General features: G+C 41.9%; 2 protein-coding genes across 4 annotated transcripts in view; both read left to right on the top strand.

Annotated features, from left to right (window-relative positions):
• The window catches only part of cux1b (cut-like homeobox 1b), a 63177-nt gene extending 35506 nt beyond the window's left edge, over positions 1–27671 (top strand). Inside the window, exons 9-23 of one of the 3 annotated variants that reach the window (XM_022215972.2) lie at positions 3757–3805; positions 5759–5863; positions 6377–6565; positions 6764–6822; positions 7130–7172; positions 7354–7450; positions 8800–9594; positions 10350–10433; positions 10949–11050; positions 11146–11699; positions 11820–11961; positions 12621–12908; positions 13065–13253; positions 14777–15041; positions 15408–21229. In XM_022215972.2, coding sequence (XP_022071664.2) covers positions 3757–3805; positions 5759–5863; positions 6377–6565; positions 6764–6822; positions 7130–7172; positions 7354–7450; positions 8800–9594; positions 10350–10433; positions 10949–11050; positions 11146–11699; positions 11820–11961; positions 12621–12908; positions 13065–13253; positions 14777–15041; positions 15408–15915 — 3469 coding nt within the window. In that variant the 3' untranslated portion in view covers positions 15916–21229. Of the gene's footprint in view, positions 1–3756; positions 3806–5758; positions 5864–6376; positions 6566–6763; positions 6823–7129; positions 7173–7353; positions 7451–8799; positions 9595–10349; positions 10434–10948; positions 11051–11145; positions 11700–11819; positions 11962–12620; positions 12909–13064; positions 13254–14776; positions 15042–15407; positions 21230–21493; positions 21698–23922; positions 24036–24133; positions 24251–24394; positions 24479–26272; positions 26330–26408; positions 26490–26591; positions 26657–26765 lie in introns of those variants that run through there. The other 2 variants (XM_022215974.2, XM_022215973.2) reach the window with 2 other exon arrangements.
• A 16192-nt stretch (positions 27672–43863) lies between these two features.
• LOC110966571 (SH2B adapter protein 2) lies at positions 43864–70653 on the top strand. The gene is given in 10 exon segments (XM_022215975.2): positions 43864–44089; positions 58390–59326; positions 65619–65720; positions 66180–66271; positions 66647–66747; positions 66843–67004; positions 67128–67330; positions 68339–68513; positions 70199–70393; positions 70396–70653. Coding segments are annotated over 9 exon segments (2073 nt in total). The 5' UTR covers positions 43864–44089; positions 58390–58420; the 3' UTR covers positions 70533–70653.
• The last annotated feature ends 1436 nt before the right edge of the window (positions 70654–72089 follow it).

The following is a 72089-nucleotide window of genomic DNA, read 5'->3' as shown; positions in this document are numbered from 1 at the left end:
ATGGACAAGGGCACAGAGCGCGTGCACACACAAAGTATGGCAGGATATCACGTTGGCTTTCAAGTTCCCCCCTGCCCCATTTACCGTGGCCCAAACTCGCTGTGTCTCTCCATTAACAGAGTTGTTAAATTGATTGGCTGTTAAAAACAGATCGATCCCCCTTCTGTCTTCCTCACGATATTTTTTTTCTTTCTCTTTTCTACCTCCCTCACTCTCACACTTTATCTTTTATCTCCTGCATTGTGTGTTCATGAGAGGGAAGGCCAGAGGAAGATATTGCATGCAGTGTAATGGCACTAATCAATAGGTTTCATAGTCTATCAGAGGGCCCTCCCTGTTTATTTCCCTCCCCTATGACCGTGTTGCACTGCTCCTCTACTTTTTTCTACATTTTTTTTGCACCTCCTTTTTCCGTCCTTGTCTCTTTCTTTTATGTCAGAAGAAAACACATTTTGAAAAGACACTTATAGTAGGCCCCATTTGCTAACAGAAGCTAATAAACACACGCCCGCCCACATCCACACATGCGCGCTCACACTCTCACACACACACACACACACACGTACAAATATACACATACACACACTCACTCGCTCACTCACTCGTGAGCCTGAGGCAGTCAGGGTCCTTGACTATGTGGCGTGCTGTGATCTGAAATTTTAATGCAACGCTTTAAAGCACACACAAACCCTCTCTAACCCTGCACCCTCCCAGTCCTTGGAGTCCTTCCCCCGTTTACTGCTTGGCTGAGCAAATCGCCAGTGTTTGGCTGAACACAACTTTTAACCCTTTAACTGCATATATTTTGGCACTGCAAAACACAAATGCCATACATATCATGTGCTTTCTCACGCAGACACACATACACACATATGCGCGCACACTTGCTCTAAACTTTCCACTAAGGAGGACATTGCGTGACAAATCCCCCATCCTCTTGCTGCATTTGGGTAATCTGCCTTTTAAAATGCGCACTCGCACACGCAGACACAAACACCCGCGGACGTACACACACTGCCTGAGAATTTGGTCGATGTTGCAGTGCCCAGAGTGTGTGAGCTTCAGCGGGAGGCGGGTCTGTAGATGTAGCGTAGCCCCTCTCTGTGTCGGCGCTGTGAGGGTCTGGCTGGCCACGTTTTACCCGTTTAGTCCCTGTTAAAGATTAATGATCTATTGATCTCCGGCCTCGCAGGATGCTCTGTGTGTTGGTGTGCGCACATGCAAACTCCTCCGTATGTTTGTGTACAGCTTTATCTGTGCATAAAGGGCTTGATACCATTTTGGTTCAAGCGGTTAATTGCTGATAATTAGGCAACAATCAATAGGCTTTTCTTCCCTGTGTCCATCTTAAGCGCACACAAACAGAAAATGGCGCACAACACACACATCACACACAGACACACTCTCGCAGCTAGCTTCTTTTTAAGCCTCCTCGAAATCCCCAAGGTAACACGCTGTGAAAACGCAATGTGGAGAAAGCCAAGGAAAGAAAAGGAATGGAGTGATGAAAGCTGGAGGGCAGAAAGCAAGCCAGGGGCTGGAGGCTTCAGCGAGGAAGAGGGGATAAGAGTGTGATAGAGGAGGGAAATGAAAATCTAAATCAGGGGAATATCCTGCTGGCACCGAGGACAGGGGCCGAGGAAGAGAGGGTGAAAGATGGGAGGAGGGGGTGGAAGGAGGAAAACAAAAAAGATGAAAGGAGGAAAAAGTGGAGGGCAATGGGAAAGGAACGGTTGAGGACAGAGGCAGACAGAGGGTGGAAAAGAAAAGAAACAGTTGAGTGAGGAGCAAGAGAGAGAGAGAAGATGATAAGAGATGAAAAGGCCTGTCTGAGATGGAGGAAGTACAGTAGGGGTTTAGAGGCTCTGGGCTTGTTTCAGAAGTCCTACAGTACTCACTGATGTCACTGGGTGCACCCATTGGCTTTCATGGTACAAAAGAGTGTGTGTGAGTGTGTGTCGTTTTGTGTGCATGTATGCAGTTTCTAGTGCAGCTGTGTATCTGCTCTATAGCTCCTCCCTGTGGCTGCTGTGTAGGCTTTGTGCACAAGTTTTGGTGGCATAAAATCAGGGTTTGTCATTACGAAGGACCCTCCCTTTGCTGTTCAGTGTTTGATGAATTAATTCCACTGGGTGCATTGGCGGGCCATGGACAGTTCCTGCCCTGCCCAGCGACTGACTGACTGTATCAGGATATGCAGAAAATCCCTTCCCTGTGATCTGCTTTGGCCCTCAGCCGCTAGCTTTGCCTTTATAATTCCCAAATACAGCCAAATCCAAAGGTTATTTAAGAAGACTTTGTGCATCTGTACTTTGATTAAATGATCACATTTGGAGCAGGAGCGGTGGTGTATTTGGGTTGCATTACTACCCATAAACGCTCTCCATTACAAGCTTTTCTAGCTTGTTGGCTCTCTGACCCTGCATTTGTGTGTGCGGGAGTGCGACTGAGTGCGCACGTGGGTCCCGCACACTATAGCTTAAGACAGGATAAAAGCTGTTGAGGTAGTGTACTATTATGTTGCTTAAATACATACTAGATCCTTTTAACTGTTCGGGAAAGAATAAAAGCGGAGAGTGAAAAGCTCTCCCACCCACATCTGATTCTTTTTGCTGCATTGCCTGTGGCACAATGTTGACCTAATATCAACTGTGTCTGTTTTGTTAAACACATTCAAATCAGTAGTACTCAAGCCTATGGGACATAACACTGTTTCTCATACTGTGACACACAAATACAAAAGCTGCGTGGGTTATTGGGTTCACTATCAAAAGATTGCAGCGAAATCAAAAGGTCTTAATGGACGCAGCAGTGCACATATGCGCTCACATCTTTGCACTCAGCGCCCCTCGTTTATTCTTATCAGTGAGTAATGTCTTAAATAAACACGCATGCGTCTTTGCACTGCATTGAACACCATCCATGAAGTCAGGATTTTCGTGCTTCTTCATATAGCGAAATGTATTCCTGATTGAACACATGCTGAGGACTAATTAACAGACGGTAATCATATATAGGCAATTAAACGGTTTGTGGGGCACAACCTGGAATTTAGTAAAAGTGACATGAAATTATTAGCATTCATTACATCTGTGTTTAATGTTGTTTTGCTTTTTGCCCGTTGGTTTTCCTCCATATCTCCCATTGTTTGCAGAAAAGCCATAGGTGTTCACATCACATCGTGAAAGAGTGCTGCTAAACTATTTTTCCATAGTCCAAAGAGAGGTGGTATTTATGGGGATGTATTCCTGCTGTCTGACCTCTAGCAAGTGAGAGGTGAACCATGGCCTCCATCCAGACCATTAGTCAGACACAATCACACAGCTTCATAGCAGATTAGTCTGCTGTATTAGGACTTAGAGCTCTATTAATGTAATCCCTCTGTTTTAGTGTGGCCCGGGTTTAGGGGCTTACATGTGCACACCCACACACATAGACACACACACACGTACACTTAAATACATGTATGCACGCACACATACAAGCTGTTTGGGTTATGCAGTTCACAATCAATGGATTAAGGTGAAATTTAGACAGTAGCTTAATGGACACGGCACCAGCATTCTCTAAATGTGTGCTCTCTGAACAATCGCACCCACGTGATGTGAGCAGAGTGTGCTTTTCTTCCTGTTAATCATGTATTCGTTTATCCATTCTTTGTTTTTATTTGTGAGCTTTGTTTCACTGTGCCGTTTTCCAGGGCTGTCACATCCCCTGTGTGCGTTTCTCTGAAGTAATAATAAATATCTCTTTTAGGGCCGATGAAATTGAGATGGTGATGACAGACCTGGAAAGAGCCAATCAGGTAACCCACTCGATATGATACTATCTTTCTCACCACAATCTACAGGTTCTGCTGTTAAAGTACAAAGAAAATAAATTAGTTTTCGTGTTAAAATCTTGAATGGAAAGAAATGTGTGCATACTGAAGTCAGTTTACTTAAAGCAATATAATCTTGTCCTATTTTATGTTTTTCTTCTTGTCAGCAAATGTCAAAACACAAAAACCAAAAATGAATTCAACTATTTACCAGTATTTTCTGTGTATACAAAGCCTGATGCCTCTTTCTCCTCCGTGCTGCTCTCTTTTTGTCCAAAAAAAAGGCATATAAATGAGCCACAGAGTCGCACTAGGTGACATATTTCTTCGTTATGTTGAACACGGCCTTGTGTAGTTTAGAGCTGAGCCCACATACTCTGTCCTGCTGCTGTAAATATTCCCTAGAACACCAAATGTTTATTAATCCGTAGCTGAAAATAGTCCCCAACAAATGTGCCATTTACTCTGGTTTGAGCAACATTACAGTGTCCAGCTGTTGAATTATGTAGCTTAGTATCTGAAATGGTACTATATGTTCTTGAGCCCTTTTTTTAGCGTTTAAAACCTCGTTATGAACAAACAAGCCTGTTGCTGACACAGGGCGGTTTGGCCTTTTTTATAGGAAATATTTACATAAAGAAAACTATAGAACAGCCTCATCCTTTCAATAAACAAATATTCTTTTTCTATTCAGAAAAAATGAAATGTGGCCTACTAATGACGTGCTTATCACTGTGAGGTTTGCTGTTTGTTTTACATGTTTATTACACACCTACTAAACCCAGCCAGTTGAAATAAGCCCCTAGGTGTGCCCTCTGCCCTTGTGTTGTAAATATTCCTGTGGTATCTGTTAATGTCATTGTTGTTAACTTTCATTATTAGCCCAAGAGTATGATTTGTGGTTAAAGGGGTAGCATAGGCATGTAATGTTAATATTAGCCTAAAGGTTAACGCTCCAACTATAATGCCACACACAAACACACACACACACTATTCACACTTCTGATTTGAGGTTTACAGAGGATGACAGCATGGCCTCCAGCTCAGTCACAGACTTTTTATATGCTTTTATAAGAAGAAAATGGAAAACAGGATTTTTCTTTTGCAACTAGCAGCCCGACTCCCACCCAGTCAATAACAGCTCTCAATATGGTTGCAATTAGGAACGCTGTGGAATCGGCTCCCTGTAACTCCTAATGATGGCAAGTTGGCCAGTGTTGCGGATGATTCCCAACTGGAGCATGGCGGTTTGGCTATAAATACGAGGCAGCGGGTATCATCTCAATTCTCAGGAATAATTTAAAGTTTTTAATTAAGGGAATATCCCGCCTTGGTGGTCATCCACCATGTTTGCTTTGCATTCTCTCAGCCCTCCTGTACTCTGTAGTATATATTTGTTTATGCTGAAGGGGGCTGACTTCCTTTCCATACAAACACACAGCTGGCTGGTAGAAGATGATTATGCATTGGAAAACTTATTCCTTCAATTTGCCTTTTGCCCAACGCTTATGCAGTGTGGTGAATTCAGCTGTATACTTTGCAAAAACTATTGAGCTGAAGAAAAATCACTGCTTCACAAACAACTTAGCTCTCCATGACTGCATCCTCCAACAGCCATTAAGTTACCAGATTTAACACTGACTAAACGGCATGATGGTTCTTTTTAGCAGAAGCTTTACTTTCTTGGTCTATCTGTTTTTTTGTTTGTCAGTCTTGTTCTTTATTCACATATTTTAAATAGGTTTTCCATTTTCCCCAGTTGCTAGTGGAAAATTGACACAGGTTGAGAGGAGAAAAGAAGGAAAAACTGTGTAGACCCAAATTAATGCTGAAGTAACTCTGTATCGAGCTGCATTAAACATTAGATTAACTGTGTTTGACAGTGTGAGAACCTCCAACGCAGGATTTTCTTTTCAATGCTTCTCCTTTTCCTTCCAGCGAGCAGAAACAGCTCAGAGAGAGGCGGAGTCGCTCAGAGAGCAGCTGTCCTTGAGTAACCAATCCCAGCAGATCAGCAGCCCAGCCAAGGCCGACGCCGACACGGTAACATGATGCAATTATTCACTGGATGGCTGACACTTAAGTATTGATAGGCTAAAGATCAGCTTGGCCTTTTTATGCTAGAGGCGATTGACTGATTAAAGCTTCAATTTATGGATCTCTGTAGTCATTGATATGAAAGGTCAGGTACTGGCATTACCAGTAGTGCTTTCCAAAATGGCAGCAGATGATTGGTGTATTGATTAAATGATTTATTGAACTTACAGAACAAATTGCAGACGTTAGAATTACGAACTGTTCTAGCAAAGTATCGAGTTCTTGGTGCTGGGTGATTGTGATCTGCTGATGAATTACCTCTGATTGTTGTTCTGAAGGAAAGGGCCTTTTGAAATGTTGATTAGCATTGATCAGCTTTTGTTTTACGTAGAACACTTATTGATGTATTGATTAATTGAATATATCTGAAAGCAGGACTTTGTATGGATGGATTACTAAGGACTTGAATAGGTTTTAGTTTGCTCATTAAACTAAACTGCCAACCTATTTGGCCTTCAGGAACAGGCGCCAGAGGCGGCATCCAACTCAAGTCTGGAGGCGGAGCTCAGGGCCAAAGAAAGGGAGACCGCCCAGCTGGTGGAGGATGTCCAGAGACTGCAGGCCAGCCTGACCAAACTCCGAGAGACCACCAGCTCCCAGATCACTCAGCTGGAGGAGCAGCTCAGCAGCAAGTCTGCAGTTCTAAAGGTACCAACAGAACACACAGGAATTTGAGTTATTTTCAACTATTTTATTCATCCATTTCTAATAGGACTGTTTCAGTGTTCTTGTGTTTTTCCTGCATCATGTCTTGTAATCACACCTGCAAGTCCGTTCACATATTTGCTTGCTGCTTTTTGTTTTTTAGTGTCATTTTAATATCTTTTGTCACTTTGTAATCTACAGGAACTGGAGGAGAAACTGCAGAAGCAAGCTGACTATGAGGAGGTGAAGAAGGAACTGAGGTGAGGAGTCATTTGCGTGTGTGTGTGTGTCCAGCACAGATCTATTTATTACATGTGTTTGATGTCTTTAACAATGTTAAACAAGCTGCGTGTCTTCATTTAAGATGTGTAACTCAATTGAGTGTCCTTACGAAGGTGAAGCTCGTATGTTTATAGCTGTATAATGTGTCTCTCTTGCTCCATTGCTCTATATCCTTGCTTTGTTCTTAAAGAGACAGAAGTAGAAAAGCAAGCTAGCGTGCTACATAGTAGATGTGTACTTTTGTATGGGGTTCATATGGAGTTTTTTCTCTCGCTTTTCCCTCAGTATCCTCAAGACTATGGAATTTGGAACATCTGACTCTGTACAGGTAAGAGACACACATAGCATAAGTGAGCACTGGACTGTAGGTATAATGTTTCATTAGTTAGATTATTGATAAGAAAGATTGTTCAGCTAGGTCAGTGCATATGGACAACTGAAGATGATACTAGGGGAAATTTGGGAAAAAGTCACATTTTCATCTCCGCTCCACCTTTCCTCCCCATTAGGACTCATCTAAACCCCTGGAGGTGCTGCTGCTGGAGAGGAACCGGAGTCTTCAATCGGAGAGCGCCGCTCTGCGCATCGCCAACACTGAGCTGAGTGGTAAGTCTGTCCAAATGTAAGGTTATTGTAAGGAAGGGTTCATCAATAGTGGACAGTCCATCTTCACAAAACTTCCACACAAACCAGCAAAAATGAAAGAAGGCCGGAGCTGAGTCCAATGTACGTGGGAGGCTTTATGAGGGTTTAGCTGCAGGCAAGGCTGAGCAGGAATGTAGAGATTGCATCAGGGAAGTGCAAACATGTATGAGTGCATATAGATTCTTTTTCTCTGAGAATACTTAACTGTTTGTGAATGTTTGTGGAATTGTTTGCCTCCATCTACTGATTTATTGGTTGCAAATGCAAAAGACATGCAAAACTTTATCATGGTACAGAGATGTTGTTTCTTTAGCTCCACGCTTCATGTAGGAGACCAAAAGGCATCTGTGGTGTCGTGAAAATACCCCAGCAGGAGGTCAACCTGAACGCTAACAAAACTGCATTACACAAAAATGAGGACACCATACTATGCCCCTTACATCAGAACTCTTGCCCTCTGCAACAGTGTTTATGGGTTTGAAATGTCATGGCTTTAGGCTTGAATAGTTGAATAGCTTTGAATTGATTAACATTCACAGTAAGGGGAGCTTACTGTCGTACTCAATCATGTTAAGTCTCAATGGTTATGCATTAGGATAATATTTCTTCCAGCGTGTATCTTCAAGATGGATTCTAGTAGTTAAAAGACTGAGAAAATATAGTTTTTGTCTATATTTGTTCTGGTAAATGTTCAAATTTAATTAGTTTAACTTTTTAGTAAGGAAGTAAAATAGGAGCTTTGTTCAGTCAGCAGAGCTGTACAGTCTCTTTTCTTTGGTGGCATGCATCTGTTTTCTGTTCAGCCATAAAAGTGTTTCTCAAAAGAGTTTCATTGCTTAATTTTTTTTTACGTGAATGTATTTTTAATGAACTAAAGACTATATTGCTTCTACAATGGAATAATTCAGTGTGGAAGAACACACTGCAGCACCATGAAGAGGACTCGCATGGTGCATTGGTTATCTAAGGACATCATTTTACTGTGTCCAGTTACTTCCACTTTGCCTGCAAGAAAGAGAGAGAGAGAGACTGAGCCCTGGGCCAAGCTAGTATGCCTAAGTGGCACAGTGTCAATTGTTTTGTTTGTCCTTTTTTTCTTCCAGGCTGTTGCTTACAAGAAAGGTTGAAATCACAAATGCATGGGCACTTTGTCTGGGGGGGTTGGCAAAAAAGGAAAACAAAGTTCACTTATTTGGAAAAGACTTGATTAAGATAACTTTCAACTTTTGTTATTTTTTTTCTCTCTCGTTTTGGAACCCCTTTTTTGTTGACTCCCCCATAATGCATGGTGTGTTTGACCTTTCTTGTAGGGTCAGCCGGGCGAAAAGGGACAGAAGAGTCCACAACGAAGGAGGAGACCATGCCCAGCGACCCCTCTTCCTCGCCCCCTCCTCCCCCTCCCTCTATTCCTTCCTCCTCTCAGCTCCCCTTGTCTCGCACTCACACGGACCCCCTCAACACTGCTACCACCACCAGCAGCAGCGAAACACACCCTTTCACTCCTACGGGCATTGGACAGGACTTCTACTCCCCTGTGTTCCCTCTGGTGGGTGGTAAGATGGCTTTGAACTCCCTGATTCAGCGGCAGCTGCTCCAGACCTTCTACTCGAAAGCCTTGCAGGAGTCGTCTGGAATCCCCAGTGGGGCTCTACTGTTCACCCCATTCACTCCAACCCTCAGCTCTATCCCTACCTCCACCCCTGGCTCAGGGTCTGCTGCCATCCCTCTGGCAGCCAGCAGCCCCCAGCCTCCTCCAGCCAGCCCAGACATGGCTCCTGTTAATGGGAGCAGCACAGCTGGCAGTGCCCCGTCACCCAGCCACTCTGACGCTACCACAGGAAGTGTTTTGGACGGGGAGGACATGGACACAGCAGAGATTGCTCGGCAGGTGAAAGAGCAGCTGATCAAGCACAACATTGGTCAGCGTGTGTTTGGCCACTATGTGCTGGGACTGTCGCAGGGTTCGGTCAGTGAGATTCTTGCCAGACCAAAGCCGTGGAACAAGCTAACCATCCGAGGGAAGGAGCCCTTCCATAAGATGAGGCAGTTCCTCGCCGATGAGCAGAACATCCTTGCACTGCGCAGCATCCAGGGAAGGCAGAGAGGTTAGTCTGGGCTTCTTTAATGTATCTGCACATGGGGAAGTGTGTGTCTTGCATGTGTGTGTGTGTGTGTGTGTGTGTGAATGTGTGTGCGTGTGTGTGTGTACAGCCCTGCATAGAGCCATTGATTAGCTTGTCAATATGGACTAGCTTTTTATTTTCCTTTCTCTTTCCAAACTCCCATTCTGTGCCACACCTGTGTGTTTTGAATGAGTTCCTAGTCACACACTGATCCCACGAGCTTCTCCTAGCTATTGTGGTCAATACAGAAACCTTTCACACATCAATAGTATTGATCGGTGGGAACTAGGAGGAAGGCAGGGGTACTGTTAACTACGGGTAGATTCGATTAGCCTGGGCCTGCTTTTCTTTACGCATCAGGACATTTCTGATCGACGGTGGTCTCAGTGGTACAAGAAACATAACAAAATTTACCAATGAGCCATAGACAGTCCATGTTAAAAATGAGACTGCAGTTAGTATGCCCCTGTTAGAAACCAACTGTTAAATAATGAACTCCTTACTAGTCTGTCTCTATAGGGTTTATAATTTCTGTTAGAAGCAGGAGTTTGATTTTTACCAGGGAGACAGATGGTTAAGATCAATGCATTTATGGTACTCTATAATGTGCATTGGATGGAACACACACTCCTTATATTTGCTCAGCATTGTAAGGCACCATATAGTCTAGCTGTAAAAAAGAAAAAAAAAAACACACAAGTGCTGTAACATAGTGTGTGGTATATTGTTTTTAACAGAGGGCTCAGGCCAGCCCCAGCTTAGCCGAGTGTTTCAGGATGTTCCGAAGCGGAGAACCCTCTCCGATACAGCTTCACACACAGGTCTGTCCCCTTCACACACAGAGATTCTAGCACGTTCTGTCTGTGTGGCATGTTTGTGTTGGGGTGAACTGTGTCTATGGTGTATGCGTGTGTGTGTGTGTGTGTGTGTGCGAGCGTGTGTTGCCGTTTATTAATTGTGGGCAGGCATACAGATATAGATGTGCCTTGAAGGTAACCGCACAGTTCCAGTGACTTGCGTCAAAGGAAAAGCCAGCATGTGTATTTAGGGATTTTATTGGTAGTTGTTATTCTGTGGGGAGCATTTACTGTATGAACCCTGTAGCACGTGTGCATGTGTGAGCTCCAAAGGGACCAGAGAAATTATGACAATCCCTCCAGTGTAGTTGCCTTGTAACTGGCTGGGAATGTTGTTCTTTGTGCTGTGCTATCATGTAATTATTCAGTGTCCTTATAGGCTCAATTTTTGTTCTCCTTATCTACTCTGTTGGTTATCCCTGCTTTTTGATCTGACAAGATTCTTCATCTCCTCCCATTCCCTCTTTCTCTCCTTCCAGGTAACATCACTGCTCGTGTCCGAACCCCAGAGGCAGGGTCAGATGAGGCCATCAAGTCCATCCTGGAACAGGCCAAAAGAGAGCTGCAGGTGCAGAAAGCTGGTAAGTTGTAGTTCCTCATCTGAAGTGTCATAGAAGATTTTACATCATGGCCTTGTCTGTCTCTCATGACCGGACTTCTTCTCCTCCCCCAACAGACCTGTCCCATGCTCAGCCGTCTTATGCAGGGCTAAAAGGAGGGGGCGGGTGCGGAATAGGAAGTGGAGGTGGCAGCGGATCAGACGAAGCCATCCGCTCCATCTTAGAGCAAGCTCGCAGAGAAATGGAGGCCCAGCAGGCTGCACTGGAGCCTATCCTCAAAGCTTCGTCTTCGTCTTCCTCCTCGGCTTCGCTATCTCAGAGGGACCTGCTCGGCTCATCTCTCACCGCCCCCCTCCCCCCTTACAACCCCCTGGCGCTCTCGCTGAAGAAGCCTCCCAGTTCCCTCTTGTCCTCGCCCTCATCCCCGTCTCCAGTCTTGGATTTCAGCACCAGTGTGAAGAGGGAGAGCCGGCCTTCCTCAGGGATTGACATGTCCGCTGATGGAGGTCTCAGGCTAGGTCGGAGCTCAGAGGGTTCGGGCCGCTCTGGAAGTGCCGGAGGGGTGGGTTACTGGAGGGAGCAGTGGTGGAGCAACATGCATACGGACTCCCGCAGAAACTTATCTTACCAGACAGGAGAGGAGAATCACAACCTGGAGGACTCTAAAGAGGTGAGGAGGGGAGCAAAAGCGGTGTTTATATACATTATCTGCCCTTTCCAGAGTTTCGTTGCTTTGGTTGTGCTTTATGGTGGTTGCACGTTTGAAACGTTCTCCTGGTGTGTGTTTCAGGGAATACTGAGTGACAGTCTGTCTCGACACAAACCGTGGAACAAGTTGAACCAGAGGAGCAGAGAGCCATACCTCCGCATGCAGCCGTGGCTCAACGGAGACCTGGGGCAAAACACACACATCCAGCAAGCTCAGAACCAAGGTAAACAAATCCCACGCCCATACACACACCAGCAAACACTGTATGGATTCACACAGCCATGCTCCTTGGGCTACAGCATTGCTCTGAAAGCCTGATTAGAGCTAGTGGCTAGTTGTTACTGTCAGTCTGTCACTCACCCCACCCACCCTCCTCCTCACTTCCCACCCACCCACCACCTCCCCCTCCCTTCTCCTCCCACCATCCCCCCATCCCCAGTGCTGTGGCAGTGTCAGCCAGCAAGCTGCTGGTTTGTCATGTCATAGACAAGTTAGTGTTGCAGCGCCAGATGGCAGCTCTGTGTGTGTGTGTGCGCTTGTGTGTGCGTGTGTCTCTTTTTCTCTCTGGGGGTGTAAACAGCAGCTAATGTACACTGACAGCTCCTCATGACTGCTCTCTTCCAGCCTGCTGAGCTGCACAGCAGTTCTACACAGACAGAGACAGGGAGATGAAGGAATAGGAGGAGGAAGCCAAAAAAGCTTCAAACTGAAAACTTAAGCACCTTTGCTGTTTGTCTAACAGGAGTTAAATTAGTTGATGTAGTATGACTGAAGTCCCTCCCAAACCCAGTAGGGAGAGGAGATGAAACTGTGTTTTCTTACACAGTAACATGTCACCTAACCCGTATGATCTTTCTCGCCCTGTCTGTTCTGCTCAAGCAGAGGGTACTCCCAAGACATCAGCAAGTTGCAGCCCCGCTCCAGAGTCCCCGCTCAGTTCAACCGAGGAGTCTGTAAATGGTCTTGCTGGGGATCCACTTGCTTCTCAGTCCTCCAGTCTCAAACCTCTGTCTGAGGATCCCTCAGGTGGGGAGTCTCAGCCCGGCACACCGCTGCCTCTACCAGGTCACTCGGGTCTCAGCATCCAGGAGATGGTTGCAATGTCTCCTGAGCTTGATACTTACGCCATCACCAAGAAGGTTAAGGAGGTGCTAACTGATAATAACCTTGGTAAGAAATTCAGAGACAGTGTTACATATGCTCTCTTTGTCTGTGTGGTTTAGTGAGTCTTTCCTTTCTCCTTTCCTGCCTATTGATGAATTATTCAACCATACAGTCAGGTCTCTGAAATGAGCATTCTCTCCCTTCTTTCTCTTGCCTAACCAGGCCAGCGTTTGTTTGGGGAGACTATTCTGGGTCTGACTCAGGGTTCTGTCTCAGACCTGCTGGCCAGGCCCAAACCCTGGCACAAGCTGAGCCTGAAGGGTAGGGAGCCCTTTGTCCGCATGCAACTCTGGCTCCAGGACCCACACAGTGTGGAGAAACTCATGGACATGAAACGCCTGGAGAAGAAAGGTGTGTAACAATAGCTCAAAATAAGTGTGCACTCCATACAGCGCAGCACGTCATCAGAAATAGTAAACAAGAGGCTCACAGAAAAGCCCTTCACGTTGTCTGCTTAAGCATGCATTTATTTTATAAATACACTCACAAAAACAACACAAGCAGCAGCCTTTGAATTACACATGCACATCTGCACACACAATATCCTTTGTGCAGGACAGCAGAGCATGTTGTGCAGATCACAGTCATCTTGGTGTGATGTCAGTACCAATCAGGACTGCAGACATCACATACTGTATTCGATGTGACAGCTAGGGACTGCCGGGGGCCTGCTTACTCACAGTCATCAGCACTCCTCTTCATCATCGTCATCATCATCATAATCATCAGTGTCTATAAGCTCATATTTTAATCATTTGTTCGACCTATAGCCCACTTTATCACTCCATCATTCTGTGTTCTCCTCTGTTTGCAAGATTTGTTTAAGAATCAGCGAAGCCAAAAGGCCTCACCCGCCTAGCTGCCTCAGAGTGACCCCTAACTGCCCACTTGAAGCTCTCTCGCTCTCTCTGGAGACTGGATACGCACATTTGAACCTGCCAGTGGGCACAACCATCCAGGATCAGTTTACCCTCCTGATATGGCAAACTGCGCACAAGGGCAAAAAACAAAACTGACCTTACGCCTGTGTGTTCAGGGTGTTGGACCGGTGGGGTTACACTGCATTCAACTTCATTTTAGATTATTGACCAAAAGTAATGCATCCAGATAGCAATGGGCAACAGCCCTGGCTACCAGCGCAGCCCAGAGGAAAGACATGGACCTAGTGTGGAGTAACCATATTTGACCTCTCACCCATGTGGTACAAGCCTGCGAGGCAGCACACAACTTTCAGAGTGGTCTAACCTTGCTCTGAGGGGTTTTTCCCTACAACACTAATATATCTAGCAGCGTGTATTGGGGTTGGGAAAATGTCAACCTCATGCAAAGCTGCCATGAGCTGTTCATTTTCAGCTGCTGGTGCCCGGAGTGAATGGTGCTGCTTGTTTGCTGTAAAATGGAAGAGATGCTTTCATTGTTTGAGTTGGTGAGAAAGACGAGAGCACCACCTAGTGACTGATGAAGAGGACGACAGCGTTAGTGATCAGAGCACGTTATCACTGATAAACAGTACATCTTTAGCTACTTGTATAGCGAATTTTCTGGGACAAACTGATCCCTAAATCTGTGATTTCCTGTAAGAAATCTCTCTGTCATCCCAGAGGCTGCTGTATCACTTCAAAAATAGAACAATCTCACTGGCCTATCTTTCCCCATCTATCACAACTTTGAAATCCTACTCCTATAGAGCTGTTAAGTTATTAATACAAAGCTATTTATGTCTTTTTATTTTGTTGTATTTACATGTATCCTCGTATTGTGATTTGTAGAATTTCTACAGATACTTTATTATTGACATTTCCCACCATTGTTCATAATATCACATATTTTCTTGATTAATGACTTTTCCTTCTTGTGTTTGTGTTGCTGTCCAGCTTACATGAAGAGGCGGCTGAGCTCTTTGAGTGATGGCCATTCTGTAGACGGGGGCTTGATAGGGCCAGATTACGTGCAGGGCTCCCAGAGCCCGGGACAGCAGCATCTGAAGAAGCCCAGGGTGGTGTTGGGCCCTGAGGAGAAGGAGGCACTGAAAAGGGCTTATCAGCAGAAGCCCTATCCCTCCCCGAAAACCATTGAGGAGCTGGCCTCCCAGCTCAACCTAAAGACCAGTACTGTTATCAACTGGTTCCATAATTACAGGTCAGCATTTGGACAAAATTGTCTACTGAAATATTGAACTGTAGCTGTCTAGTACTTGTATGTCAAACTGTTCTCAAAGGTCTTTGGTATCATTTAAGTCAAATTAATTTAACATTTCAGTATGAAGTACAAATTTGTTGCCAGTTATTGTTAATCATACCAAATAACTTTGTAAGTTTGTCCATTAATTTATCTGTGCAAAACTGAATTATCTTGATGTTGCTGACTTATACTGAGTTTTTGTTTGAATATTTATGAATAGCCGCAAACACCGAGTTTTGTTCCTTTGAGATCTTTTGAGATTATGTTTCACAAACTGAATGTCATGATTTTGGTACCATGATTAAACTCATGTTTGTCTATCAGGTCACGCATCCGACGAGAGCTCTTCATAGAGGAGATCCAGGCAGCTGGAGGGGTAGGGCCTGGCAGTGAGGGGGGATCTCCTTCCCTCCGTGGGTCCAAATCAGGAGAGGGGGACAGCTGTGATGGGACAGAATCTGAGGGCACAGTGGAGACTCGCCAGGGACTGGGCATTGGCCTGGAGGATCACAGAGGAGCATGCAAAGACCACGACATGGAGGCCGAGTCTGAGGCAGGGGGCTCTAATAATTCCCCTGTCCAGTTAGACTGCACCACCTCAGGCTTAGTCGGGCCAGGCTCCAGCTGTGGACAGGGTGGACTGGGCCTCTTCAGCCTCACAGAGGCATCCTCCAGTAGCTCTGCCTCGAGTACTAACATCCCAGCCTCTGGCCCTGCCAGAAACCCCAGGGACAACAATCTGCGCAAGAAGAAAGCAGCCAATCTCAATAACATCATCCACAGGCTGGAGAAGGCTGCCAGCAAAGAGGATCCCTCAGAGTGGGAGTTCTAGCTCCCCCTGACCATCCTTCATCCCTCTCGTCTCATAACCTCACGACCTCTAACCTTGGACCCCTCCTGCTCTGTTCCAGTTGGAGAGTGGACACAGCCAAAGTCAAGCTCAGCAGCCATTTTTATTACATAGAAGCTTCCAAAAAGAGGAAAGCAACAAAGAGTGGTTGGCAAAACCCTTAAAAAGAAGATTTACTGAATACATAGAAGAACAAAATAAGAGAACTTAAGTGTCTCTCCTTTTTTTTAAACTGAGTTTTGTTTTTGTACTGAGAAAAGCACTTAGCCGTCCTGCTGGCCTCTGGCCCTGCTGTACCTCCCCCTATCACCAGCCACTGGTGCACCAGACTGGTTAGTCCTGAGCTGGGGTCTGACCCACAGCTGGGGTTGAAACCTGGACTCAGTAACACAGGCAAGGCCTGACACAGCAGCTGTCACAGTGATAGACACTGATAGATGATAGATAGAGACAGGAACTCTCTTACAAGAACTCTCACTTTCTTAAAGGAGATTTTTTCCGCTCTTCTTCTCACCTCCCAAGTGTCCACAAACCTCCCCTCACTCAGTGAGACGCCTCATTTTTCACACTGTAGAGTGACTGTTACAAACCCTTTGCCTTTTTCACTCACTGCGTGTGTGTGCGTGTTTGTATGTTAGGGGTTGTGTCAGTGTGCACGTGTGTGTGTGCGTGTGTTTGTATACACGCCCAAAAATGGTGTTTGTGTGTTCTCTTCTCAATGGCAGCATGTTTTCTTTTTTATCTCACTCCTACACTCTTAAGAGGGTAGTGGAAGGCCTGCCGGCTGAGCTGCCATGGTTACTGATGTAAGAAAGATGAACTTTGACCTGTTGTGTCCCATATCCTATCCTGCTGACAGCCATGTGATGGCCAGAAGGATCTGTAATTCCTCACAAATACACACACTCATCTGAAGAGGAAGGAAGGAAGGAACCCTCTTTTTGCCTCCTTAAACCCTTCTTTTAAGGATGAAGGATGATCTCTTTTTTTGATATATTGCAATTTGGTTGCCAATAAGAGATTGCACAGTCTAATGACTTTAAAGAGTACAAAATAGGGAATTTTAGGAAGCATTTTTGATTAGTACAAAATAAGAACAGAAAATAAGAGAATAACAAGTTACTTTTTAACAAAAAAGCAAATTAGAATGGAATAATGTTGCGTTGTTGAAATACAATGAATTCACGTAGTACTGTAGCTGTCTGACATGGTGATACTATACGTGTCTCTTGTTGTTTTAGGTTGTGCACGTCACGACTTTACCCAGCACTGGACCTGCTGGGTGCGTGTGTCTCTGCACCACCGACAAAATTTCTCTGTTCACAAACACACATCTTTTTATAGGCCAAATCAGGAAGAGTGTGTGTGTGGTTGTGTGTGTGTCTGTCTGTCTGTATGTGTCTCGTGTGCATTTGTACTTGCCTGCATGTAAGTCAGGGTCGAGGTCAATTCACTCAGAGTTAAATTTTAACGAGTTGCTCGTCAATAATGAAAGTCTTGACTGAAAAGCAGTGGAATTTAGCAAGAGATTTGCAGCGTACAAAACTTGATTAATCTGTATTTTCTGCTGGTTGCCGACTGTCAAAGTGAATTCACCCCAACCCTGCTGTGAGTAGTTACCACTCTCCTCCAGTCTATCCTGTATCCAGGGATGTAAGTCTTTTGCATTGAATTCTACTGTATACACTACAAATTATAAGGCATATCACCTCCTCCCTGTCCCACACAAGCCCTCAGTGCCTGTCAGCCCACTGCCTCCCCTTTGTGTGTTTGTGTGTGTGAGGGTGAGTGTGAGTTTGCATGGATGCATGTACACGCATGCCTGTCAATACATGCGTGTGCACAAGTGTGCAAGATCGAGGAGTGTTTAGTGTTTCCAATGAGTGGGGTCATATTTCGTATCTACTTGCACACACTACTAGTGCACAACTGACACCCTTCTTTAAGCTGTTTGATGCGTTACCATTACATTAATCTTCTCACAAAGTAGTGTAATACTATGATTTACTGTAGCTTGGTTTTATTGCTATTTTGCATTTATAGTTTGGTTTTTATTCTGCTTATTTATAGGTGCTGTATTTTTCATTTAATGTCTTATCATTTGAGTTGTCTATTTTTTAAGGGATTATACTGTTCCTGAGGGCAAGTAACATTTTTATTAGACGTATAGACTGCCGGCAGTATTGGTTAATATTTACAAAGATGTACTAGTTCTCATTTGTTTGTATATTCATGAATCCTAAAGTTTAGTGTCATTTCAATAGCTTTGAAAAATGTGTTTGCTACAGTTCATGCTCCCGTAAGCAGAAAGCTCTTACCACAACTGTTATGCTCTTTAACTGCTAGCTAGAGAATCAAAGGACATATCAAGATCAGTGAATATATGATAGCATATCTCTTTTCCTGTTTTGTATTCTCCAATAATAATGTTTTTTTGTTTGTTTGGTTTTTTTTTTTTGCAATTTTATTTTGGGGCAAGCCCAACACTAACGCTCGGCAGGGCATGCAGCTTTCTTTAGATAGAGTTTGCCCACTCATTAATCACATTAACATAATTAACTGGTCCAAATTTATACACTTTGTCAAATAGGTCAAATGAAATTACCTAAACTTGAGAACACATGTTAACTTGAAAGAGGTCATATCTGCCAAATTGAGATTAGGGAAGTGTACCAGCTAGCAGGTGTGCTACGCCAGATTGAGCAGAGATAGCCAGCCTATGATTATGCAGAATTTATATTGCAGTTAGTAACGAAGCACTTATTAGGATCTTTGTAAGACGTAACCTAGGACAGGGTCTGTAAACACTACAACAGAGTACGATCCCGGGCTCCTGGGAAGTGTATGCCTTTTTTAAAAAAGTGGTTGTAAACCAAGCACAGACTCTTATCCGCATCCTAACACTAAAAATTCAAGCATAAGATAGCTGTACCCATGTTTTCTACACGACAAACTGTATTCCTGTCCAGCAAACCCTTATTTCAAACTACACATGGCTATGTGACAGAAAGAGCCGTTGTCCTGTACAGTTGTAGATATTACGCCTATTTTGGTTTCTATTCAGAATCTCCTCAGTCCACCCCGAAGCGTCCCCTTACCCCGAGTGTATATCCAGATATATTGGCAGCCTGTCTAAAGATACCGATCACGTCATTGCACTGCATTATGATGCATTAGCTGAAATTGGATTTTCTAATGTGTCTGATAAATGTAAAATTTCTCAAACATTGGCTCTTCCTGTGGACGACCAATGCGAGACATTTGTCTTCTGCAGCACAACGAAGGCGTGCTGCCTTCTGTCGGACTGCTTGGGCTGGACAACCACAGTATGTTTTATGGTGATGAATAGCTACTGTAAAGTATAAGCACTTAACCCATCATCCATTTTATAGCCAGATCCATCAGCTCACCGAAACCACGTGAGATCATCAGATTTGTGCCTTTAACTGCCAAGCAGGGCACCAAACTAGTGATGTCATTAGATGTAGACGATTTCACCTGATTTGTTCATGATATATCTCACACCCTGATCCAAATTCCTTTCTCATAGACTCCGTGTTGGTACTTAAAAGTTGACTTTTCTCAGCTCTCTGGAGAGGGTTGTATATAAATGCTGGAGTGCAGTGAAACGGTTACAGGAGAAAACAAGACTTGTGTGTTCTCACGACTGACCTGCAGTCACGTTTCAGTCCGAGTCTAATTTCAGACAGTTGTTTTCCCACAATGCATTTCTTACGTTGTACATAAAGTAACTAGCAGCGAAAGGCCAGAGCATTGAATGAAGGAGGAAGCATGCAGAAACAGCATACACTGTAATAACACTGAATTTATTCATGGGGCATTTTGTATTTTTCTGTTTGTGTCAGGTTTGCTGTGACATTAATAACGGCACTACAGGTATTGATAATGACGTGTGCCAATTCTAATGGTTATTTGGAAAAGAGACGTGTAAATACAGTCGATCAAGTAGCTATTGATTCACTATTGTCACAGTATGCTTTTGTTTGAAGGCAGGAGGAGAGAAGGGACGATTCAGGACTTTTCCATGATCCACAGATATTTTTCTACAAATTTAAATCAGATGATTCTATACACTGTTGAATAACATTGTAAAGGTGTAACAGATGCTGTATATCATATCATGTTTTCTGAAGTCGTAAAGCTTTACTGTATGATCTGTTGAAGTAGTGGTTATTCATTTAACATATGAGTTGTAATGGAAGCCCGAACAGCAGCACTGGTCACCATATTCAGGAAAAAAAAAAAGAAAAGAAAGAAAAACCTCAGATGTTTTTTGTAATACTTTTAAAATATATCTTATGAAGTGGGTTTTGTAAGGAAACACTTTCTGAATCAGTGGTGCTGTATGCATAGCACACTCAGTAATACATACACACGTAATACAGCACAATACACTCATCCTTTAAACTCCCCTCCCCTTACACTTTACTCGCGTGCTTTTTGGTTTTTCCTCTCACATTGGCTCGAGCTAATAAACCCATTTAACCATTTCCTCATTAGCTCTTCAGTTGTTTCATGCTTAACTGTACGATTTTAACACCCAGAGATCGACTCTGGAACAATAAACATTTCAAGACGTTAAAAAAAAAAAAAAAGAGGAAGCAAAAAGCCAAATAGTGAAATAGTTTATCCACCTCTGTTGGAAGGTTGCTGACAGTTTTCTGTATATTGCTACCTAGTGTCGTCGCTTCGGTTCACCCATAGCTTAAACCACAGTGTAGTCTGACAACCAAATGACCTGGGGAGATCTTCACCCCCCCTCCTCCCTTTTGGAAAGCTTTAAGATGCTTGTTGAGGCTTTAGCGAGTTCAGAGTGTTTTTAGATGATTTTTTCCAACCTGTCATCAACAATGTGGAAGTAATAACTCATAACTTCTCCCACTGCTTATTTTTGTGAGTGTGTGCGTGCGCGTATGTGTGTGTTGTAGTACAAAAGGCTGCATGACTGTAAAGGGATGGTTAGGATGTTTTTTGAAAGTTGTTTCCCTAGCACTTCTGTCACTCCTGAGATGCTTTTTTCTCCTTTTGGGGTCTCCCTCCCTTTCGTTTTTCCTCATGTATCATTGTTTCTTTATCTTTCTATTTACTAAACGTATCATGTTGTTTGTTCTCAGCACTGTAAAACAGTCCCTTCTACAACATTGAAAAGCAATATCACTGTATGAAACGTTCACAATGTATTTGTTATGATTGACATTTGATTCATCATCATTATTATTCACATGCACCCTAGGTGTGATAATTGAAGTAAATCTCTTTTATACAAATACTAAAAGTGTGCTGTGGTAGTTTTTTTTTTCTTGTTGAACTTGTGCTTTGGTGGTTGTGTAAAAAAAACAAAGTATTCTCAGAGAAAGAGATCAGTTTTAGAAACCAGGAAAAGGGGGAATCTTACTGTGTTTCAGAGATGTTTTGGACTGCTTCTGCCGTTTTTCAGCTGCTACAGGTAAGTTATCTTGGGAGCTACAGGAAAAAATCTGCAGACAAACGACCAACCTTAACAAAGGGATAATCCACCAACTGTCTTTCCTCTCCACAGGCCGTTACGCAGAGCTTCAGGTGGAGTTCTCTGCTGCGGTTCGTACCAGCGCTGAGCAGAAGGAGCTGATCCTGAAGCTGGAGCACGACCTGAGCACCATCCAGGCCATGTCCTCCCTGCCTCGCCCCGACGCTGACGGGTCTGAGGTGGGCGACATGGGCAACATACCAGAGCCAATCAAAGAGGCCACTGCAATGTTCTCTGGTATGTAGCAGGGGTTAAAATGTTGTCCTGCTATTAAATTAGAGCTTGACCATTTTTTTTGCGTAGCTGTTATTTGGCATTTTTCTAATAATGGGCCTAATTTGGGTCTGATGTCGGTGCTTCTCTCTGTAGTCGCTCTGTTCTCAATGTATTTCTAGCAGAGTTGCAACCAGAAAAACTGACTTTAGAAACACAAGCCGTCACCACAGATCAAGAAATTTGCTACTTTCATGGTGACTAAGGCTACGCTAATGGATAGCCGCTAAAATAGAAGAACACAGATTATACTGAAACAGTGTCTGGAAACAGTAACTACTAATGCTTTATGATTTGGGGGTTAGTGGACAACAAAAGTAAGAGAACAGATAGAGATGAACTAAACGGAGAATAACCGTAGACGAAACTGCTGGCGGAAAATTGATTAATCTCAAAAGAGGAGCGCATCTCCTGATAATCTGACATCATTCAGCTCTAGTAATCTTTTTAATAAAGAAACCTGGCTGTAAATAACAGGTTCTCTGCTGGGCATGATGTTAAAGTCTAACATTTAATGTTTATCAGCTCCAAATATCAGTTATCAGCCTTTCTTGATTACCAGTAATTGGAATCGGTATTGGCCCCAAAAAACATCGATAGACCCCCGTTTCAAATCCTGAGGTACACAACAAAAGCGATTGCTGTGTGGAAAAGGCTGAAACTTATGCTTCACTTCTCAATCAAATATTTTAAAAAGTAACTTTCTTTGGATTACTTGCCGACGAAGATAAAATTGTAACATTGATGATGTGCTCCTTCATTTAATCCTTAAATTTAATCATCAAAGGTCTGGCAAAAAGCTGCATGATTTTTATTTACCTTTTTTTTTTTTTTTTAAAGTTAAGCCACATGTGTATTTACCTTCAACAGCCAAAACAATGTCAGTTCTGCAGTGTTTTTTGATCAGCTCAGCCTCTGACTGACAAATTTAAGTTTTATTCCTTTATTTCCCTACAATCTCCCTCCTTTTCCTCTTGTCCTCTTACGATAATTAAGGAGACAAATAAAGCAGCACTCAATCTGAGTCTAATCATGTCCTTACATGGATTGTGTGCACAATCACGCCGCCTCTGAAATTTGCTTTGCGCTCCGTCTGAATACACGGTTCTCTTTTAATGGGACACTAATTGGACCAGTAATTTTCACATAGCAGTTACCAAATTATCACAAACACAGCAAAATAACGTGACGTTCTTTGTTTGATCAAGGGGCTTTCACAGCCACTTTACATGATGCATTTACGCTTTTTTTCTGACACATTAGACTTCAGTGTAGCTCTGCTTTCAGTTAAGATGCAGAAAAATAACCATCAGTCCCTTCTCTACTCTCTCAGTTTAGTTTACTCCTTAAAACATTACATTTGGGACTGAATAAGCAAAAATCTAAGCTTGAAAATGTTGTTAAAGCTGTTTTATCAGGAGTTCAGCAATCAAAAACTCAGCTAATTTTCTTCATCAGCTGACAACCTCAAGAATTTAATGACATATTGAGTTCAGCTTTAGCAGATTTTCTGTTAATGTACGGTATAAAGAATAATTTGATTCGGAAAATAAAATCTTTGAGGTGTCTGGCAGTGAATTTGTATTCATTTGCTGGTTACCAGTACCGTGGTGGATATTTCTTGTGGCTGCTCAGAGGCTTTAAATTCCTGTTCAACATGTCAAAACAGACAAAATATCAAGCAAGACAGACGATAAATGTCCTGAGAATTTGGGTGCTTTTTCCTTTCTTCATCCTAAGCTGCTGTTGTATCATTTCTCTTGAACTGAATTAATCGCCCAGCTTTGATGCTTGTGTGAAATTTCCACGCTGCAAAGCTTTTGTTCTAGTGGAGCTACAGACAAAAACAGCGACGATACTGAAGTCAGACTGAACAGCACGACTTCTCTGAGCGAAATTAAGTAAATGTGCTGAGAGGAGGCTCCACAGGGGGTTTGTCTGTTTGAATACTGCAAAGTAGCCTGATTAGAGAGATTCAAGTGTGTTTTTTTCCCTTCTATGTGCCAATCAAAACAGAGTCTAGCTTTGACGTGTTTACTGGAGTTAAGCTGGATATGTTGTCTTCAAATAAGAGATAATCATGCAAAATGCAGTCACAAAACAAACCTTACTCACCTGTGTGTGTGTGTGATACAACAGAGGAAGTAAATTCTGGCCTGTAAGAGTTGTTTTATTTGCGTAATCTCCAGGTTCAGGCCAGAGCCCCCATCCTGAGCTTCCTCAGGGCCAGATGGACTCCCTGCTCTCCATCATCTCCAGCCAAAGGGAGAGGTTCCGCTCCCGCAACCAGGAGCTGGAAGCTGTGAGTCACAATCCCTCTCAAACAAAGACGCATGTATTATTCCTGTCTCTTTTCCTGGGAAAACCGACTCCTGGTGTTGTTCCCTCTGACGCCTGCAGGAGAATCGCTCCATGCAGCAGACCATGCAGGCCCTGCAGAACGAACTGGACAGCCTGAGAGCCGACAACATCAAACTCTACGAGAAAATCAAGTTCCTGCAGAGCTACCCAGGCAGAGTACGGCTCTTGTCTCTAATGTCTTTTTTTTTGTTGTTGTTTGGAGAATGAAACCCAAACTTCTGTAATTTGGACGCTAACAAATACTTAAAGGAAAAGTCACAACTGTCCGTCTTACGTCTGTGTTGTTGTCTCTTTCTGCAGGCTGGAGGTAGTGATGATACAGTGATGCGTTACTCCTCTCAGTACGAGGAGAGACTGGATCCGTTTGCTTCCTTCAGCAAGAGGGTACAAGACACACGCCTTCACTTCACACATAAAGTCAAATGAAAATCTTCCTAAACGCTGTCACCTCAGACCTATTTTGTTGTTTCGTGGGAACACGACTGCAGAGTTCACCCTCTACTATAATGGATTTATTTCTGAGTGGTTGGTAAATGTTTCCAAATGGCTTTGGACAAACAGAAAACCAAACCAAGGGGGTCCAGCATATTGAGACCACAAGTCTGTATACCTCAGGGAAGAAAGTAAACAATCGGTGCATCGGTTTTCTGCCACAATAAAAGAGCAACAGAGAGTGAAAAGTTTCAAGATGTTAAACCTGGAACGTTTATCTTCCTTTCAGCTGAGTAAATACACAAACATGTATGTTCTACATACAATATTAGAAGTTTTACTGATGTATGCAGTCAAGCTTGAAATAATTCATACCCCTAACAAATTTTAACTTAGTTATTCTGAAATATAAATAAAAGCTGATAAAAATGATCTTTTTCCACAATGATGCCTCTTATACATCATCTTACTATCTTTTGGGAAACACCTGTCATTTCCAATCAATAAAAACTTGCTGGTTGAATAAAAAACTTTAAGTCAAAATTTGCTATAATTTCGGACTTGACTGTAAGCAATCACTTTAGATTTTAGATTTTTTTTTGAGAATATTTACTAGCATTTTCTTGCTAAAAGCATTTTCTTGCCAAATTTAGTTTAGGTTTTTTTGTGTGTGTCCTGTCCGGCAACAGAGCAGGCAGAATGAGGATCTGGCTGCTGCATTGTGCCATACAAGTTTGCTTTTCCAAGGGGAGTTCGTAAGTATAAGACTCCCCTTGATACTGTACAGTAATTTATTTAGATTGAATACTTGTTGATTAGTTAAATATACATAAATTTGCCGGACCTGACGGGAAAGGCAGGAAGAAAGAAACGAGAAAAGGAGACAAAAAACAACAACAAGAGGGGATAGTGAAGAGAAAAGGAAAAGTGCAAGAATACAATTATCTTTCAATTGAAACCGACACAACAGATAACAAGCTAGTACACCTTAACAAAGATACACCGGAACGCATCCTACGGGTTTTGTTACGAAACACAGCTAGTAATTATTCAAATCATCTATGTGAAACACACAAACTGAGGAAACATGTCTTTTGATATTTTGGCACCAGGACAAACTTAACACCTTTTTTTTTTTAAATAAAACTTTCAAGGGAATTTTTAAAGAATTATTGGAATTGTCTTCCTGAAGGTTTTGCAAATTTTCAGACATTTCGGTAATTTTTTGGCAGAATTTTTGGATTTTTTTCAGACAAGGAAACAATATTGTTTTGGTGTTTTCATGTCAAAGTATTAGATTAACACAACATTTGTAAGCAGAGAAACATAGTATAACTGGTCAGAAGTGGCACACATGTCTAGGGAGCCTTCTTGGTTTGATTTGTCATTTATCAATCAGTATTTTGCACTGATTGAGCGATCATTTGGAAACATCCATTGTAGAAGATAATAGGACTCGAGCTTTGACGCCAACAGTTGTCTCACTACAGTGCCACCACAATATGCTGTGATTAAAAGAGGCACTGGAAAAGCTCTCGTTTTACTCCCACTGTTGTCGTTGCTGTCACAAAAATTACATTTATTAGCTGTAAACAGCGAGTCCTGGCTCAGCTTGGTGGATCTGGGAAATGCTGGAACCGAAATAGAGCCGTGTGTGTTTTTTATGAGACACCAAAAACAGGCTCCATTTGTATTCGCCCCTGCTGCCAAGAGGTGTTGTCAAGGTTGTGTGTAATGTGTTTTCAGGAGCGTCAGCGTCGATACCTGAGCCTCAGCCCCTGGGATAAAGCAACTCTGAGCCTGGTAAGCCTCAAACTCGCACTCAAAAAACTGCTTCTAATGTGTTTTGTGCAGCTCTAATCCTGCGGTTTGTGTCTCTCAGGGACGTGTGATTCTCTCCAACAAGATGGCCAGGACCATTGCTTTCTTCTACACCCTGCTTCTGCATTGTCTGGTCTTCTTGGTAGGGCTGCTTTCAAGTACATCTTCTTACACATCATCTGATGTTTGGCTTTAGGCAAACAGGACTGTAACTGTGATTTTTTTTTTTTTCTTCTTCTCTCAGGTTCTGTACAAAACTGCTTGGAGCGAGAGTATCGGCAGAGACTGCTCAGCGTTCTGCGCTAAAAAGTGAGTGTGTGTCCTGCAGGCCAGTGAGAAGCTTAAACACGTCTAATGTCACATCTTGTCTACACTAAATATGACATTTTATCAATACGAGCACCTCTGTTTTCCTCAGGTACTCCGACCACCTCCACCGTTTCCATGAGAACGACCAAAACCTCTAAGCTGTCCGGCCTCAGAGCCAGCATGTTCCTGCTGGACGGGTGTCGGATCAGCATTCAGCAGCATGTTTTCCCTGCGTAGAAGTTCACCTGTTTATCCTCCGCTGTTGTTCTTGCAGTAGCTCCTGCCTCCACTAGGGGGCAGATTAAGGCTGTAAACTGTGACTTGAAGGGTTGATTGATTTCAAAACAGGTTTTCATTTCCAATAAATTTATCTTTATTAAGTTGCTATTATTAAATAAGTCTAGCAAACCTATAACTTCCTTCTTGTGCTTCTAGATTAAAATAATACTGAAAGGCAATCATTAATAATAATATATATGATACTTACTGTTTTAGTGCAGATTAAATGAAGTTAAAATTCAGTTTTCCTTACTGTACCAAAGGGACCACGGTACTCGGGTCTTGTTAGGATTTTTTGTTTCTGAGTTTACCTGGAATAGCAAATATAGATGGGGGAATTTAATCAATGATAACATAGATGTTTAAAAATAACGGTGGTGTGATTAACATTATACTTTATGTTAGGATTAGAGGGTGAACTATAAAGCACAGGCTTTTTTATTTTTAGGAAATAAATACACATTTGGGGAGGTGTTTTTCATTCCTTTTGAAATTTACCCTCCTTGATGTTGATTAAAAGAACTGATAGGTGATTGGTAAGTACGGTTTTTAATGATTGAAATCACCTCGTTACTGTGACCTGAGATTTGGGGACTGTTTGCTCTTTGATGAGGCAGCAGTGATGCACTAATAGTTTCTGAGGTTGTGATCCTGATATTCAACATTAATGTGCATGTTTACTTTTCCTTTTGCTGACTGTCCTTACAGATATATTCCAAATAAAGACTATGCAGTAGCTTTTCTTGTCATATTTGAATACATCTTCATTATCAAATGCGTAACAGTGAAGATATGTGTTGTACTTACAATAATCTTGTTTCTGGTCAGTGCAGCAAGGAGTTTAAGCAGTTTTATGTATTTTTTTCTTTTTCAGGATCATCAGATATGTAAGAAAATTCAAACCAGGGTGGGAAGCAACTGTCTGTAACCACTTCATTTGTCAGAGCAGACAGCTTTTGTTTCTTCATAGACCTTCTTGGCCTAATTTTTAAAAAATAATGAGAGAAGATGATAAACTGAGTGTACATTTCAGTGCTCCATTAATTCTTATCATTCTTAACTCAGACATGGTGGCAGTGGAGCGAGGAGGGGATTGATGATACTAGTTCTTGAACTGAATTGAATCTTTCTCTTTACACAGACAAAGCGTTTGACTTGGGTCTCATATCTGTCATTGCACTTGCTTAGAAGAAATATCAGTGTGTGGGTAAAGCTAAAATGAGTATTAAATGTCAGACTACACAAGAAGCATCCCATAGAGGTCCTGCATCTATAATTCTGCAGCTCCAGAGATGAACCAGTGAATGCATAGCAGAACAGGAATCAATCCACTGATTATTAACATCACACAAAGCATGCTTACATTTTGGTTACATCTCAAGTTGAGCCCTCAGGACACACTGAGATTTCCCAAGAGCTGAACCCCCATTAAAGTTCCTTCTGTCAGCTGATCCCGATGCTGACTGATCAGATAACATCCAGCACTGATCACGCTCAGAGTAGCACTGCCCTCCATCCTCTAATCAGTCACCACATCTGTACATGACCAAAAGATACCAATCTGGAGCACTGGAGGAACTGAAGCACAAAGCGGCCTCCACTGTTTTCTGACCCTAAACCATGAATGTAAATGGGCAGAGTGTGTTTTAACTGTCAGACATCCTGATGAAATACAGACTCGGTGATCACAGCTGAACCACAGAGAGCAGAAGAAACTGCCTCTCTAAGACAGGTAAGAAAAAAAAGAGATGCACCTTCTTTGCCTGTTACAAATACAAAAACATAAGGCATTTATACTTTAAACAGTCTGACTTGTTAATTCCAAACTTCTCAGAACTAGACAAGAATAAAAAGCAATAGATTCTGTTTGCAAAGGGACACAGCACCTAGAGGATGAGGGTCACAAGTTAAGCATCACTGAATATGACAATTATCTTGACATAAGCTATACAGCATGTATTAGCTGTTCTTTTATGCCATTTTCTTGTTCTTTTTAATCATTCATTTTCCTTTATTCCACTTCCATCCTCTATACACCGCTTTATCCTCACTAGGGTCATGGGGGGTGCTGGAGCCTATCCCAGCTGACTTGGGTGAAGGCAGGGGACACCCTGGACAGGTCACCAGTCTGTTGCAGGGCTACATATACAGACAAACAATCACAATCACATTCACACCTACGGGCAATTTGGAGTAACCAGTTAACCTCAGCATATTTTTGGACTGTGGGAGGAAGCCAGAGTACCCGGAGAAAACCCACACATGCACAGGGAGAACATGCAAACTCCATGCAGAAAGATCCCAGGCCCACCCCGGGATTTGAACCGGGGATCTTCTTAATGCAAGGCGAAATTGCTAACAACTACACCACTGTGCAGCCCCTTTATTCCACTTACTAAAATATATTTCTTTCTCTTTTTTCTTCTTCACCTCATGTTTCTTAATTACACCATCATTGATGCGTCGGCATTTTTGTTCATCTGATATTTAAGCCAATAGATCATATTGGATTGAATTGCACTGTGAGATACTTTAAATACATATAATCTGCAGATGTTTACAGTACTGTATACTGTACGAATTCAAATTCATCTGCACTATACAGCTTGTTTGATTGTACAGGGTGTCCCAAAAAATTTGACATCATTTCACAGGCCAATAATTTTGGCAATTCTTGTTAAAACAACCTCAAATTTTCACAGAATGTATAGAAACAGATCAAGATTTTATGATTAATGTTTTGTTCTTGTTCTGTTGTCAGGTTGAGCCTTGCTGTTCACTCCCAAAGAGAAGTCATTTTACATCTTGGAATATCCTGATGTTGATGTTGGTCTACCAAATCCTTTAGCCCTGCATAAGCAGCCTTTCTCTTTAAATTTCTGGTACCAATTCCAAATTTGTCTACCAGTTGGTGAAGTTTTTCCAAATTTTGCATTGAAGGCACACTGCACAGTCTTGGGTGACTGTGTGAGAGCAGATTCCAAGACGCAAAATGACTTCTCTTTAGTGAATGGCATGGATCAACCTGAAAACAGAACAAAAATCTTGATCTGCTTCTATACATTCTGTGAAAATTTGAGGTTATTTCAACAAGAATTGCCAAAATTATTGGCCTGCAAAATGATGTCAGTTTTTTGGGACACACTGTATATTTGACATGTGATGACAGTGATGGGAAAAAAAACTGTTCTTGTGTCTGGTAGTTTTGATCTATACTACTAATAGTGAAGTTACAGCAGGTTATGTCCAGGGTGTAAGGTGTTTTCTGTTTTACCCCTCTTAGAATTTGTGGTTGTGTACAAGGCATGGCTGTTGGGCAGCTCAGTGTCCAGTAATTCTGTCTGCAGGATGTGCAGAGATCAGACTGAGTGACTGCAGCTCTTGTGACACTTTAAACTTTGTGTGTGCTTAGTGATTGTGAATGTTCTTCCCCCACTATTGCATTGTGAAAGTCACTGCAATATAGCTCCATTGTTGTCCAGAAACACTTCTGAACATGTGCACTGTTTTGTTTGAGTCTCGAATACACCAAACTGCTGCTAGACATATGCACAACAGAGCATCAAATAAATAACAGCATGCAGCAGAAAATAGCTTCCAGTAAGTCCATGATTTGCTCCTGCTGTTTGAGTTTTGTTTGCCGAAAACTCCACTGTCCAAGTTTTTTAGGAAATTCTTTAAAATGAGCATATTCATAGTTTGTTTTCAGTAGGAAGAAATGGTTTTGGGGGAATCAAGTACTGAGTCACAGTTAATGTTAGTTTGACGTTGCCATTCTTGCACAATAACGGTTTTATATTACAGTAATGTTTGCTTTTACAGGAGCTGATGATGGGAAATAGTACAAATGTGGGCTGATAGTGAGCACCCTCGAGTCTATTTAGCAGCTGACCCAGGAGGAAGAAGAGGACGTGACCGACTGATGTCTGAGACACACAGAGGGAATGAATGTGCTGATCAGTGAGTCGAGCCTCAGCAGGCTGCCTGCATCTTAGTATGACTGAATTAGACTGCATTATTCATGACAGGCCTCCTCTTAAAGAGCACCACAGCGCTCACAGCCATTAAACACTAACGAGACTGGCAGACCACAGACATACACTTCCTCCTCCTCCACTTTTCACTGTATCTTAAGCCCCAGTTTGCTTATCAATCAGAGCAGACTCTCGGCTATCTCAGCACAATTACGACCTCATTCTGTCCTCCAAAGCGCCATTCACCTTTAACCCCACACACCTTTTTACTCATCCACATCACTCTTTCCTCTGTATCCTTAGTCTCAGCTCCTCCAGCCGCCCATCAGCTCCATAAATATTAACAAGCTCCATCTGTGGAATAACAAAGGTCTTAGGTAAGCCTAATGGCCTGATGTTATTTTTACCGCAGTGGACGGGTCATTTCACTTGGACTGATCCTTGATCCGAGAGCTTTCGTTAATGACAGCACAATTGATGGGTCAGCGTTCTATTTTTTTCTGCTGTGTCATGTTTATTTTGAGACTGTTCCAAGGAGCAAATGTTGTCCTGCGCTGAGAGAGGCTGTCCAAAGAAGCATAAAGAAGATTATTTCATCTTTTTTCATTTCCTTCCTGGGTTCAGCAGAGGGCAGTAAAGTTATGTTTTATTATGAATATGAATTATTTAGTGGACTCCTCTGACTGTCTGTCTCTGCTTGCAGCTTCCTTGTCAGATTTCCTCTTTTTCCTGTTCAGGAAAATGTGTTTCCTCGATCTCCTCCTGCGTTCTTTTAACATTCTTAATGGCACATTAATGTGGGCCTGGAGCAGATGTTTTCTTTATCGTCTAATCAATTTATAGTTTCATTTCTAAAATGTTTCCCAGAGACTTCCTAGAATGTTTTTGTCCAAGCAGGCAAGGACGTAGCTGCCATTGTGTTTCAGGACACAGAGGTCAATTTTTTGGGATTTCTTATAAATGACACAATTCTTTTTGGGGGGCCTCAGAGGAAGTGAGAGGACTGCTTGGTTTACTGTAATGGGTTTTCATTTTCTCTATCTGTGACTGAAGATACATTTTGGTATTTTCTAGCTGTTATATCTGACAGGGGGCTGAGGCCTAACTAGTCACTTCACAAGAGCCCACCAGCTGATATTGAATTTCTAGGGCTGTTATAGGTTTGTATGGGGGAAAAAAAAATGCAATATTGTACAACAGGTGAAGTGAATAACATCGATCATCTTGTTATAATGAGACTTTCTGCTGGGAAACCTTGAGTCCTGACATTCACTTGGATGTTTGACATGGACCACCCACCTAAACACTGCAGATCAAGCAAAAAAACCAAACCCCATTGCAGCAGCAGTTCTTGATTCCAGTTGTCACCCTCAGCAGGACAATGCACCGAGACACACCGCAAAAGCTTTTCAAGAGTGACCTGGGGAACACGACAGAGCAAAGATGTTCACGCGGGTTCCACACTCCCCAGATCCAGATCTTACTGAGCATCTGTGGGATGGTCCAGGACAAGTCTGGTCTAGGTAGGTCCCACCCTGCAACCCACAGAATTCATTGCCACCATCCCAGTGCCACAGGACATCCCCAGAGGTCCTGTGTCTATACCCCACTGGGTCACAGGAGTTTTAGCAGCATAAACGGGAACAACACAATATTAGACAGGTGGCAGGTGGTCATAATGTCGTGGCTGATCGGTGTAGATATATACGTGTTAGAGTAGTACTTCAAAGGGTAAATGATAAGGTAAATGCTTATTAGCTTTCTAGAAATGAAGACGCCACTCAAGTCCGCACTGTTTGCTCAGTTGTGGTCCTTATTCGGCTACATGTGCTGCACAGCGCTTTGAAAAGAGTCGAGTCAGTGCGCTCCCTCCTGGGCAAACTGTGATGGCACAGTCTCTAAATCACTTAAGGTTTTTATCGCAGGAGTTGCAGTTTGGGGCTGCACGGTGACATAGTGGTTAGCACTTTCACCTCGCAGCAAGAAGATCTCCGGTTCAAATCCCGGCCTGGAATCTTTCTGCATGGAGTTTGCATGTTCTCCCTGTGTATGCGTGGGTTTTCTCCGGGCACTCCGGCTTCCTCCCACAGTCCAAAAATATGCTGAGGTTAACTGATCACTCTAAATTGCCTTTAGGTGTGAATGTGAGTGTGATTGTTTGTCTGTATATGTAGCCCTGTGACAGACTGGTGACCTGTCCAGGGTGTCCCCTGCCTTCGCCCGAGTCAGCTGGGATAGGCTCCAGCACCCACCACGACCCTAGTGAGGATAAAGTGGTGTATAGAGAATGGATGGAGTTGCAGTTTGCATTCTGCATTTACTTTCTTTTTAAAAACAAAGCTGTGATGCTTGATGCTTTCAGTGGGGCTATGAGTGTTTTTTCCAAGCATGTGCTGTATAAACATCCATCGGCTACAACAGGAAAACCACTGACGGCTGAATTACATTTATCATCTTGTTATAATGCAGTGATTTGCTGGTAAACCTTGGTTCCTGGCATTCATGTGGATGTTACTTTGACATGTACCTAAAGAGTTTTGGAGGCCAAGCACAGCACATGGCAACAAAAACTGCTCAGAAACAGCAACAAAGAGCTCAAAGCTTCGATCCAGCCTTTAATCTCCCAAGATCCCAAACTGATAAAGCATCTGTGAGATTAACCAGATCACTCCAGTTCCGCCCCACAAATTACAGGACCCAAAGGACCTGCTGCCAGTACCAGATACCATCGGACACCCCCAGGGGTCCCATGTCGAGACCCTAACAGATCCAAGCTTGTTTTGCAGCTTCAGAAGAACCTACATGATAGTCGGCAGGTGGTCTCGATGTTGATTGAATCCCAAAATGTTCTCAGTAGCTGGTAGGTTGTTTAACAAATGGTATGTCGGGTAACACAACAGAAAAATACAAAACCTCCACAGCAAATTGTATTTTGCTCAGGTATCATCTAAAATAAATTACACCAGCATATAACTTTGCTTTGAATCATAGGAGGCGGTGGACTGTTGTGTTAACACTGTTTGAACTGCAGTTTACATGGAAATGTTATTTAGGTAGTTTGGTTCATGGCAAGTCAAAGAAAAATCTGAGCAAGTCTAATAATGGCGTTTTCTAAAAGCGGCTAACTAAGATGGAGGAACCTGAAGTCAGCTGATAATTAGTTTGAACAGCAGCTCCACACGTTGATTTATGGGCCAAACTGACACCACAAACACTTTCCAGTTTGGGGCCTAAATCCTCAGATATTGAGGAGTTTTCAGTGGAGCCTCCGGGGCTGCAGATCCGTCCTGGTGAGAGAGGAATTATGTAAACTCTCTGAATGAATCTTGCTTCATCTCGGCAGGTGAGATTTTTATTTTTTTCCTCCTCCCAGACGTCCCTCTCATTCAGAGGCATCGTCTTCATTCATTTCTCTGCGTCTGTGAAAATCCCATTCAGTGGTTTTCATTGAACTGACACAGCCATTCAGGATTTTTCTCCTTTGTGTTGCTCAGACCATAAACCGAGGGCTGTTGCATGTATACAAAGAGTGGGTGTGAGTGCGTGATGGAGGGAGGATTGTTTTGTTTCTACGTATGTTTGTGTATTGGTGATGTATTTTATTATCAGGAAAAACAGGAACATTTGAGCCCTTTGGAAATGTCTACATACCCTTCTCTCTCTTTCGTCCTTTCCTCTGCCTGCGTGAAGTTAGTTTACCACTCCTCTATACCACCTTCACCCCCCATCACCCTCCTTCCCTCGTGGGTGTTGCCATGGAAACAGGCCTCCTCTGTCAGTTGGCTCCATGCTGAATGCTCCCCAGCGCTCTGATTTGCTCTGACACCGTCTGGCTGAATCACTCGGGCCACGTGATCCCGGATCAGCCAGTCGGGACGCTGAACATGGAGCTGGTCTCTCTTGTGACCCCCCACCTCTGAAGTCTCCTCCCCTGCCTCCCTCTCACCTCATCTGGGGGAAGTGATGAGGAGTGACGGCTAGATTAGGCTCATGATTATTCACAGACAAAAGATGTGATTGTGTAGTCATTGCTGAGAAGAAGATGAAATAAAGCTACTTAGCATATTGAAATTATATAATTCATGGCCTCAGTTTTATACAGATTAACCCTGATGTTCTGTTTGGGCTCCTGGAGGCCCTGGACCCTCCTTATCAACCCCAAAAAAGACTTAACCTAATTTTATCAGCTCGATATATAATGACTTCCCTAATTTTTTGATAATTACTTAAAAATGACACAATTCTTCTTTTGGGGCCTCAGAGAAAGAGGAGACTACTTGGTTTATTACAATGGATTTTCATTTTCTCTGTATCGGTGACTGGAGAAACATTGTTTTAATTCTGTTATTGGCATTTTGTAGCAGTTTATTTCTAAGAGATCTGACAGGGAATTGTGTTCTAGTTACTAACTTTACCATGTAAAATTATTAGATCCCAACCTAAATTTAAAAGACAAATAACGATAGGTTAATTGTTTTTTAACTTTCGAGAAATGTATTTCACCAGCAGCTTACCATGAAGACACCGGTCTATTCTGCTCCTCTGCTCAGTGGTGATAATAACTCTGCTACATGTGCTGCACAGTGCTGAAAATTCCGTTATAAAAATCAAGTCAGCATGTCTCTTTTGGACAAACTGTGTGACACCATTTCTAAATTGCTTTAATCATGTTTTTCTGCATTATGTTTAATCTGGGGGAAAGAAGCTTCAGTATTGGTGCATACTGGACAACATCTGTACTGATACTGATATTTCTGTGACAGGAAACCAATACATTGACCAGGTTTTAAAAATCATATATATATGTTTTTTCAGTTTTTTTTAACATTTAAAATGAATCTCTTTAATTGTGCATGCTCCGTATGACTTTTAAAACATGAAAAATGTGCTTCGTTGTCATTTTTTCACCTTCAGAAAATGTGCAAGTTGAGTTTTTGCCAATGTCAAAGGTTACCACTCAGTATATATCTATTCACTGGGTTTAGAGTAAAGTAGAAAATGGGAAAATAGTTGATTTTGCAGTTATTATTAGAAACATTTCATACAAAAGAGAAACAGGTGTTGACAAAGCACGGATTTCTTCCTGTCTCAGGAGATACGTGTGAGTGTTTGAGCAGAATGTAGTTAAAGCATCAGGTTTTTCTCCAGAGAAATGATGAGCAATCTGTGATTATATGGATTGTTAATATTGATCGTGGAGCTGAGGCTGATTGGAAATTGAGGTGGGGCTGATTTTAACTACCTAACCTCTAACAATCAATCATATTCAATTAGATCATGCAGCTGTTTATTCAGTGAGAAACTAGTTCCGATAGCTGCAAAATGAATGTTGGAAAGTAAAAAGATTCAGATTTACCTCTGAAATGTAGAAGAGTGGAAATCACACATAATAGGAAGCAAGAAAAAACACCTGAAAATGTCTTTAGGCCCAGAGTAAACGTGTTTACTTTCCACCACTGTTGCTGATGCACCGTGGAGTTTATTGGCAGACTCTCCAGCACCTGTGACGAACTGACGTTGTCTCCTTCCTGTTGTTGTTTCCTCGTGTTGTTTACAGTGTCACCGATAGTGCGCTTTCCTGTGCTATCTTGGGCCGAGCTCCAGAGTGGTTAGGGTGACTTCATAGCACACCATCGTGCATCACCTCCTGCCAGCTCAGCGGGGGAGACGCAGACTCAGGTACAGGGTGACACAGAAAACAGCAACATGTCAGCAGCAGGTCATACGAGGATCAGAGCTGCTAGTATTTGAACGCCTGCAAGTGAAAGTTGGTGTGACTCAGACTGACGCTGTGTGATGAGATCCAGCTGGGCCCAACAGCAGTCTGCAGCCCAACAAACATACAGGACAGACACGACTTATGTTTGTTAAGCTGAGGTTGAATTATTTCCTTTAGTTTGTTCACTTCATTCATACTTTGATAGAATTTTTAAAGCTGGAAAACCAACCAGTCAAAGTGTGTAACTGTTCCAAACACTCGAAGGCCCCAAAAGATGTCAAGATTAGTAACGATTCAAAACAGGACTGTAGCTACAAACTCAGAAAGATTAGTATGTTAATGTTGATTTAGTATGAGAGACTTGAAAGATTAAAAAAGAGCAGAAACAAATATGATCAGAGAAACCTGATTGGCTAATGGGCATAATTGTGTCAACAATTTTAAGAATAAGTTGAAGACTGTTCTATTTTTTCTAAAGTTTTTAGTAAATTTGTCTGTACTTTTACTCTCTTAATTTGAATTAATATATATATATATATATATATATATATATATATATATATATATATATATATATATTTACTGTACACTTTATCTTTTACATGCTTTCATTTTTTCTCATTTGTTGTCTGTCTTTACCTGTTTTATTTACTTTGATCGATCAGTTTTGATTTAAATTTCCTCTTTTTCCTCTATTAATACTTATTTTGATTACATGGTTTAGTCTGTCTGTCTGTCTGTCTGTCTGTCTGTCTGTCTGTCTGTCTGTCTGTCTGTCTGTCTGTCTGTCTGTCTGTCTGTCTGTCTGTCTGTCTGTCTGTCTGTCTGTCTGTCTATCTATCTATCTATCTATCTATCTATCTATCTATCTATCTATCTATCTATCTATCTATCTATCTATCTATCTATCTATCTATCTATCTATCTATCTATCTATCTATCTATCTATCTATCTATCTATCTATCTATCTATCTATCTATCTATCTATCTATAGTAGTTTAACTTTATGGTGATGTAACAATAAAAACCTGTAACACTGAATGACAATAAATTTTCATTTTTTCTATTAGTTTTTCATAAATTTGGTATTGTATGCATTTTTTATTATGAAAAGACTGATAACAACTTTTTATATTTAAAAAATTAAACTGTTAAATTCTCATTGTTTTTTTATCTTTACTAAAAATGCTATTTTCTTATTTGATACATGTCTATTTGCAGGTCAACTGCAATCAGGAAATGAAAATAGTGCAATAATGTGTTGCTGAAAAATGTTATTTTGCTGATAGTCATGTGATAGCTTGCTTAGACAGACATTTGGTAATGGTCAATATTTATCTACAATGTAGAAAATAATTAGTTAAAAACCATTAAATGAGAAGGTGTGGTGTCCAAATTTTTGACTGGTATTGTTTATATATATATATATAAACAATTGTAGATAAATTGTAGATAAATTGTACAAGATACATTGTAGATAAATATTGACCATTACCAAATGTCTGTCTAAGCAAGCTATTACATGACTATCAGCAAAATAACACACACACACACACACACACACACACACACACACACACACACACACACACACACACACACACACACACACACACACATATATATATATAAACCTTTTTCTCACAAGCGCCGTCCTCTAAAACGTGCTATATACACAACAGTGACTTTACTTGACTTTCCAGCAACAAATATTAACAGCTGCTTCAAACAGGCTCCCTGGACTTGTGTCGAGTTAAGCTCGTTCTGCAATAATCCCACTGGTGCAGTGCCAAGTGGTAGTAACTGGAATTAGGCCATGTTTAGACTGACTCCATCCCTACATTTATAAAACACAGCCCCCTCATTCATTTCTATGTCCAATGCTGCAGTCTGTCAGTGCAGTGTGGACGCCAACAGACAGTGAATGCAGCATCATCCATCAGGAAGCTCCACCAGTACATGTAACACACAATACTGTGGATTACTTTGAAGTATTTCAGCAGTTTTACATACAAAGACAAAAATAACATTGTCAGAACTGTGATAGCTTGTATTTTGAGTGCTACAAACCATCCTGCAGGGTTTTCTCATCTGATAATCCTTTAAATGCATTAATTAAACTGGACTTTCTAGATCTGAATTTGTATTTTGTTGCCTCTCTGATGTCAAAAACATCATTCAGCTACCACTGTATCTTCATGTGTTATATTTAACAATGATATTTATCTAAATCTGCATTCAGCTCTATGAAATATAAAGGTTTAATGCTGGTAATGACTCTCCTCTAAGAACACGATCATCACTTTTGCATTATGGAAGCATATCCAGTTGATATATTTTTATTTTCTTCGCAGTTCGCAGTTTTGTTGTATTTTTCCTTGAGATTTATCTATTTTTATGTTTCTGTTCATTCTCTGGTGGGTAATTCAACATGTTTTCCACGGAGATTCGGCTTACAACATTAGTAATTCATACATGCACACAGCACATTCCCCCATCTCTACATATGCAGGCTGCAGCCACATCTGTCACACGCTGAAAACAACAGAGAGAAGTTTTCTTGTGCACCTCAGCGGTGTGTTTTCCTGGTCAGGAGACAGTGAGGGGCAGCTTTCTATTTTTTTTATATTTTTTTTATTAAAGCCTGCTGACACATTGATCCTCAAACAGCCCCATGAGGCCAATCTCCATCTCAACCACTTTAGATGCTTTCACAGGAAATCAACTCAAAAGCATCTCTCTCTTTTTTTCCTATTTGTCTTTCAGCTCCCTCCCACTCGTGTCTCACCCCTCTGAAGTCTAAATAGGGTATATGTTTGAACTGCTGATCAATGATGCCCACTGAGGAGGCCGTGTTGTGTGTGCAGAGTTATGTTATGGGTCCTCCGCCATTGAACTGCACTGTGCTGGAGCGCAAAGGCCAAAACGAAAAACAGTGACCTTTTGTGGTGAGATGGGAGGAATTAGGAAGGTGATGAGCTGGTAATTTGGTCAGAGGGATTGAGACGTGTGAGCAAAGGGACTAAAGAAGAGGTGATGTGGGAGAGACAGTGAGGGATCTGTGGACGAGCAGGAGGCTGAAGCCCCCACGAGGCCTCTGTCGATTCATCCTTCCGGCAGGAAGTGTTTGAGGATCAATAAGAAGCGAGGGTCTCTGGAGAGGGACAAAGAGAGAGCCCTTGCTCAGCCCAGGTCTCTTTTTGTTTCATTAAGCAGCTCCTCGCTCTGTTCTGGGTTTAAACTGAGAATAATGGGCTTAAAGGTTTCTGTCGTCACCAACATTACAACCATCACTGCTAATAAAAACAGAGGCTCTATCTCACATGATCACTGTCTCCAAATGGATTCTAATTTGTCATCTGTACTACCACCACTATCACTCTTCATTCACTCACTCATATATATATATATATATATATATATATATATATATATATATATATATATATATATTGGTCTGCAGGCTCTCTTTGTGTTCACTGAATTTCCTCTTCCTCTAAAATGTGTTTTTCTTCTTTAGTTTGACTCTAGAAGGATGTTTTGCATTCATCTGCTGAAAGAGAAAAGTCTCTCTATGATCACCTCATCTTAAATTCAAAGACATTTATTGAATGGACTTGCTCTTATATAGCGCTTTACTACTCATCAGAGTACTCAAAGCGCTTATACAACAATTGCTTCCATTCAACCATACACTCACACTCTGGGGTGGACGGAAGCGTGGCTGCCAATCCACACCTACGGCCCCTCAGACCACCACCAACATTCACACACCAGTGAAGAGCACTGGAGGCAAGGTGGGTTAAGTGTCTTGCCCAAGGACACAACAGCACATGACTAGGCGAGAATCAAACCACCGACCCTTCGATCATTGGACGACCCGCTCTACCACCTGAGCCACAGCCGCCCAATTGTTTATTGTATTTATGGAAACGAGTTACATCGTGTCTGGTCTGGTATGCAGAATGCACACAGTGTGATGTGGAAAATTGAAAATCCTGAATCCGTCTGTGTTCAGGTTGAGACTTATGTTGTATTTTTGATTAATTTTTACATTTTTTTTTACAATGCACATAAGATACATCCATCCATCCATTCTCTATACACCACTCTATCCTCACTAGGGTCACGGGGGTGCTGGAGCCCATCCCAGCTGACCCGGGTGAAGGCAGGGGACAGGTCGCCAGTCTGCTGCAGGGCTACACATACAGACGAACAACCACACCCACGGGCAATCCAGAGCATCCAATTAACCTCAGCATATTTTTGGACTGTGGGAGGAAGACGGAGTACCCGGAGAAAACCCACGTATGCACAGGGAGAACATGCAAACTCCATGCAGAAAGATCCCAGGCCCAGGCTGGGATTTGAACCAGGGATCTTCTTGCTGCAAGGCAAAAGTGCTAACCACTACGACACTGTGCAGCCCACATAAGATACACTCCAATTTAAAGTTGTTCATGTGATGGTGAAGGTGTAAACTCCCCTCATGCTGTATTCTGAAGAAACGCCAAATGAAAAACACATTTTCATAGTTTCATGTACATAGTTAACTGTTTAAGGGAAACTGGTGTTATGTCGGTCAAGTAAATGTAGAAGAAAGTGTCACTTTTTGGATGCTTGAGGTTCAAAAAGTTGCATTATTTTGTCGCCTGCTGGTAGGTGCACATCTTCATTAGTCAGTACAGCAGAGAGTCGCATCAGTTGTGGTTTTGCTCATTTGGTGCACGTGTGAAGCATCAGTATTACTCTGATCAGCATCAACTTTGACAGCACAAAGCAAGAAATCAAGTGTTTGAGAGACTCTCCTGGTCCAGTGAGGTGTTCCAGTGAGGACTGCTTCATTCATTCATTTATCAGTCAGTATTACGATTGTGTATGTGTTTGAAGCAGCTGCAGCCTCCTCTTCAGTGTATCTGGGTCTGTTGGTAGATCAGTGTTGTGTTTTTATGTGGACTATGTGGGTATTATCAAATGCACCGTGCGAAGTGTGTGTGTGCTGTGAATAAAGGCTTTAATTTGCTCTTTTGCACGCACGCACGCACACAGGACATCCACTATTGTGTCCGTGGCAAGTTATGGCAACAATAAAAGGGCGTGGCTCCTTTAAGGCCAGCGTTAAATAGATCAGTGAAACACACACCCCCCCAGTGAAGGAAGCTGCGGTCAATTCAGCCAAAGACTCACAATATGTCAGCATTGTCAGTGTGCCTTCAAAATAAAAACACTCATTTTAATTGAGTAAAAATGTTTTTAATAAAATGTCACCATTCTTGATTCTTGACTCAAACATGATACTTTGTGTGGTTGCTTGTTCTGCATGAATGGCGTTTTAGTAGGTAAGCTTTAAAATGACAGCTTTTAATCGAGGTGTTTTCGCTCGACCACAGTGCATTTTCATGTCACTAAATCCACGTCAATGTAAAGATTAAAGGCTTGTATTGAGTAAACAATAAATTCATAGGCTAATAAAGCTTTTTATAAAATGACAGAGTTTTAAAAGTCCAGCCTTGCTTATCGTGCTCCTTAAATTTTTTTATCCATACTGCAATTCAGGTTTTAAATTGAGTCTAATTTTGCTTTCAGTTGTTCTTAATTTAATTGAAATATTTGCTTTTAAATCTTAAATGCTGTAATTTTTTTCTAATTTTATTTTCTAATTAATATTTTTGGTTATTGTTTTCCAAGTTTCTTATTAATGTGCCCACATCTTTTGTTTTCTGACTTGGCTACCTTCAGTGCACTAAAAGTTTAAGTAAAACTGTACAATTTACATAATGTCACAAAGCTCCTGTCCCTTCAAGTTTACATCAGTAACACTCTACACATTCCAGTTGTACCATTGCACAGATGCATAGCAAACACCTTAAAACACTTGAGAAGTCAGTTGTGGTGATTTGATCAAAGACAACTTTGTTTGTTTTTACACGGAGAAATTAGCATCATGTTATCTCCATGTTAAATTAAAAGCTTTGCAAACGTACAGATAAATAGATAAAAGTCCTAAATTAACTTTAAAAACTTTGTCCAGATGTACTATTAATAAAACTATAAATGTTGAATAAGTAATGTATTAATAAAATATACAAAGCTGACTAAGCAAATTAAAAACCTCAGGTTGATTGGTTATTTGCAACCATTTCATGATGAACAGTTTCAGTTACTTCTTGGTGTGCTGTTTTTTTTCACTGTTCTTCTGCAGAGGTTTACACAAATGTAGTTTCACTATTATGGCTTAGCTCTGGATATCCATCATAAAACTGAAAGAAGTTTCCCAATAAGTTTTTAGGAACCGAAAGCACTTCTTAGGAAATGATGCAGTTTGATAATTCATATTCATATGGAAAATTGCATAATGTGAACATTGGCTCTTAGACACTCTTAAAGGGCAATGAATTTTGGAATATAGGGTCTTTAATAATTAAATTAAACTAGAAATTCAATAAATGTAACTAAAACCAGAATATAATATCTGGTTTCTCTGTGATTAGTAAAAAAAATGAAAATTTATTCCAGGAAATATCATGAAATTGCAAATAAAGTCATTAACAGTTGAAAACCGTAACAAGGAAATAAATTTAAACTGAAACCCTGTGGGCGTAGGTTTGTGTTTAACACTAGTTGGGTCCTCTTGATTTTATTATGAACAATGTGATAAATGTGGTGATAAAAGATGCACTTAAAGACGAAAAGCAGTGAACTAAGCTGCATTTAAGGTGACCTTTTATAGTCACCGGTTAAAAGCCCGTCAGCCACTCTACTCATCATTGTCCTTTACGACTAAACCTAATAACAATTTCACTGACTTAATTTTAAATTTTTTTGTTGTGCTTTTTTTTATTTAATCTGTTGTGTATTTTAATATTTTGCAAAACATCTTGTTGCTCTAGGTGAAAGGTTTGAAAGGTGCAATAGAAGTCAGTTTTATTATAATAATATTAATACTAATTATTGTTATTGGAGACTCTAAAAGTGTAGTATAGAATCTCCAGCGAAAAATGACAAATTAATCAATATTGTCTTAGTTTACAATGTCAAGATTTAATTAACTAAATTCACTTAACCTGAACTAAAACATATGAACTAAAAAAATGTTGAGTTTGCCTTTATAATAATAAAATTCTCTTTTGTCCTTAGGTCTTCATGAAGCTGCTCCAGAGACCAGAAACAACCCGTTTGCGCAGCAGCTCGGACCTTTATTCTGAAACTCCCTCACCGGAAGACGCGCTGCTTCTGATCGTGCGCTCTTGACGGTCTGAGGTGCGCAGAGCGTTCATCAGCAGCTCAGTGCAGTCGAGCAGAGATGGAGGGAGAGCTGACCGGCTGTGAGCTCGTGTAAAGCGGACAGAGGAAGCAGCAGACGCCGGGAGGAACCATGTTCTACCCGGAGAACGAGTGACCTTCCTCCCTGCAGCACCAGGACCGACTCGGAGGAACCATGGATCCAGTCCTGCATTGAGGTGAGCCGCCGCTGCCACTGACGCTACTGCGTTTTTATTTCTTATTAAGCGCGTCTGGAGCATCCTGACGCTTGTGATTAGACGTTTCGCAGAGGCTTTTGGTGCGCTCAGGAGGAAGGTATCGTGATTCTCGGAGGACAAACAGCACCAACAACAACGACGTTCATGATAATGAGGCGTCCAGGTGCTGAGGCGGACTGGAGGCTGCTGTGTTTTGGTGTTGAACCCCACATTCAGCCTCCTCCGCGCTGAAACCCAGCGTTCAAGGTTTTTTCTTTATGATGACGGTGGAGAACAAGTGCTTGGTTGTTTTTGTTTGTTTGTCTGTTTGTTTTGCCCACAGAGGGAGTGTGGATGAGGCGTGCTGGACCTGAGGAGGGGGTGTTGGGGGGTAATCGCGGTGTAAAGGGGGCTTTTCCGTTAATCCATTTAATAGACTTGAGGGAGCAAAGTGTGGTCAGTCTCAGGACGGAGGGAGGCTCAGTGGGCCTGATGTGATCTGATGTCAGGGGATGTGATGTGCAGGCCACGGTCAGACCCCCCCTCCTCATTCATCGACTGCTCTCCGGACCTGATCCTCCATTCAGCAGGAGGCTGCAGCCGATTCTCCATTCATGAACATCCACTGTGGGCTCCACACAGGCTCCCCGGCCTGCAGCAGGCCTGTTTTAGGCCTATTGACTTTCTCTCATGTGTCTTTTTATGGGCTACACGAGGCAGTCTGTTAATATGGAGCTTGATAGGTCAGATATTAAAAGTATACAAGCCTGTTCATATACAATGTAGGCATTTACAGCCATGAAATGTTCTGATTGCACTCCTGTGAAGCTCTCAGGCACTAAATGGTGACTTAGTCTTAGAAGACAGCACTATATTCTCCTTATTTTTCAAGTCAATTCTACAACATTGCATCGGTAATGTTGCTTCATTGTCGCATTTAAGCAGAATCCCACAAAAATTCAACAATTCCGCCACTAAAAGTTGAGCTTCTCAGACCTGAGGTGTTTGTGTGCCTAGTGAAGCTTCACTGGCAGAATAACACCCATGCAGTATAAGGCACCACCAGACATGAAAGTGTTTGCTCTATGCCTTCAAAACTGGAGTTACAAGATGCAGTATAAAACAATGCCTGTAATATTCTGATCACACTCCCAGGAAGCTCTCTGGCACTAAATTGTGATTTTACAGTGAGTTAATTAAGGAAAACGGCACAATAATCTCCTTATTCTTCACAGTAATTTTACGACATTGCATCAGTAATGTTGTTTTTCTGTTACATTTCAACAGAAACCCTCCAAAATTTAACAATTCCTCCACTAAAAGTTGAGCTTCTCAGACCTGACATGAGTTCTTGTGCCTAGTGAAGCTTCACCGGCAGAATAACACTCATGCAGTATAATGCAGGATTCCAGCTTGTTCATATAGTATGTCGGCATTTACATCCCTGTAATGTTCTGGTTGCACTCCTGTGTAGCTCTCAGGCGCTAAATGGTGACTTAATCTTAGAAAACAGCACAATATCCTCCTTGCTTTTCAAATTAATTCTATAACATTGCATGGATGTTGTCATACTTTGTCAGCAATCCTTTGGAAAACCAACCTGACGTGAGTTCTTGTGCCTAGTGAAGCTTCACCAGCACGTACAGGTTAGAGGACAGAATAACATCAATGCCGTATAATGCAACACCAGGCATAAAAAGTTTGCTATATGCCTTCAGAAATGTCTGACCTGACATGAGTTCTTGTGCCTAGACCAGCAGAATAACACTCATGCAGTATAATGCACCACCAGGCACAGAAAAAGTTTGGCTTTTTACGCCTCGACATCACTGAATGTTCTGTAAGCTTTATTTCTGCAGCATCATTCAAAACTGGAGTGACAAGACAAAACAATCCCATGAAGCTTTCTGGCACTAGATTGTGATTTTTAAAGTGACTTAATCAAACAAAACAGCACAATAATCTCCTTACTCTTCAGCTTAATTCGACAGTTTTGCATTAGAATGTTGTTTTGTTGTCATATTTAGGCAGAAAACCTGTCAAACCTAAACTGCAACAGTTCCTCCACTCATAATAAGTGTCTGAAATGAGCTTTTATGCCAAGTGATGCTTCACCAGCACATAGAGATTGGAGGACCAAATAATCAGGACACCCATGCAGTGTAATGTACCAGCAGGAACAACAAGTTTACCATACGACTCCACATCACTTAATGTTCAGACGATTATAATAATAAGCTTTATTTCTATAGAACTATCATAACTGGAGTCACAAGATGCAGTACAGAACATTAAAAAGCAACAATCGAACATTAAAGAAGGCAAAAAAGACACTAAAAAATAATAAAAAGAGTTAATATAACAGTAGAAAACCAAAACTTTATATGAATACCTTTCTGTACAGGTGTGTTTTTATGTAAAAGCTCCTTCAATTGAGGCTCTGAGCTGTTCTCACTGCAAGGAGGAGCTTGTTTCAGAGAGTTGGGGCTAAAACAGGAATAGCATGGTCGCCTTTTGTTGTGAATCTGGACTGTGGAACTCCTAACAGTAATTAACTCTCTGATCTGGTGCAGAATATTAGATTAAAAGTTTTTAGATGGGGCTTTAGTGTTTTTTTGGTGTTTTTTTTTTTTTTTAAATTTCCCCATGTTTTGATATTTTCGTGCAAAGTCAGGTAAGTTAGGACAGGCAATGTGGCTTATAGTCAAAATATTTTAGAAATCTACTTTAAATTTTAAAGGAAAGGAGACTGACTGTCGCACGCATTAGATAAAGTGAGGCCAATAATATTAACCTAAATTGGACTGTTTTTCTTACGTGAAAATGACATTTTTTAATACCACCAGGTGCTATTAATTCATAGGTTGGTGTGCTAGTGTCAGAGTTTAGGGTTTTTGTCACTTAAAAAATATTTGAAATGATGCAGTAGGTTAGTGTCAGCTGCAATAGTCCAGAATAAGTTCATATATTTAAACAAACACACACATCTGTCTGGGCACATCACACATACTGTCATGAAAAAATGATTAGACCACACTTGTTTTGCTGTTCATTTTGTTCATTTTAATGCCTTGTGCAACTAAAGGTACATTTGTTTGGACAAATGTAATGATAACAAAAAATAGCTCCTAAGAGTTTAGTTTAAGAGCTGATATCTAGACATTTTCCATGGTTTTCTTGATTATAACCAAAAATCACTGAAGTTCCTACATCAGTAGCTATGTCATTGTACTGCCAAAAACAGCTTTTAGGTATTCCATGTTTTCTTTTTTGTCTGTTTTAGTCACATGATACACACAGGAGTTAGTACTTGATCGCATGAGTATTGTTTTGAGGACAAGGGTGGTCTAATAATTTTTTTCTATGACTATACATGCACACACAATGAGAATGCAAAATGCATGTATGAACAATAACATGTTTCTTTTCTTATCTATCACACACATCTTGTTTTAAAACAGGATATTAACATTTAAATATCCTTTGTAGACAGTGTGGCACCAAGAAAAGAGGCAGTAAAAGAACAGTTAAAGCATGACAGCAAAGTTGGATGGAAGCATGAAGGTTGAGTCAGATGAAAGTAAAGGAGAAGCTGGAGACGGGACAGAAACCAAAACTTAAATGGAATATGTCACTGTCAGCATTAGAGAGGCAAGTGAAGGGCGAAATGAAATGACTGAACTGATAGATGGATTTAACCATTAAAAAACATGAAGTACAGTTATTCCTGATTGTTAGGTGTCCTTTTAAGCATCACTGACTCTCCTGTTTAACCAGAGTGGGGCTGTTGATGTGTTTTTAAATAATTTCACTTAACAACATATTATTTTGTATAGAAATATCACAGAGAAGTAAAACTTCATGGATCCCTCAGAATTTTAGGTAGTTTTCTTGGTAATTTGCCAAAAAATGTCCCAAGTTACCTGACTTCCCTGTAGTGAATTAAAGCCCCTCTCTGGTCATTGATTTACCCCAAAATAACTCGCCTCTCTGTGTGTGAACGTTATATATTTAGAGGGTTTTTCCATGAAAATAATCCCTCCGTGCCTTAAAATGGCTTAGATGTAACTTTACACTGTTGGTTTAGCGTGAAGATATATGAATCCCTGCTTCATTCTTCATGTGCTCCTCCCCACTCACTGCAGCTCAGGCACACCAGCTCACCTACAGCTCTCCTCAGACACTGTAAAACAACTCTACGCTGCTAAAGGGGAAGGCATAATGTGGGAGTAATTCAGCCATACGTGCTTAAATGAGGAACTGATTCTGATTCTTTACCAAGGTTAAAATCTAAATGTACTATTGGTGCTTATTCATTTACATCTTTCTAAATCTGAAGTCTTCAATATTGTAACAATTCATTTTATCATGACCTGTGCTAAAAGTTTTTTATGTCTATATTCATATCTTTCAGCAGCATTTAGCAGTCAACATTTATATTGGTTTTTCAGTACTTTGACTCATGCTATGCCACTGAAGCTGAATAAAAGCCTATCCTGCACCTTCTCAGAAAAATGTGCATAATAGGTGCTAAATTTCAAGTGCTGAGATAATTAGTTATCAATATAAAATTAGCTAACGATTATTTCCATTGTCGATTCATCTGTCGATTTATTTTTGTTATTAGCTGTTTAGTTAGAAAATGGCAAAAAAAAAAAAAACACTCAATGTGTCACAAAGTCTAACATGATGTCCTCAAATATCTTATTTTGGCCACTACCCCACAAATATTAAGTTTAGTGTCAAAGAGGAGGAAAGAAACTAGAAAATATTTACATTTAAGAACCTGAAATCAGAGAATTTTTCCTTTAAAAATTACGCAAAGCAATGAATCGGTAAATAAAATGCTTAATTTAATAGCTGATAACTAACTGTTGCAGCTCTTATTCACCATTTTGTTGTATATGATATTTTTTGAGGCAAGCATGTTAGCAGACGTAAAATACGTTGTTCTGAATTCGTACAGAAAGTGTTAATGGAAGTGACTGACCTATAGCTGGCCAACAAAAACACCACAAACGTATGCTGTGTCAAATAGAGCAAAAATTCATGCTGCTTTATGTTCCACTGAGCCGTGTGAGTATAAATCCCTGTCTGTACCATTGTCAGGCTGTTTTTCACATCAGCTTCACTCTGAGGCTCCAAATTAAAAGCCCATCTATTCCGGTAACTGACACGCTCGACGCTCGCACAGGTTGTTCAGTGTTTTCCTCCTGCGCTCGTCTCCGTGAGAGGCCCGTGGTCATCTGTGAAATTAGTTAGACCTGGTGGGTGAGAGACAGGAAATGGAAGTCAGTGGCGCAATGTGCATCTCCCACGCGCTCCGTCCTTTATCACCGGCTGCCATATGGATGCCTGAGCTCACTCAACATTTACATTGTCGCTGCTTGCCAGAGGAAGGGAGAGAAAAGGAGGGAGGAATAAAAAGAAAAGAGGGAGAGAAAGAGGGAGGACATCCTGCCTTTAGAGGACACGCTAATTGATGTGTTTAATATCTGTGTGATGAGGCCGAGCTTCCTACATCATTAGACGTGGCTGGTAAACCGGCTGCTCTGCTATATTTATGATTCGGTCCTCAGGAATTCTCCATCTTCTCATCATGTCTGGATTCTTATCACCGCTTGTGTCGGTCTGAATCCACAAACACACAGATAGCTTCATGCTGCTGGTTTATCAGCGTCTGGATCAGGACTGCACTGAAAAAAGACGATTGTTGCACCAACTTGAATGAATTGCTTCCATTGGTAACATGCAATTTAAGCAATAATAGTAGCTCCGCTTGCATTTAAATCATTTAATCGCTCTCACATGAACAATGTAATTTTAAGGGCAGCTTGCCAATTTATGTATTTGCTTTAGTTAGTATGTAAAGCATAATTTTGTCATTAGACTTTCTGTTGTTTCCTTTTCTTTACTCTGTAATCCTACTGGAAGAAAACAGCAGATGAGTGGCTGCAGAAAGTGCTTTAGAAACGTGGATTTAAACTTAATTTTCATTTGGCTGAAAGTAGAATACCGGTTTAAGAGGACAAAGTGTGATTTCAAGTTGCTGGAAAAGACACAACAGCACTTTCAACTACACCTCAAATGCACATTTTACAGTGTATGTAGCGTTCAGAATTATTTGGTCAGAAAATGCTGAAAAGTGTTAATTTGTGTTTTCAAAAGCCCTTTTTTTGTGAACTCAAAAATATTCAGTTTTCCCCAAGCAGACAAAGAGACCAGAAAGTAACAATTAAGAGGCTTGACTGAGAGAATTCACAGACAGATTAATCAATTAACAAAGTAGCTGGTGTTTAATTTAATGGTTATCAACTGAGCGATTAATCGACTAATGGTTGCAGCTCTGATTCAAAATGTTTTGCGGATGTAAAATACAACAGCCTAAATTCATACAGGAAATGTTAATGGAAGTGAGCAATGTTTAGCTGGCCACCAAGCTAAATTTTTATAGAAACATTGATTTAAACCTAATTTTCATGTTTTCACTGAAACTGGAATGCTGGTTTAAAGGGACAAAGTGTGATTTAAAGTCAACAGAAATCCACAAAAGCAGAAAGATGAATGACATTAATCCAAAACAGCACTTTTATCTACAGCTCAAATTTTTACAGTGTATGCAGCTTCCATAATGTCCGTCTGTGCATGATCACTCTCCTCCCCAGTTTGTCACTGATAGAAACTCTTCCAGGCGCACTAGACAGGAAGGAGGTTATCAGTGTTCAGGTTAAAGGTCACTGACCGGCTGCTCTGAGGTGAAGGTGGAGGTCCATCACTGTTGACCCCTATTTCTGCTCTTTCTCCTGCCACAACATCTGATCTTCCTCCCTCATCTTTATCTTCAGTCTCCCTATGCTGGGATTCTTATCTCATGTCTGCATCTCCTTCCACTTCCATCATCCTTTCTTTTAATCTAGCGTTAAAGCTGGTGTTTGCAGTAGTTCTGTCTTTCTTTCTTGTCATCTTCTCCTGGGTGTCTGCTGTGCTAATCTGTATTGTTTTGACTTTGTCAGTTTTTGTTCCCGCGACTTCCTTCTTGTGTCAAAGTCTGCCATTGTTTCTGTCCTCCTTCAGCACCAAAACAAAACGGATATCGTGTTCGTTCTGCTGTCTGGATCTCTGTTTGATATGCTTGGGCTGCAAAGGCAGATTTTGACATTAATATATTGCATTCATGTGTTAATGTACTAACTAATGATGATATTTAAATAAAAAAAATGGCAGTTGATACAAGGAAATAGGTTTAGGGGACAGTTTTATTAACTTAAAATATGTTTTTTTCCAACCTGACAGAGCTTCCTTATCTTCAGTCCATATCTAAGCGTTGCAATGTTTACATCTTGTATAAGAACACATGATTAACGGATCCACATAGCATTGAAGATGTGCACAGAACTGGACTGTGCTCAGTGTGCCGCTAGCTGTGTCCTGTGCTGTGGAGCAGGCTAATCTTAGAAAACATGCCTAGGCCCAAACTCCCCGGGGTGGGAGCACAACATCACCCATCATGGTCATCAGCCAATCAGCGAGGGTCCGCGGTGCTGCTGGCATGAAGCCGCATACAGGGCTCTGTTAGACTGTACGTACAGTGTTTGTCTCTGGAGGTCTCTTCAGCTTTAAAAACACAAATCCATCTGTTATATTCAGCTGTAGTATCATTTCCTCAGTAGCTCTATATTACTGCCCACATCACCGCAGTATTAATCAGACGTGTATTTCCTGGCTCTGCATGGTTCAGTCCTGCGAGGACTCGACGCGCTACACGAGGTGAACGGATCTTGCCCGATGTGTTTTGCAGGTTGCAGCCGATCGCTTCCCCCTGCATGGTAATGTCTCTTTCCTCTCCTCCCCGGTCAGTTTACTGTTACAGACACAACTCCCAACCATCTGACAGAGATATCTGCCCCGCTCCCCGGGGTAAAGAACCAGCAGCAGGAGGAGGGGGCACAGTGGTGGCAGATCTTTACAACAGATAGGGAAGAGATACAGGAAGGAAAAGGGATTCCTGAAGCCTCAAGGATGGAGGTGGACATTTTTAGATTCCCCACGACTCCCTTTAGTATATTTTTTTCTTTTCTTTTCTTTTTTTTTTAATTTTTGCTTCCGTCCAGTCGGAGCTGAAAAAAAATTCTGACGGGAGTTGTGGAGATGTGAGAATCTACATGGTGCCTCTGCTCCCTCTTGTCCTGCAGTTTGTCTCCCTTTCTTTATGCTCCGCTTGTCTCCTCCACCTCCACACACTCGCTGATTGTTTTAGCAGCTGGCCTGTGGAGCTAAAACATGCCCCCCTCCAGAGGTGGAAAATGTGCTCAGATCCTAGAATCCCAAAGTGAATGTACCAATACAAATATGTACAGACCATGAAGTTATCATTCAAAATCCCTTTTAAATCAAAATTACAAAATATTAAGAGAAAAATCTACTTTAAGTTACCATAATCCATACCAATGTATTAAATAAAAGTGATAAATAGGATTGTACAAAAAATGATGACAGCAGTAGTTCCTCTCAGCTTTACACTGTTTTACAAGAACTTTAACTAGAGCCCGATTGATGCTGGACTTTTAGGACTCACACTGATTATATGACATCAGAAATTCTGATATTGATGTATGCGTATCAATATATTTTATATTAAAAGGGGAAAAATGATAAGGTTGATGGTTTATTAACTTTCCAGCAGTGCATTTCACAAAGTAGTTAGCAACTTACTGTCAAGACAAACCTTGACTCTGCTCCGTGATGTGTACTCTGCTACATGCGCTGCAGACAGTCTTGTAAACAGTGGAGCGAAAGCCGCTCTGCTGGACAAACTGTCTTTATTTCTAAATTTTCCCAGACATCTTTTTTTTTTTATCAGCGTAATGCCATAAACATATCAGCCAACCAATAGATGGATTCTAAATGTGAACTCTTTCTTTTGGTTTTCTGGTCTGCAACATGGCTTTTTTTCTTTCCCAGAGCAGTTTATAACTGAGTCTGTCTTAAGCAAAAAACTCGGCGCCAAAACAGCAGACAGACAAACTCCAAACTCAAAGCCAGTGACATTAGTGAAGCATTGAGCAGCTTCAGATTCAGCTGTTTCCCCTGAGAGCTGCTGCAGACTTTGCGCTGTCGAGGATCCTCCCAGAAGGTCCCATAAAAAACGACCATACGCAGCTCTCAAACGGACATGTACATTTTCCAAACCGATCCGTTAGTCGCCCTTTAAAATGCAATTAATACGGCAAATTAATTGTATATCAGTTTGTAGGATATATCAAAGGTTGTATTTTAAAAAAGACAACTGGACAATGTTTTATTACAAGGGTTCACAGCATTGTTTTAATCTTTAGCATTGTGTCATATTTTAGAAGCTTTTTATGTCTTTCTCTTTAAGATCCTGAACTGTAAAGGAAATACAGATGTTGGACATATGTGATGGAGTAAACAGTCAAATATTTCTCTCCAGCATGTGTTCTGGAAGTACAAACGTAGCATAAAATTGCGAGGAAAAAAACTGTAGTAAAGCACGGCCTGCAAGTAAATGTACTCAATTATTGCCCCCTGTCTAGTCATCTACACCATCACAACCACCGCTCCTCTTTCCTCATCCATCTCTTGTATTTTTCTTATTTTTGCTTTCCCTGAATCTTTATATCACAGTGTACCTTTTCAGTATGTAGTCTGCTCCAGTTTGCTGAGCCTCAGAAAACCATAATGCTGTCCACTTCCTCCAGCGTCTCATGGCTTGAGTTTCATGCTGACTCGATGACTGAGTGTGTGTGTGTGTGTGTTTTTGTGTGTGTGTGGGGGGGGGGGCGTCGGCGTACAGTAAGTTCAGTATCCTTGAGAGAGGCACATCCTCATCTTTGCGGAAGGGCAGGAGTTTGAGAAATGCACCTCACTGTGTGTTGTTGTTTTTCTGCTGAATGAGTGGAAAGTTGGCTCAGTGCAGGTTTTTAAATAGCTGAATGGATATTGACTTCCCTGCCAGCAACAGCAGCAGTGTACGCACACACACACACTCACACTCTCACAAGGGGAACGAGATAATTATTACAACAACACTTGGTGATTAGTAGTTTAGCTTACAAATCTTGTGTGGCTTGAATGGATGGATGCTTAAATGAATGAAAGGATGGATTCATGAATGAACGGAGAGGGATTTTCCTTCCAAATATTCATCTACTGTGCCACTTGCACATTTTATTGGGGAATTAAACATTTACTTATCAGCAGTATAACAGCACAACGTGTTAAAAGTCTCTCTGTCGCTGGTATTTGCACTGTGTGATATTAAACCAATTAAAAATGTTTGAATGCACTTTTTAATACTTTATAATAAGCTATAATTTACATGTATATATATGTCAATATGAATTCTTAATTGATATAGTTGCTAGCAAATGAATTTAAGCCCAGTGCATCGACAACTCTCTGCAGACTGTAGGCAGACCGTGGAAGCCCAAGAACGCCCCAATAATTAGAATTTCACAAGCAGCCAAATTGTTAAAATTAACCTGTATTAAACCTCTGAGACCCAAAACCTTCCAGTGGGTTTGAAAGATAATTTATTTTTTATAATTTGCTAAAATTACACTATTTGTCACAGTAAGAAACTGTAAAAACAGAAAGATTTTAGCTTTTCAAAGGATTGCCTGTGACATGTACTGCTGGAAAACCTCTGAAATTTCAGCAACATTGCTTTATTCTGAATGTCATATTAAAATTTTGTCAAAAACAGGCAGTTTGCACTAACCAGATTCTGTAAAAAAAAAAAAAATCAGAAAATTCTGCACCCGTCGTCCCAACCCTGAAACTGTAAGTGACTCAACTGTGGCCGACAGTCGTGACAAAAATTTAACTACTCTTTGGCTGAACTGGGCTGAACTGCAAGCTGTGTTCATACAGAGAAGACAGAGTATGACAAGCAAAAAATGTAGTTAGTAAAATATCTATAGTACGTAGAGTCACCGTTGTTTTCCCAGAATTAGTAACGCATGTTGTACATGTTTATTCCAGTTTTTTTTTTAAAGTTTTTGTAAAATAAATTAAAGAAATTTACTTTTTTTTTTTTTAGAAATGTCATTCTGTGTCATATTGAAAATAAGACATTTTCAGTTCTCCATGCTTCTTACTATGGTCATGCTGTTTCCATAGGTGTGCCCATTTTTACGGGAATATAAGGTCCTGCACCAGAGTACAGCTGTGCTCTGGGTTCAGAGGGTTATTACTAAAAATTTAAATACAATTAAATTTATCACATGTGAATAATTTGACTTTCTGTCTGAATGCATGGGGCTGAATTCTAATCTCTGAAATTTGCAGTCAGCACTCTTTCTTTCTTTCTTTCTTTCTTTCTTAAGAACAACAACACAATCCTTCTCATTCATGTTTCGCTACTATTCAGGCAACAAACCCAAGTCTCAGAAATCAAATCAAAACGGCTTAATTTGATACCCTTGTACCACCCACAAGGAAAGAAGCACAATGAAGCTAAATGTCCACAGTGTCTGCACTTTAGATTCCTTGGGGACATCCACGCAGATAAGAAAAACATTTACTTTGCTGTTTTCCTTTTATTATTCTCTAATCCCACCTTTTCCTGTGCTTTCTAGTGTCACAGCATTCCTCTGAAATTTTGACACCAGGTCTCAGCATCCAAGAGTTTCTCCACACGCCGAGCTAAGAAGCCGTTCTTCAGAGATCTGGCATTCATTTATCATATCCTGTCTCTGATCTGGCACACAGTTTGTTTCAGATCTGCGTGAGAAGAAGACGACAGAAAGCAATTGGCTTGTAGTTGAACACGCGTGTCAGACTTCATTCCAGCGGAGAGTTTTTTTTTTCGCGCTAATCCGTTCTGAAAAGGCAACCCATGTCGATGCCTTTGAAAATGACAATAAAGCCGCTTGCAGGAGAAATTCCAGGAAACTCTGCAGAACAAATGTATGCTCGATTCGGTTTGAGAGTGCAATTTCAGCAAGCAAACATTTGAGCAAACTGCCAATAGAAGCCCAGCAGCTCTGAGAATACGCTTTTACAGCTCGGGGAGTGTCGCCCATCCCTATGCTGCCCAGCCTGCCCACTCAAACAAGATCTTCTTTTTATCTGCGTGATTTATGGCAATAATCAAACCAACATGTGTCTGATGGTTTGGCGCTGTTCACTGATGCTGTATTAGTCACTGATGTGCTGAGGAAGAGAGAGGTGAGGGGGGGTGAAAACTGTCATTGGATGTTGCTACTGACACAACGCTGGTATGACTGTGTGTTAGATCCCCACTGTGGCGCAGACTTTTATCAGTGATGTGATGTGGTTTGGCACTGCTGGGGCCAAGGGGGGAGGCAGGGCCGAGGACTGAATCATACGAACACACACATGCTGGAGAGCAGAGGAATGCAAGGATGAGAGCGACCGTTGTCTCCGGAAAACGGCAATGAGTGAATGACGCTCAGCTCGTGTTGCGTTCAAGTTGGTGTTAACCTGCTCTGACAGAACACACTTCCAGATAATTCCGATAATTTGAGTGCATGTCAGAAATGATCAGTTGGTGAGGCGCACATCTGACGGAAACTGGCTTTTTTGGATCGTTTCCTTTCGATCTGTTGTCGCATCAAATCTGCTCAGAAAATGACTTCCAACCTTCGTGACATGCCAATCCTGCTCATAATCTGGAGCTGTCACAGATTCTGGACTCGTCAAATGAAAATATATTCCCACCACAACATGGAAATAAGATGCTGCTTGTTGGAGCTGTAGCTGCCAAATGCACAACAGCAGGCAGACAGAAGTGAGCTGTATTGTCAAGCTGGTTCAGGTTTCAGAGGTCCAGGCAGGCAGAAAATTAGATGGGTTTAGAACAGTGCAAGGAAAGTAAATAATCCTCAAAAACGGAGTAAAGCACAAGGGACCTAGGTGGGGAATAACTGGGCAAATAAATACAGGCAAAGTGTAGGAACTGAAGTCAGCCAGGCAAATGCATTTTGGCCATAGATTGCCCCTTAATTATGCATCATTTTAAGCTTTAATATAATTTAAACCAGTGAGTTATATGGAATCTAACTCTCTGCACAGTTGTCACAAGCAGGTAAATTAGCAATAGAGACCAAAACTATTTTAGTACCAGGCTGTAAACATATTAATTTCCACTGTAAATTGGTAATTTTAACAAGGGGATTCATGTGAATTGGCTTGCTTTTGGAACCAGCTTCAAGTGGCCATTCAAGGAACTGTATTTTTTGCCACTTATGCATTTGCAACCTCAGAGGTTGCTGCTTGATCAACATATAAATAGACATTTTTTCCTCTTTTGTTCTAAAAAAAAATGTCCTAATGAAAATGTAAAAATACAGTTGAAGCACTATCAAGTGGATGCTAAACCGACAAGTAGTGATAAAATCCAACTCCAAAACCATGTTGACTTTTCAGAAACCTATTACCGGTTCTGGTAAGCAACCAACAAAAGCACAACGAGCCTCTTTTACTTGACGGAGTGCAAGATAAACTGAACATTTACATGTAAGCATGTAAAAAGTATTGTTAGCAAGGTTAGCACCAAAGCTATTTTTCCCACTGCACAAATTTGCCACGTGTAAACAGACACACTCTGATGCTATCAGGCAAAGATCTCACTTTTCACTGCTATGTTTGAGAGAAAAACCTTTCGCTTCTAAATAAACCATTAAAAACACCAGACCAAAACTGACAACAGGGCTGTTTTCTTTGACTTATCAAATGTTTTGGATTTATAGACGTAGTCTTCACAGGACAGAGACACTTCTGTTGGGAAATCTAAACAATTAATCAAAGGAATAAGATGTTAAACAGAACCAAAGGCAATGTTGAGACTTACTTTTTGATGCTGGATCACATTTTTTTTGAATGGAACTCATGATCTCACTCCTTTTAGGGTCCTGGCTGAGGTCCAGATTATTACTTTGATGTTAAGTTGCTCATTTTACACGATGGAATGTGATAAAGGTGCAGATTAAAGGAGATTTGAATGCGAATGGTTTAATAATTCTGGCATAAAAATGCAAGAAAAAGTAAAACTTTTGCAGCATTTTATTCATGTACCTGCTACAGAAAATCAGCAAACAAGGACCTCATTTCTCATATCATCAGGATATAAATAATATAATGACACACACAAGCTGGTTCACAGTCTGCTTCATTCACACATCTTTTATTCTTTGCACCATCACACAGGCAAGCTGTTCCACGACTGTTGTATGTGTGATCCAAAGCTAGGAGTTCCACAAATACATGCTGTTGTAGCTTCCACACTAACACTCTGCTCCTCTTCTCCTCCTCAGCCTCTCCTTGGTGGGTTGGCATGGCCCAGTGATGAACGGAGCGGTGGTGCCTGGTAGCCCGGAGCTCTCCTCCTCGTGCCCACTGCCTGACTGGCGAGAGTTCTGTGAGCTCCATGCTCGAGCCTCTGCTGCAGACTTTGCTGACAAGTTCCAGCGCTTTCTGTCAGAGAACCCGTGCTACGACTCGCCCGGTGCCGATGCCAGCTTCTCACAGCACTTTGCCCACCACTTCCTGGAGTGCTTCTCTGCAGCGTTGACCCAGGCCCGGGAGAACCAGGCGTCCTCTCCAGGGGAGGACGGCTCCAACGCGGCACCCAAGTACAGCATCGTTCCTTTCCTGGGAATCCAGGGTTGCCCACTGTCCTACGGACACGACCTCTACCAGAGACGCAAGGACGCCGGGGCTTCAAGTGAATCCCTGGACAGCATGGACAGCGGAGGGGGAGGGATAGATGGGCGAGGCAGCGGCAGCACGGCCTCCCGAGGCCCCCAGACGACTCACAAGGTGTCGGCTCTGGGACAGTCCCGCAGCTCCGAGGACGTGTCGGTCAGCCACCCGAAGGCTCGCTTCAAGAAGGGCTTCTCTCTGAGGAACATGAGCCTGTGTGTGGTGGACGGGGTGAAGGAGATGTGGCACAGGCGGGCCTCCCCCGAACCTGACGCTCCCTCTGGGGCCAGGAAGGCCAACGGGGGAGGAGGGGGGGAGGTTGCAGGGGGAGAGAAGTGGTCCCAAAAGCTCCGGCTTCCCAGAGGGTCCCAGGGCCACAAGGCCGAGCTGCTGGAGATCCAGAGGGAGGGAGCGCTGAGGTACATGGTGGCCGACGACACAAACTGTATGGGGGCCGCTCAGTGGCAGAAATGTCGTCTGCTGCTGAGGAAGACAAAGAAGGATGAAGGAGGGGAAAGGTTCCTGCTGGAATTCTATGTGCCACCCAAGGTAACACACAACATAGTGGGGAGTCGAGCAAAGCAGTAATCATGGACTGTGATGTAATGGATCAATCTGTCTGATGAATCAACTAATTGTTTTTTTCTACTGAAGTGATGACAAATTATTGAAAGTCCTCACATCTTCAAATTTTAAAAGCAACAAGCAGCTTTATGTTTAATTTTTAATTTGTGCTGCATTATTATAACTTCAGTATCTTTTTTAGTTGTACAGATTATTCAAATGAAACAATTTTGCTCCCCGGAAAAAGTATTCTTCACTTTTTCAGCTAAAAGTTCTTCTCATCTTGTCACAAAATTTTATTTAACCTTCTGAACCCCGAGCAGCTGCTGGGCATTTTTATCTTCTGTCACATTTTTACTACCTGTAGGGTCATTTTTCACTGCAATAAAGTCCTGCACATCTGTGGAAACGGCACAACCATGACTAGTAGGAGTAGAGAACTCGAAAATTATTTAGTGCAGTATAGCAAAATTGTGCCAGAAATCATAAAATAAAAGAAAAAAGTGATGTTGAATTTCTCTGTTTATTTTATCAAAAATCTGGAGTCAACATGTACAACATTTTTCCAAGGGCCCACAGGTGTTTGTTTCCATACTCTTCTCTGCTCAGTATAAACACAGGCTGCAGTTCAGCCAAAAAGTCCCTCAATGTTTGTCATGTGACTGTTGATCAGAGTCACTAATATGTTGAGGATTGTGCCAAGAAATGCAGATTTTGTGTTTTTACAGAATCCTACTTTTTGAATTAACCATGTAGAATAAAGTGTTTTTGATGAAATATCACGATTTTAAGCTTAGATTTGAATAATATTCCCAGTAGACCAGCATGTCACAGATGGGTAGCTCAAGAACCACCTGACAGTTGAAAAACAGACAGTTCTTCCTGTTTTTACCATCTCCTAGCTCTAAAAATAATGTTGTATGGAGATTTTTAAAGCTGCCTGCATGTTTTGGAGTCCAGGGCTTAATGTATTTCATGCTATTTAGATCTTTCCATCATCCTCACCAAACAAAAACAGATAACTAATTGTTCACATCTGTAATTTTATTCACAAAAAAAAAATCCGGAAATTCAGTGTTTCTTTCATACCACAGCCTTATTTTGGGTTTGAGGTCAGCGTCTTGTTTTGGACCACAATACATTCTTATCACAGCAGTGTTGGTGAATTTCTGAATCTCTAATCCTTGTTGGACAGTAGGCAAAAATCAACTTTAATCAGTAATGAAAACAATCAGTAGCTGCTGCTCTTTGTGAATCCCACGTTTAAATTCAGCCTGATAATGCAGCCCTCCTGACGCTCAGTCACACAGGTCAGACCACACACTCACGTGCACACATGCACCCTTCACTTTTGTCTGTATGGGATTTCCAGATCATTGCCCCTGACCTTAAGTAGGCCATGAGGCTGTGCAGCTGAGTGTGTGTAAATCTGCCACTGTCCTTTGATCACGGCTGGTGGGAATGTGGGGATAAAGCTGCGGAGTGGGGGAGGAGAGGGGTGAGGACAGGTGGGAGGCAGGCGTGGGAGGGAGAGACAGAGCTGGTGGAACAAACCGGAGAGAGAGGGGAAGCTGTTACATTGATTTCTTTAAGGCGACAGGATCACAAAGTTTCCCTTCCGTGTGCAAAAAATAAATATTGATTGCCTCCTCGTCGCTGGCAAACCGGCTTCGGTGACAAACTGAAAATAGGAACCAAAATAGTTTTGTGAGTCACTTGAGCCACAAGAGGAACATATAAAATAAACCTTAATCATCATGCTTCAGCAGTTTCATCTGTAATGTTCTATTAATGTCCACATGTGGGAAAATTATTACCAGCCGTGGACGAGGCTGAGATGAGGAGGGACTTCAGAGCAGCGGTTACAGCCTTGATGACACATTAATTAAACACACGCATCTCGGCAGGCCTGCGCTGCAGACACTCTCAGAGTTGTTTTATCTCTGCCATCCTATTCGTATCTTACAAATCATAACAGTGCAGAGTCAACAGTGTCGGAAAGATAAACTGACTCATAAAATTTCACTCCTACCGGCTCCTGGCTCCGTCCCTGTCAGGACCATCAGTCTGTGTGGCAGAGACTGCAGCACGATAATTGCCCGCATTATGACACAGCAGCAGCTTCCGAGAGTGACCCACTCTGTGGTTCACATCACCCAAAGTAGCAGCTAGAGTAGCAGTTGTAACACATCCGAGGCTGTTTGTCCTCATGTAGCATCAGCACTGAGGAAAAATCCCAATTTGATTGTACGAGGATTTTATTTTCAAATGTTGTCTGAGAATATGCTAAATTATTCTGTTCCGTGCCACTTTTGCAATTCATTCTGTCACAGCTTCTTTAAGCTCTTTTATGTCCCTCTAGTTTACTGTTGGGCTGCACAGTGGTGAGAGTGGTTAGCACTTTCGCCTTGCAGCAAGAAGATCCTTGGTTTGAGTCCCGGCCTGAGCCTGGGATCTTTCTGCATGGAGTTTGCATGTTCTCCCTGTGCATGCGTGGGTTTTCTCCGGGCACTCCGGCTTCCTCCCACAGTCCAAAAATATGCTGAGGTTAATTGATTACTCTAAATTGCCCGTAGGTGTGAATGTGAGTGTGATTGTTTGTCTGTATATGTAGCCCTGTGACAGACTGGTGACCTGTCCAGGGTGTCCCCTGCCTTCGCCTGAGTCAGCTGGGATAGGCTCCAGCACCCCCCGCGACCCTAGTGAGGATAAAGTGGTGTATAGAGAATGGATGGATAGTTTACTGTTGTCATTCAGCTTCATTGCTTCCATCAGCGTAATTTCCAGATGTAGCCAGCAAGAGAGCCAGATAATTTTCTCATGAGGAGGTGGAGACCAAAAATGGGGCAAAAACAAGCTATGAAGATGTGCAACAATGAGAGTAAAAGTTGTAACACATCAGATGCTTTAAGTGAAAATGTAATTGCAAGAGTGTTTTCCTTTTTTAAATATCTGAGTGAATGCTACCTTTTTCTGTTTCAGGACACTTTTGCCAGTCACAGTTCAGCTTGTTTCAGCTTGGAGAACTACATTCTCCTGCCATGAACTAGCGGAATAACATTTGCCACCAGATCCGGCTCTTTCCTTGACAAATACAGAAACACAGCTACACATACACAGTAACGACACAATGATGACTTCTCAAAGCAATTTGTCTTTTTAAAGTCCTGTCATTATAGTAGTTCAGAAGAAATTTCTCCATTCCTCCAGACGAATGGTCCCGTCACAATTTTACTCACTGTGTGTTACTTTTTACTGCAATACATTTTTTTTTCACCAAGACGTATAGAATCAAATGGTTTTGATGAAATATCATGATTTTGAAGTTAGATTTGGTTTCCAGATGGAATGGCATGTCACAGATGAGTACTTCAAGGACTGTTGGAAAGTTGAAAATCTGACAGTTCTTTCTGTTGTCAGACTTTAGGCAGACTTTATGGAACTTAAAGAGTAGATTCATCTAAATTGCAAAGTGTGTATGTTTTCACTTCCCTTTGTTGGTGTCTAACCATGCTGATCATTTCTGTTTTGCTTCTGAGGTTTTGAGATATGCACGGTGGAGATTTCCACCTCATGTTGAAGGAAATGGGAAATCACTACACTAATCAGCATTATTAGACTATTATCAGGATTAAACAACATGTGTAATGTGGAGAGAATTATCCCCTCCTAAATCTGCGGTCATCCTCTGCTCTTCGGAACATCACAGCTTCTTTTAAGTTCCTCCAATTCACTGTTGTTGAGCCGCTTTCATCGGCATCATTTCCAGATGCAGCCAGCAACTCTTATTTGACACAGTGGAGTGTTTAGCAGCTACAGAGCCAGACAATTTTATCAACTGATGGCGGAGACCAACAACAGAGCAAAAAGGAAAGTTAATATTGGACTTAGATTCATTAGGTGACCATAAACATTACTTCAAGTTAATGCTGCTTCTCAAAAGGCAACTATTAAGTAAGAAGTTCACTCTGCCAACACTCCAAAAAAAACATACACAAATAAAAACAAAATGATCTGCATGTTTAGATACTATTAGAGATGAAGACTTAACTGCCCAACAGACAGAAAAATGAATGTGTGAAGGTTCACGCCATCTGTACTTGATTTTTCTCAAGATTTCATGAGCTGTGCAGCAGAGAACACACTACTGGTTTCATCAGCTATGTCTCTGAACACACAATGTGCACACAGGCTAACCTCATGTTGTCCTGAGCAGAGAGGTACAGGAAATGGTCAAATGGTTAATACAGGAAGCGGTTTTTGACATCTGATCCAAAGAAAGGACTTGTGGGCGTGGACGGCACCCAGCTGCACAGACGGATCAAGATGAGAACAGTGTTACTCCAGACAGATGAACTGATAAGCTTCTGCCAGACTATCAGTCAGCCTCCTTCTCGCTCTGCCTCTCCTGACACGCACAGACGTGGATGCATACAAACACACAGCTCAGTGCCTCAAACACACTCGCTGGATCTGTTAAGATTATCGTCTGGATCCGAGTCTCTGCAGAGGGCACACTGAGGCCAGGCTGTTTTCTGTGTCCACCTTCTTGTAAACTCTTCCTGCTTCGTGTTTGTTGGTCAGTCAGCAGGAATAATCGCTGAGATGCAGCAAGAAATAAGAGACTGCGTAAAAACTGAGCTGTGGTGATATTTTTGCAGATCCTGCAGTCTTTTTTTGTAAACTCTTCTCTACTCTTTTTATGCTGGCCTCATTTTATTTCAATGAGTTATTTAATCTGGGGGCGTAGTGCGTCGCTGCTCAGGCTGCACCAATAATTTTGACTGCATGCGGCCCCTAAATTATTATGTTTGACGAGAACTTTTAGGGTTTGTGCGTTTCACACTAAAGATGGTTCTATTTAAACCTGTACCACTAATTTAAAGCTTTATGTAGGGTTGTTTTAGAAAATATATAGTTGCTCCTTTTAAAAGTGTTGCAGTTGCCTCCTACAGGATGTAACACAGGATGTAATTTAACCCTGGACCGTTCATAATTGTTTATTCTGGTTTTTGGTGATAGCACACTGGCAGAAAATCGCACTGCCACACAGGGAGTGATGCATTGTTTGTCTTCTGGAGCAGAATGATTATAAAAGATGTCGTTACAAAATTAAATGAAATCCACTCTGATCTCCAAGCTTAAGGGAACACAGTCATGTTTATTGTCTTAATACCAGAACAGGGATTTCCAACTTTTTTTGGCTGTAGTTCATGATTATCAAGTATACCGGAGGTTCTCTTTTTAGACTATTTAATACGTTTTTACGGGCCTTTTGATGATACTGTTTCCTTTCTTATTGCACAGTAAGATAAAGCACATATTACTGGTAAATAAAACATACTGTACTGCAGAAGAGCTATTAAATATGCTAAATTTGTGTAGTTTAATTTCCCAACTCTGGCAGCAGTCTTGTGACTCTTTCATCTGAGGACCTTGTGAGGCTCCTGACTGACATGTTTGTGTAGATTCTTAGTCATACTTCATGACTATAGTAGGAGTTTCACTAAAAATTCAACTGGACTTCTCTTTTTGATTATTAAAGACCTTTTACTTCTCATCCAAGAGGAGTATTCAGTTCTGAGCTCCCAGAAGAAATGTGAGACATCTTCAAAAAGAGCTGTTTACCTCCTGACTAACCTATTGAAAACAAAGTGCAACAATTTGCAGCTCTGAATCCTGACCTGCAGTACTTTAGCAGTTCTAGATCTATGTTTCAATCTTCATCTATGGTCATGACCTCTGGGTAGTGACTGAAAGGATGAGATTGTAGATACAAATGGGTTTCTTTCATTGAGCGGCTGGATTGGGCTTAGAGATGCGATGTGGAGCTTAGACATCTGGAGTTGGATATCTGGTGGTTTGGGCATTGGCTTAGGATGCCTCCTTTGTGCCTTTTAAAAATTTTCTGGGAACATCCAACTGAGAGGAGACCCTGGAGGACACCCAGAAAGGTTAAAGTGATGGACTGATAACCCATTGTTCTCTGCACGTAGGGTTTGAATCCCTACTTTATCAGTTTGGATAGTAGAGCTTTTTTAAATCCTAACTAGCTGGAGGTATTACATATCTCACTTAGGAACACCTTGTGATCCCCCAGGAGGAGCTGAAAAACAGCTTAACCTGCTAACACTGCAGCCTGAGTCCATATATGTGTGAAAAAAATGGATAGAATCCTGATTTTATGTCCAAAAAGCCTCTAATGTGTTATTAAATATATGTAGTAATGGTTAATTTGGGCATTTTAACATGAATGTTTGTTTGTGTTTGGTTGTAGTCCTCAAAGCCCAAAGTGAGCATCCCTCTGTCAGCCATCGTGGAGGTGAGGACCACCATGCCGTTAGAGATGCCTGACAAGGACAACACCTTTGTTCTCAAGGTAGGATCTGGGGTGGCTGTGGATCAGGTGGTAGAGCAGGTCGTCGAAGGGTCGGCGGTTCGATTCCCGCTCTCACTAGTCATGTGCTGCATGCCGAAGTTTCCTTGCGCAAGATTCTGAACCCCGAATTGCCTACCAGTGACTGTTCCACTGGTGTATAAATGTATACTGACTGATGTGTGTGTGTCTGGGTGAATGGGAACAATTGTTGTAAAGTGCTTTGAGTACTCTGATTAGTAGAAAAGCGCTATATAAGAGCAAGTCCAAGTCCATTACCTTTACATAACTACACCTGCATTAGTTGAAATGTCACAAAAAATCTACGTGGAAAACAGAGTTTGAAAACAGGTTGTAGGAAAATGAGGTAGTCCACGTGTTTGCTGAGTTAACATTGATTTTCCCTGATGTGACCCACTGAACAGAGCTCAGTGTGACTCGACTGTTTGGCTGCTTCCACAGGTGGAAAACGGGGGAGAATACATCCTGGAAACCATCGACTCCCTGCAGAAAAACTCGTGGGTTGCTGACATCCAGGACTGCATAGACCCTGGGTAAACCACCAGATAAATATTTGCTGTTGACTGAAGATGGAGAGAAGAGAGAGACCGAGGGATGGAGAGTAGATGGGAAGGGGAGGGAAGGAGGGGAAACACACACAGTCATTAATCATCCTATTAGTGGAGTTTTTGACAGGCTGCTTGAGCACAAACATGGGCGAGCTTTACACCGCCGACATTCCTCCTCAGTTTCCTGGAGTAGTGGACGATTCTCGGAGCAGCTCAGGACATAAACAGAGAGATTATTTGTGTTTGTAAGATGTGGCCGTGTGTAGAGTTGTGTGTTGGGGCTTGGGGATGTTTGTTTGCACATGTGTATGCATGTGTATACGTTCTTGCGGTTCTCCTGACCTGCCTGCTTGTGTACAGTGACAGCGGCGATGACATCGAGCTGGCGTCATGTCCTCATGGTCAGGCATCCAAAGACTGCTCCATGGTGGCCTCCTGCAGCTGTGAGCTGCTTTCTGAGGGTGAGCAAAGACTCGGCTCTACTCTTGTGCCACGTTGCATAATGTTTACATGTTTTGATCCTGATGAATGCGCCCATTTATAAAAACATGTTTAGGAGTGTATCGTGCTCCAGAGCGGTCGTGTCCTACGGCAGCAGAGCATTACAGCGCCCCCTCAGTCCGATGCAGGGAACCTCCTTTCACCCAGCACCCGTCCCACATGCCTTTAGAGCGCTTCCTCCAGTCCCCAGAAGCCCAGGGCTCCAACTCCTCTGCAGGTAAAAACACAGGCATTTGCTTTTCCACCTCTGGAAAATCCAAGTAGGTGAGGATTCATGAGCATAAAAATCAACAGACAACAGATGGAGAAAAATAAAGAATTTGTGTGTGACACTGCTCAGGTAGTGGTGAGGGAGCAAAAGACTCAGATGGAGATGCCAGCTTGGTGGGTTACCCATGGTTCCACGGTACGCTGTCTCGTGTGCGGGCGGCTCAGCTGGTGCTTGCAGGCGGAGCCAGGAGTCACGGACTCTTTGTGATTCGTCAAAGCGAGACGCGGCCGGGCGAGTACGTCCTCACCTTCAACTTCCAGGGCAAAGCCAAGGTGAGTAGAGATGCAGCATTATATTATGTGATGTGCTCTTTGTTTGTTTTTGTCAAGTTCAAAAGAAATAAATGTACTGAATTCAAAGGCATGCAGAATATAGAATTACTTAAAGCGTAATATTTATTTTTGCTTTATAAAAGGCTTAAAGCCATTAACCCTTTGAACCCCAAGCAGATTCTGGGTGCTTTTTGCTCCTGTAAGATTTCTGTTCACTGTCGGCTCATTTTTAAATGCATTATAAAATCTGCCACTTTCATGAGAATTGTAGAGTCATGGTTAAAACAAACTTTTAATGTTTAAATGACACATGTAGAATAAAGTGATTTTGATGAAACATCACAATTTTAGGCTTAGATTTAGATAAGATGAGAAATTCAGGAACATTTGAAAGATGAAAATATGCAAATTCTGTCTTTTTTCTAATAGTTTCTTGCTCTAATAAGTTGTCATTTTGGTGATTTTTTTTTTTTTCCTTTTTAAAGATAACGTCTTTCAAACATGTCATCAGGTTTTGGTGTTCAGAGAGTTAATAGATTCTCAAACTTGTGGTTGATTCAGTTTAAACAATGAATTAACGTTTAAAGAACTCATTCTTGTTCTCCTGACGTTTGGGCCTGCAGTCTTTGCAGACTAAGTTGTTCAGGCCCTGAAAAAGCTGCAGTAATGTCAACGTTTTGTGTTCCCTGATGTAACATGATTCCTGCACATCACATCCTGCCAGCCGGCAGTGTTGAGGAAGTGTCAGCTGCCGCCTCTTCCTCTGGTGTCCTCTTGGCATTCTGTCGATCTTTTTTCACAGCAAGACGCCTCTGAGATAATGTCCTGACCTCTGTCTTGGTCTGTTTGTTTCAGATGTTCTCTGTGTCTCACATGGCTATTCTGTCTTCCTGTGTTTTTCCTTTCTGTGTCTCATTTTCTTTCTCATTTGCTGTCTCTGTCCATCACTTCTGTGTGTTACGAACCTTTCTCCACCTCATGTTATCTCCCCTTCTTTCTCCCTCCCAGCATTTGCGGTTGTCAGTCAATGAGAACGGCCAGTGTCACGTCCACCACTTGTGGTTTCACACCGTATCGGACATGCTGAGACACTTCCACGCCCATCCGATCCCCCTTGAATCTGGAGGCTCAGCCGACATCACACTACGCTCCTATGTACAGGTGCAGCGAAGCTCCACCACAGGTACTGCACACACTGACCTGAAGCTGCTCACAAACCACATGTTACTGTTGATTTGACTGGTCTGTCTGTGTGCTCCTGCTACAGTAAGATTTAACATTTACAATGATCTTGGGATGAGGCTACATAGTGGAACAGTGTTCAACAGTGCTGCCTTAGAACCTGCATGTCCTTCCTGTCTCTGCCGGCCTTCTAACACAGTCCAAAGACATGCATGCTAGGTTAATTGGTGATTCTAATTTTTGCTGTAGAATTGAGTGTGAGCGTGCATAGTTGTTTGCCTCTTTGTGTTAGTGATGGACTAGCATCTCCTGACCCTCCACACAGTAAAGCGGATATAGCAAATAGATGTATGATTTAGTAATTTCCTCAGTTGTGCCTTTTGTCATTGCTTAACTTCTCTGAAAACCAAGCAGGTGATTTTGGCTGCTGTCACATTTTACTTGCTGTGGGCTCATTTTTCAGTTTAAAATCCTGTACCTCTATGGAAACAGCATAGCCATAGCTATGTGATGCGATTCTATGTCACTGTTTTAATTAACTACTTTCTTTTTTATTGGATTTGGACTTGCCTCTCGTCTACTTTATGCAAACATAGTCTGCAGTTCAACTTAAATTTTTATCACGACTGTTAGTGACAGCTTGCTCACTGATGTTTTGAAGGTTGTGATGGGAAATGCTGATTTTTATTTTATTTTTTCACAGATTCTGTTTGGAGCAAATTGTTTGTTTTTGGTGAATCTATAAATGACAAATGTAGAATAAAGTGATTTAGATGAAATATCACAAATTTTAAGCTTAGGTTTGGTTAAGATTTCCAACAGAACTGTGCATCACATACAATTAGTTCAAGGACCATCGGAAAGTTAGAAATCGAATACTTTCTGTCTTCACAGTTTTTGGCTGTGATGAATAGTCATTTTGGTGATTTATTTTTAAAAAAAGATATCATGCCTTTCAAACATACTGGCAGGTCTTGGGGTTCAGAGGTTAAACTTAAAGAATTTACCTAGCTTTTGACTCTACTTAAGAGAGGAGTCTCAGTTTGACAGTCACTCCTTGAATCCCTGAATCTAAAGGATAATTGTTAGCGAGTTAGAAACTTTAAGTTAAATGTGTTGATGGGTTGTAGACATTCAACCTCAGAGACGGAGGAAACAGAGCTTAAAACTCACTAACCCCCACCCTCTCCCCCACACCCCCATCCACACTAACACTGCTGCTGCCCTCCACTCTCCTGGCATGGGATAAATACCCTCCTGTACAGGAGAGTGAGGGGGCGATTATACCGCAGGAGTTTTGCATGCAGGCCGAGACTCCAGCTTCAACCCACCCCAGTGGTCACAAAGAGGCCCTCTGTTTCCCTGAACGCTGGACCTACACACATTCATGCACTCACTCACATGCACATAGAGTGAGGGTTTGATTCAGGGTGTAAAAGGCTTTATTGATACACTGGTCAGGCGTGTCTTTGGCATCAGTGTTGTCGGTGTTATTGCCCACCGAGAGAAAGGATGATAAAGGAGGCCCACACTGTCTGTGTTTACATGCTGCTCTGTGAAGGAGCCTTTTACTCGCAACCCTCCAGCGTAAACCAACAAACAACTATCAGCAGCACCGATTAATCTGTATTATTAATGTGTCTTCTATTAAAAGGATGTCTTCCTTCTTCCCACAATCTGCTGCAGATGTGGCTGCGCCTCCAGTCCTCACTCCATCCAGGGATGCAGGCTGCCGGACAGATTCAGCTCCGCCTGCGCTTCACCCTACCGGAATCGTGACGCCTGCAGGGCCTCCTTCTGATGCCCCACTTTCCTCAAGCACCTCCTCCTCACCCACCGCCCTCCCCTCCCTCTCCCGCAGTGACCCAGGTACCGGAGGGGGGTGGGAGGAGGGTTACAGAGCCGGAGCAACAGCTCTGAACGCCTTCTGGAGGCCTCTAGTGGTGCATCCGAGGACTACCACGATGCTGATGGGACTCGCAGGGCCAGAGCTGTGGAGAACCAGTACTCTTTCTACTAAACCACATCAGGCAGGGTTTGGTCATGTATCTGCTGACTGGATGAGATTCAGAAAGTTGGAGGTGACATGTGGTGCTCTGCTGATGGTGAAATGGTCCAGATCACTGGATCACCCATCATTTTGTTTGTTTTTATTTCCTGTTTCTCAGATTTGAGAACAGAAGTGAGATGATTCTGAGCAGCGTGTCCATGCTGATAAATCCCTCTGCCTCCACAGACTCGGTTGTCAAACATGTGCGTAAACAGCGATGCACGTGGCTACAAGTAGAAAGTAAGAGGATGAGATGTAGAGAATGAAGCATTGAACATGGGTGTAGGAGGAGAAAGCATGAGGAAGTGATCCAGTGGAGTCATATGGCTTTGATTCACCTCTTTTTACCACTTCCCATTCACCCTTACCCAGAGTTCCTTGGGAGCAGAGCCTGTGTCACCACCCTGCTGGAGGACTGAGAGGTTGAAATGACCCTGAAGAAACAGTCCCTCCCTTCTGAGCTCCTCCGAGCTCCCGAGAGCCTCCCATTAATGTTTGTAAAGCTGCTTTGAGTCTGTCCCGGATATCCTCGCTGTCCCCGTGGGTTTTTCCCTACAAAGTCCTGCTCTGGGTCTTTGCTCTACACTAACATCAGTGCAGCAATCATGGGTGTGTTAGTGTTAGCTCAGAGATGTTTTTCTTAAACATGTACAGCCTAAAGGGTCTTAGTGCCTGACAATTACCTTGGACTTGAACGGACTGTTGTCCATAGCAACAAGGAGGATGACGATGTCATCTCACATCATCACAACAACCCAGAAATGAAATGCAGGAGATTAATTTACTGTCAGTTTCTGCTTAAAACATATTGAACATGCATATCTCTGCACACTCAAATGGTTCTCTTCTCATAGTTTTATTAATGGCTGCAACACACACACACACACACACACACACACACACACACACACACACACACACACACACACAGACACACACACACACACACACACACACACACACACACACACACACACACACACACACACACACACACACACACACAGGTGGTCATTTATTGTTACAAATCAGTTAAAAACTGTTGAAATGGAGGTAAAACAATCCAGGTTCAATCTGTATGAACAGGACAGGGTGGCTCCCATTTTGATGGGTTATTTCTATGAGTGTGTGGTGGTGTATTAGAGTCCAAATATTTTTCAATGATCGGTGTGGTACAGTAGTGTTTCTAAAACATGGTTTTCGGGGTCCCTCCATCTGGTGATGGTTCTGTATTCAAACTCATCATATGGATAAACTGTAGATTAGATATGCTGTTTATATAGATCACTTTAAAATAATGCCTTGAAGATATTATTATACCAAATCCAGCATTTATCGGAGGGACTTGGGACATGTTTTTGTTTTTTGAATGGTGGCACTATTGTGTACTGTTTGTGCAGCCTGCAGGTGAACTTGTGGGTGGAATGGTACAGTTAGTAAAATAAAGGGTACTAGATGGTCATGCTTGGATGGAATGAAGTGACATTTCTGCTTTACTTTATGTGGACACAGTGCTGAAGGTGTTTG

This window comes from Acanthochromis polyacanthus, chromosome 13 (assembly GCF_021347895.1).
Source record: "Acanthochromis polyacanthus isolate Apoly-LR-REF ecotype Palm Island chromosome 13, KAUST_Apoly_ChrSc, whole genome shotgun sequence".
Classification (NCBI taxonomy): Eukaryota; Metazoa; Chordata; class Actinopteri; family Pomacentridae; genus Acanthochromis; species Acanthochromis polyacanthus.
Note: the sequence above shows the minus strand (reverse complement) of the source record. Positions and strands in the feature narration are given on the sequence as shown.